Source organism: Abramis brama (genome assembly GCF_963993115.1).
Source record: "Abramis brama genome assembly, chromosome: 14".
Taxonomy (NCBI): Eukaryota; Metazoa; Chordata; class Actinopteri; order Cypriniformes; family Leuciscidae; genus Abramis; species Abramis brama.
In genome coordinates this window covers 24,303,607-24,375,695 of record NC_139976.1, presented here as the reverse complement: position 1 = coordinate 24,375,695, position 72,089 = coordinate 24,303,607, and positions in this window count along the sequence as shown.

Genomic DNA, 72,089 nt, shown 5'->3' with positions numbered 1-72,089 from the left:
ATTGTTATATAAGTGATTTTTTAGTGCCTTATTGTTATATAAGTGATTTTTAGTGTCTAATGAATGCAAAAGCATATGTGAGTAGACTTCATTAATAAGTAGAATGGCCAGAAGAGGGCAGTAGAAGACCACATATTGGCTCACTTTCACTTTAAACTTCTTGATTTTCACCATTTTTCTGCACTAAAGCAAACCAGTTTTTCCATTTTAACTCCATAATGCATGTTTACATACACACACACACACACACACACACAAATGTTTTTATTTTTTCAATGCTATTGGGATATGTCATTATGAAAATATATTTGAATGGTCTATAAACATTTCACAAAGTCTTTGTAAGCTATTAATCAGATTATTCAGAATTTATTCAGAAACCTAAGACTACACACACACATTATGTTGTAGATACCGATATTTGATATATATGATGTGATCAAACTGTCAATACTAATACTTTAACAGATGGATTTTGACTAAATGTAATTGTAAATGTTAAAATAGGGATTTTATAAAGTCTCAATATAAATTATAGAACAATATGACAAAATGACTATTTTAAACAGCAGGGGGCAGTAAAATACCACTTATTGGCTTAATATACCATTATATTCATATCATTTTCACCTTTTTAACTGTTATAGAGGCAAATTTTGTCTGATCTGTCTGAAAATTTTCATGCATGTTCAGAGTGATATTTCACATGTTCTGACTTGTTTTTAAGAAGGTCTGAGTCATTCATTAAAGAGATATAGGCTTTCGGGGACACTTGGTAAAGGCTACATTTTGAAGTGACCCTATTATAGCTATCCAAATGAAGTAGTTCAACTTTTTCTGACAATTATTGATCTAGTGAGTCCAGAGAATTGTATTGCACTAGTTTTGAACATTATGATATGAAAATTATATGATCAGAGATGGAAAAGACCATTTACAGCCAATACAGGCAACATACCATAGGAAATATATGGTTTTAAAGCTTTTTAACAGTTATAGCGCCACCTTTGGTCCGATCTCCATAAAATTTTGCATGCTTGTTAATGATGGTATGTCACATATGCTGACCAATTTTTGTGAAGTTCTGAGTTTTCATTTATGATTTATAGGCTTTTGAGTGTATTTTGCCACACCCATTTTATAAATGACCCTATTACAGCCATACAAATGCAAAAGTTCAACTTTTTTTTGATAATTATTGATCTAGAGAGTTCTTGATCCACTTCGTGCTTGAACCCCTAATAATAATAAAAATCAGTACAATTACAATAGGGTTTCAGCACTTCGTGCTTGAACCCCTAATAAGAAGAGACATTTTGGACAGTTATAGCGCCACCTATTGTCCGATCTTCACGAAACTTGGCATGCTTCTTCACCATGGTCTGACACATCTGCTCATCGATTTTCGTGAAGTTTGGGGTTTTCCCTTAGGTTGTATAGGCTTTTGAGTGTTTTTTTGTCCCTCCCCTTTCCTAAATGACCCTGTTACAGCCAGGCAAATGCAAAAGTTCAACTTTTTTTCAATAATTATTGATCTAGAGAGTCCAGAGAACTGTGCTAGACTGGTCTGGTTCCGATTGGGCCAAAAACCAGGGACTAGTTCGCAAAAGTAGGTTTTTGACAAAATTGGGCATAACAATTTTTTTTTGCTCGTAGGTGAATTTGGAGATAGCCATTTTGTCCGTCTGGATCCAGGGATCACAGTGATGCTAAAATGGACAATCTAGGACAAACTGTCTAGGAGTTGTGAGCAATTTAGTAAATGTGGTCATTGTAGCGCCACCTATGGGCCAATCTGGGTCATACTTTGATAGGTTCTCCCCAAATTGAGGACTACCATTTGGCAAAGTTTCAAGGTTCCAGCTCTTACGGTTTGGTCTGCACGATGCGTTTTAGGGCGGAATAATAATAATAATAATAATAATAATAATTAAAGCTGCAAGCAGCATTTATCGGGGTTCAAGCAGTTAAAGCCTTTTAGGCATTTAAGCACAAAAGCATCAAAAGTTATTAAGATTTATTTAGCAAGCATGTAACCACGGACATAATAGATGGAGAAGACCATTTACAGCCAATACAGGCAGTTTACCATGGGATATATATGGTTTTAAAGCTTTTTAACAGTTATAGCGCTACCTATGGTCCGATCTCCATAAAAATGTTTACTGTGACCTCAAATTGAAACCATACACATGTGTACTGAGTTTGGTGAAAATATCTCATTTACTTCTTGAGTTATAGCCATTTTAGTAAAATAGGCTCCTCCCACAACAATTTACCACATTCTAGTATTATTTACTATGATTCTAGCCTGATTTGCCATATTCTAGCATGATTTACCATGATATACTACATTCTAGTAGGATTTACCATTGTTTACTGTGATTGTATACTCTGACAAAATATGATTTATGAGTGATAAACTCTGACAAAATATGATTGTGCTACAATAGTAATTGTTATATACGTTATTTTTTAGTGTCTTATTGTTATATAAGTGATTTTTAGTGTATAATGAATGCCAAAGCATATGTGAGTAGACTTCATTAATACGTAGAATGGCCAGCAGAGGGCAGTAGAAGACCACTTATTGGCTCACTTTGACTTTAAACTTCATGATTTTCACCATTTTTCTGTACTAAATCAAACCAGTTTTTCCATTTTAACTCCATAATGCATGTTTACACACACACACACACACACACACACACACACACACACACACACACACACACACACACACACAAAGACAAATGTTGTTGTTTTTTCAATGCTATTGGGATATGTCATTATGAAAATATATTTCAATGGTCTATAAACATTTCACAAAGTCTTTGTAAGCTATTAATCAGATGATTCAGAATTTATTCAGAAACCTAAGACTACACACACACATTATGTTGTAGATACAGACATTTGAAATATATAATGTGATCAAACTGTCAATACTAATACTTTAACAGATGGATTTTGACTAAATGTAATTGTAAATGTTAAAATAGTGATTTTATAAAGTCTAAATATGAATTATAGAACAATATGACAACATGACTATTTTAAACAGCAGGGGGCAGTAAAAAACCACTTATTGGCTTAATATGCCATTATATTCATATCATTTTCACCTTTTTAACTGTTATAGAGGCAAATTTTGTCAGATCTGTCTGAAAATTTTCATGCATGTTCAGAGTGATATTTCACATGTTCTGACTTGTTTTTAAGAAGGTTTGAACATTCTTTAAAGAGATATAGGCTTTCAGGGACAATTGGTAAAGGCCACATTTTGAAGTGAACCTATTATAGCAATCCAAATGCAAAAGTTCAACTTTTTTTTGATAATTATTGATCTAGAGAGTCCAGAGAATTGTCCTAGACTGGTTTGGTTCCGATCGGGCGAAAAACCTAGGACTAGTTTGCAAAAGCAGGTTTTTAACATATTCACAAATATTTAATGAACGGTTTGATTGACAGCAATGGTTCTTGAGGCAAAGTTGTTCAGCATGAGCAGATCTATCAAATGATATGCATATTGTGATGATATGTGTAACACCACGTGATTACAGAGCCATAAAACTCGTTAGCGCCAACTAGTGGCCGATTTCTTTTAAAATTCTTACAGACCTCCAGGGCCATGAGTCGAACATGCCCATCGAGTTTCGTTCCGATCAGCCTCCGTTAACCTTGTCTAATAGGTGCTCAAATTTATTGGCCAATGGCGGCCATGTTTTTTGAGATACACCAATGTCCTCATAGACATACATGGCACCTTGGACCAAGACACTGCATACCAATTTTCAAGTCAATCGGACTAACGGTCAGGTGGTTATAGCCCTTTTCATGTTTTTTTCAAGTTATAGCGCCACCTACTGTTCAATCGTCGCGATTTTTTTACTGTGACCTCAGATTGAACTATTACACATGTGTACCGAGTTTGGTGAAGATACCTCATTTATTTCTCGAGTTATAGCCGTTTTAGTAAAATAGGCTCCTCCCACAACGTACGTTTTGGCGCCCCCTAGCGACCGTGAATCGAAATTTCAACTTTTTTTCGATAATTATTGATATTCAGACTCCAGAGAACATTTCTGCACTGGTTTGGTTCCAATCGGACGAAAAACCTAGGACTAGTTCGCAAAAGTAGGTTTTTGAGAAAATTCAAAATGGCGGAAAATTTTCCCAGGCGGAAATGAAATCGGAGATATACGTTTTGACCGTCTTGAGCCAAGGATTACAGTGATATAAGACACTTGATTCTATGACAAACCGTCTAGGAGTTATGGCTGATTTCATACTTTTGCTTGCTATAGCGCCACCTATTGACCAATCGGGGCCATACTTTGATAGGTTCTCCCCAAATTGAGGACTACCATTTGGCTGAGTTTCAAGTCTCCAGCATTTACGGTTTGGGCTGCACGATGCGTTTTAGGGGAAAATAATAATAATAAAAATCAGAGCAATTACAATAGGGTTTCAGCACTTCGTGCTTGAACCCCTAAAAATCAGTACAATTACAATAGGGTTTCAGCACTTCGTGCTTGAACCCCTAATAATTAAAGCTGCAAGCAGCATTTATCGGGGTTCAAGCAGTTAAGGCCTTTAAGGCATTTAAGCACAAAAGCATCAAAAGTTATTAAGATTTATTTAGCAAGCATGTAACCACTGACATAATAGATGGAAAAGACCATTTACAGCCAATACAGACAGTTTACCATGGTATATATATGATTTTAAAGCTTTTTAACAGTTATAGCGCCACCTATGGTCCGATCTCCATAAAATTGTTTACTGTGACTTCAAATTGAACCCATACACATGTGTACTGAGTTTGGTGAAGATATCTCATTTACTTCTTGAGTTATAGCCATTTTAGTAAAATAGGCTCCTCCCACAACAATTTACCACATTCTAGTATTATTTACTCTACTATTATTTACTCTATTTATTCTAGCATGATTTGCCATATTCTAGCATGATTTACCATTATATACTACATTCTAGTATGATTTACCATTGTTTACTATGATTCTAGCATGGTTTACCATAGTTTATTATGATTTATCATAGTTTATCATGATTTATCATAGTTTACCATGATTTACCGTGTTCTAGCATAGTTTACCATGATTTACCATGTTCTAGCATGATTTACCATGATATACCACATTCTAACATGATTTACCATAGTTTATTCTGATTTATCATGCTTTACCATAATTTACCCTGTTCTAGCATAGTTTACCATTATTTACCCAGTTCTAGCATGATGTACCATGATATACCATGTTCTAGAATGATGTACCAGGATTCTAGTATGATTTACCTTGATACACCACATTCTAGTATTATGTATTATGATTTACCATGTTTTTAGAGTGATTTACCATGATTTACCACATTGCTAGCAATTATGTGAACTATCAGTACAAATGATGTGATAAACTCTGACAAAATATGATTGTGCTACAATAGTAATTGTTATATAAGTGATTTTTTAGTGCCTTATTGTTATATAAGTGATTTTTAGTGTCTAATGAATGCAAAAGCATATGTGAGTAGACTTCATTAATAAGTAGAATGGCCAGAAGAGGGCAGTAGAAGACCACATATTGGCTCACTTTCACTTTAAACTTCTTGATTTTCACCATTTTTCTGCACTAAAGCAAACCAGTTTTTCCATTTTAACTCCATAATGCATGTTTACATACACACACACACACACACACACACAAATGTTTTTATTTTTTCAATGCTATTGGGATATGTCATTATGAAAATATATTTGAATGGTCTATAAACATTTCACAAAGTCTTTGTAAGCTATTAATCAGATTATTCAGAATTTATTCAGAAACCTAAGACTACACACACACATTATGTTGTAGATACCGATATTTGATATATATGATGTGATCAAACTGTCAATACTAATACTTTAACAGATGGATTTTGACTAAATGTAATTGTAAATGTTAAAATAGGGATTTTATAAAGTCTCAATATAAATTATAGAACAATATGACAAAATGACTATTTTAAACAGCAGGGGGCAGTAAAATACCACTTATTGGCTTAATATACCATTATATTCATATCATTTTCACCTTTTTAACTGTTATAGAGGCAAATTTTGTCTGATCTGTCTGAAAATTTTCATGCATGTTCAGAGTGATATTTCACATGTTCTGACTTGTTTTTAAGAAGGTCTGAGTCATTCATTAAAGAGATATAGGCTTTCGGGGACACTTGGTAAAGGCTACATTTTGAAGTGACCCTATTATAGCTATCCAAATGAAGTAGTTCAACTTTTTCTGACAATTATTGATCTAGTGAGTCCAGAGAATTGTATTGCACTAGTTTTGAACATTATGATATGAAAATTATATGATCAGAGATGGAAAAGACCATTTACAGCCAATACAGGCAACATACCATAGGAAATATATGGTTTTAAAGCTTTTTAACAGTTATAGCGCCACCTTTGGTCCGATCTCCATAAAATTTTGCATGCTTGTTAATGATGGTATGTCACATATGCTGACCAATTTTTGTGAAGTTCTGAGTTTTCATTTATGATTTATAGGCTTTTGAGTGTATTTTGCCACACCCATTTTATAAATGACCCTATTACAGCCATACAAATGCAAAAGTTCAACTTTTTTTTGATAATTATTGATCTAGAGAGTCCAGAGAATTGTCCTAGACTGGTCTGGTTCCGATCGGGCGAAAAACCTAGGACTAGTTCGCAAAAGTAGGTTTTTAACATGTTCGCGAATATTTAATGAACGGTTTGATTGACAGCAATGGTTCTTGAGGCAAAGTTGTTCAGCATGAGCAGATCTATCAAATGATATGCATTTTGTTACGATAAGTGTAACACCACGTGATTACAGAGCCATAAAACTCGTTAGTGCCAACTAGTGGCTGATTTCTTTCAAAATTCTTACAGACCTCTAGGGCCATGAGTCGAACATGCCCACTGAGTTTCGTTCCGATCGGCCTCCGTTAACCTTGTCTAATAGGTGCTCAAACTTCATTGGCCGATGGCGGCCATGTTTTTTGAGATACACCAATGTCCTCATAGACATACATGACACCTTGGACCAAGACACTGCATACCAATTTTCAAGTCAATCGGACTAATGGTCAGGTGGTTATAGCCAGTTTTATGTTTTTTTCATGTTATAGCGCCACCATGTGGCCAATCGCCACGATTTTTTTACTGTGACCTCAGATTGACCTCTTAAATAATTGTACCGAGTTTGGTGAAGATACCTCATTTACTTCTGGAGTTATGGCCGTTTTAGTAAAATAGGCTCCTCCCACAACATACAATTTGGCGCCCCTTAGCGACCGTGAATCGAAATTTCAACTTTTTTTTGATAATTATTGATAATCAAACTCCAGAGAACATTTCTGCACTGGTTTGGTTCCGATCGGGCAAAAAACCTAGGACTAGTTCGCAAAAGTAGGTTTTTGACAAAATTCAAAATGGCGGAAAAATTTGCATACCGGAAATGAAATCAAAGATATACGTTTTGTTTGCCATGAGGTCTTGATTACATTGATATAAGACACTTGAGTCTACGACATACAGTCTAGGAGTTATGAGCAGTTTCGCGCTTTTGGTCGCTGTAGCGCCACCTATGGGCCGATTTGGCTAAGTCCGTGTATCTGAGTAGCGAGCAATACTACTACCATTTGACCAAGTATCACGTCTCTAGGCCTTACGGTTTTGGCTGCACGATGCGTTTTAGGGAAGAATAATAATAATAATAAAAATCAGGGCAATTACAATAGGGTTTCAGCACTTCGTGCTTGAACCCCTAATTAAAGCTGCAAGCAGCATTTATCGGGGTTCAAGCATTTAAGGCCTTTAAGCACATAAGCATTTAAGACATTAAGATTTATTTAGAAAGCTTTTAACCACTGAAAAAATAGATGGAAAAGTCCATTTACAGCCAATACAGGAAATTTACCATAGGAAATATATGGTTTTCAAAGCTTTTTAACAGTTATAGCGCCACCTATGGTCCGATCTCCATAAAAATTTCCATGCTTCTTTAGCATGTTATTTCACATATGCCCATCAATTTTTGTGAAGTTCTGAGTTTTTATTTAGGCTTTATAGACGTTTGAGTGTATTTGGACACGCCTATTTTATAAATGATCCTCTTATAGCCAACCAAAAGCAAAATTTTAACTTTTTTTTGATAATTATTGATCTAGAGAGTCCAGAGAATTGTCCTAGACTGGTCTGGTTCCGATCGGGCGAAAAACCAGGGACTAGTTCGCAAAAGTAGGTTTTTAACATATTCGTGAATAATTAATAAACTGTTTGATTGACAGCAATGGTTCTAGAGGCAAAGTTGTTCAGCATGAGCAGGTCTATCAAATGATATGCATTTTGTGATGATAAGTGTAACACCACGTGATTACAGAGCCATAAAACTCGTTAGCGCCAACTAGTGGCCGATTTCTTTCAAAATTCTTACAGACCTCTAGGGCCATGAGTCGAACATGCCCACCGAGTTTTGTTCCGATCGGCCTCCATTAACCTTGTCTAATAGGTGCTCAAACTTCATTGGCCGATGGCGGCCATGTTTTTTGAGATACACCAATGTCCTCATAGATATACATGACAGCTTGGACCAAGACACTGCATACCAATTTTCAAGTCAATCGGACTAACGGTCAGGTGGTTACAGCCTGATTTATGTTTTTTTAATGTTATAGCGCCACCATGTGGCCAATCGCCGCAATCTTTTTACTATGACCTCAGATTGACCTCTTACACAGGTGTACCGAGTTTGGTGAAGATACCTCATTTACTTCTGGAGTTATAGCCATTTTAGTAAAATAGGCTCCGCCTTCTTTAAACATTTTGGCGCCCCTTAGCGACCGTCAATCGAAATTTCAACTTTTTTTCGATAATTATTGATATTCTGACTCCAGAGAACATTTCTGCACTGGTTTGGTTCCAATCGGACACAAAACCAGGGACTAGTTCGCAAAAGTAGGTTTTGGACATAATTCAAAATGGCGGAAAATTTGCATACCGGAAATGAAATCCTTGAGGCCTTTTTTGTTCGGCTTGACCCAAGGATTCCAATGATATAAGACACTTGAGTCTGTGACAAACGGTTAATGAGATTTAAGCAAAAATATGATTTTTTTTTTGTTTTTTGTACTGTAGCGCCACCTATGGGCCAATCGGGGTCATATTTTGATAACCTCTCCTCGATTTTTGTACTACCATCTGGCAAAGTTTCAAGTCTCTAGCACTTACGGTTTGGGCTGCACGATGCGTTTTACGGCAGAAGAAAAATAATAATAATAAAAATCAGTACAATTACAATAGGGTTTCAGCACTTCGTGCTTGAACCCCTAATAATAAAAATCAGTACAATTACAATAGGGTTTCAGCACTTCGTGCTTGAACCCCTAATAAGAAGAGACATTTTGGACAGTTATAGCGCCACCTATTGTCCGATCTTCACGAAACTTGGCATGCTTCTTCACCATGGTCTGACACATCTGCTCATCGATTTTCGTGAAGTTTGGGGTTTTCCCTTAGGTTGTATAGGCTTTTGAGTGTTTTTTTGTCCCTCCCCTTTCCTAAATGACCCTGCTACAGCCAGGCAAATGCAAAAGTTCCACTTTTTTTCGATAATTATTGATCTAGAGAGTCCAGAGAACTGTGCTAGACTGGTCTGGTTCCGATTGGGCCAAAAACCAGGGACTAGTTCGCAAAAGTAGGTTTTTGACAAAATTGGCCATAACAATTTTTTTGCTCGTAGGTGAATTTGGAGATAGCCATTTTGTCCGTCTGGATCCAGGGATCACAGTGATGCTAAAATGGACAATCTAGGACAAACTGTCTAGGAGTTGTGAGCAATTTAGTAAATGTGGTCATTGTAGCGCCACCTATGGGCCAATCTGGGTCATACTTTGATAGGTTCTCCCCAAATTGAGGACTACCATTTGGCAAAGTTTCAAGGTTCCAGCTCTTACGGTTTGGTCTGCACGATGCGTTTTAGGGCGGAATAATAATAATAATAATAATAATAATAATTAAAGCTGCAAGCAGCATTTATCGGGGTTCAAGCAGTTAAAGCCTTTTAGGCATTTAAGCACAAAAGCATCAAAAGTTATTAAGATTTATTTAGCAAGCATGTAACCACGGACATAATAGATGGAGAAGACCATTTACAGCCAATACAGGCAGTTTACCATGGGATATATATGGTTTTAAAGCTTTTTAACAGTTATAGCGCTACCTATGGTCCGATCTCCATAAAAATGTTTACTGTGACCTCAAATTGAAACCATACACATGTGTACTGAGTTTGGTGAAAATATCTCATTTACTTCTTGAGTTATAGCCATTTTAGTAAAATAGGCTCCTCCCACAACAATTTACCACATTCTAGTATTATTTACTATGATTCTAGCCTGATTTGCCATATTCTAGCATGATTTACCATGATATACTACATTCTAGTAGGATTTACCATTGTTTACTGTGATTGTGTACTCTGACAAAATATGATTTATGAGTGATAAACTCTGACAAAATATGATTGTGCTACAATAGTAATTGTTATATACGTTATTTTTTAGTGTCTTATTGTTATATAAGTGATTTTTAGTGTATAATGAATGCCAAAGCATATGTGAGTAGACTTCATTAATACGTAGAATGGCCAGCAGAGGGCAGTAGAAGACCACTTATTGGCTCACTTTGACTTTAAACTTCATGATTTTCACCATTTTTCTGTACTAAATCAAACCAGTTTTTCCATTTTAACTCCATAATGCATGTTTACACACACACACACACACACACACACACACACACACACACACACACACACACACACACACACAAAGACAAATGTTGTTGTTTTTTCAATGCTATTGGGATATGTCATTATGAAAATATATTTCAATGGTCTATAAACATTTCACAAAGTCTTTGTAAGCTATTAATCAGATGATTCAGAATTTATTCAGAAACCTAAGACTACACACACACATTATGTTGTAGATACAGACATTTGAAATATATAATGTGATCAAACTGTCAATACTAATACTTTAACAGATGGATTTTGACTAAATGTAATTGTAAATGTTAAAATAGTGATTTTATAAAGTCTAAATATGAATTATAGAACAATATGACAACATGACTATTTTAAACAGCAGGGGGCAGTAAAAAACCACTTATTGGCTTAATATGCCATTATATTCATATCATTTTCACCTTTTTAACTGTTATAGAGGCAAATTTTGTCAGATCTGTCTGAAAATTTTCATGCATGTTCAGAGTGATATTTCACATGTTCTGACTTGTTTTTAAGAAGGTTTGAACATTCTTTAAAGAGATATAGGCTTTCAGGGACAATTGGTAAAGGCCACATTTTGAAGTGAACCTATTATAGCAATCCAAATGCAAAAGTTCAACTTTTTTTTGATAATTATTGATCTAGAGAGTCCAGAGAATTGTCCTAGACTGGTTTGGTTCCGATCGGGCGAAAAACCTAGGACTAGTTCGCAAAAGCAGGTTTTTAACATATTCACAAATATTTAATGAACGGTTTGATTGACAGCAATGGTTCTTGAGGCAAAGTTGTTCAGCATGAGCAGATCTATCAAATGATATGCATATTGTGATGATATGTGTAACACCACGTGATTACAGAGCCATAAAACTCGTTAGCGCCAACTAGTGGCCGATTTCTTTTAAAATTCTTACAGACCTCCAGGGCCATGAGTCGAACATGCCCATCGAGTTTCGTTCCGATCGGCCTCTGTTAACCTTGTCTAATAGGTGCTCAAATTTATTGGCCAATGGCGGCCATGTTTTTTGAGATACACCAATGTCCTCATAGACATACATGGCACCTTGGACCAAGACACTGCATACCAATTTTCAAGTCAATCGGACTAACGGTCAGGTGGTTATAGCCTGTTTTATGTTTTTGTCATGTTATAGCGCCACCATGTGGCCGATCGCCGCGATTTTTTTACTGTGACCTCAGATTGACCTCTTACACATGTGTACCAGACATGTGTACCAGACATAATTATTGATCTAGAGAGTCCAGAGAACTGTGCTAGACTGGTCTGGTTCCGATTGGGCCAAAAACCAGGGACTAGTTCGCAAAAGTAGGTTTTTGACAAAATTGGCCATAACAATTTTTTTTTTTTGCTCGTAGGTGAATTTGGATTTTGCCCGTCTGGATCCAGGGATCACAGTGATGCTAAAATGGACAATCTAGGACAAACTGTCTAGGAGTTGTGAGCAATTTAGTAAATGTGGTCATTGTAGCGCCACCTATGGGCCAATCTGGGTCATACTTTGATAGGTTCTCCCCAAATTGAGGACTACCATTTGGCAAAGTTTCAAGGTTCCAGCTCTTACGGTTTGGTCTGCACGATGCGTTTTAGGGCGGAATAATAATAATAATAATAATAATTAAAGCTGCAAGCAGCATTTATCGGGGTTCAAGCATTTAAGGCCTTTAAGCACATAAGCATTTAAGACATTAAGATTTATTTAGAAAGCTTTTAACCACTGAAATAATAGATTGAAAAGTCCATTTACAGCCAATACAGGCAATTTACCATAGGAAATATGTGGTTTTAAAGCTTTTTAACAGTTATAGTGCCACCTTTGGTCCGATGTCCATAAAATTTGGCATGCTTGTTAATGATGTTATGTGACATATGCTCACCAATTTTTGTGAAGTTTTGAGTTTTCATTTAGGATTTATAGGCTTTTTAGTGTATTTTGCCACGCCCATTTTATAAATGACCCTATTACAGCCATCCAAATGCTAAAGTTCAACTTTTTTTTGATAATTATTGATCTAGAGAGTCCAGAGAATTGTCCTAGACTGGTTTGGTTCCGATTGGGCAAAAAACCTAGGACTAGTTCGCAAAAGTAGGTTTTTAACATGTTTGCGAATATTAAATGAACGGTTTGATTGACAGCAATGGTTCTTGAGGCAAAGTTGTTCAGTATGAGGAGATCTATCAACTGATATGCATATTGTGTGGATGTATGCAACACCACGTGATTACAGAGCCGAAAAAACTCGTTAGCGCCAACTAGTGGCCGATTTCTTTCAAAATTCTTACAGACCTCTTGGGCCATGAGTCGAACATGCCCATCGAGTTTCGTTCCGATCAGCCTCCGTTAACCTTGTCTAATAGGTGCTCAAACTTCATTGGCCGATGGCGGCCATGTTTTTTGAGATACGTCAATGTCCTCATAGGCATACATGGCACCTTGGACCAAGACACTGCATACCAATTTTCAAGTCAATCGGACAAACAGTCAGGTGGTTATAGCCCTTTTCATGTTTTTTTCAAGTTATAGCGCCACCTACTGTTCAATCGTCGCGATTTTTTTACTGTGACCTCAGATTGAACTATTACACATGTGTACCGAGTTTGGTGAAGATACCTCATTTATTTCTCGAGTTATAGCCGTTTTAGTAAAATAGGCTCCTCCCACAACGTACGTTTTGGCGCCCCCTAGCGACCGTGAATCGAAATTTCAACTTTTTTTCGATAATTATTGATATTCAGACTCCAGAGAACATTTCTGCACTGGTTTGGTTCCAATCGGACGAAAAACCTAGGACTAGTTCGCAAAAGTAGGTTTTTGAGAAAATTCAAAATGGCGGAAAATTTTCCCAGGCGGAAATGAAATCGGAGATATACGTTTTGACCGTCTTGAGCCAAGGATTACAGTGATATAAGACACTTGATTCTATGACAAACCGTCTAGGAGTTATGGCTGATTTCATACTTTTGCTTGCTATAGCGCCACCTATTGACCAATCGGGGCCATACTTTGATAGGTTCTCCCCAAATTGAGGACTACCATTTGGCTGAGTTTCAAGTCTCCAGCATTTACGGTTTGGGCTGCACGATGCGTTTTAGGGGAAAATAATAATAATAAAAATCAGAGCAATTACAATAGGGTTTCAGCACTTCGTGCTTGAACCCCTAAAAATCAGTACAATTACAATAGGGTTTCAGCACTTCGTGCTTGAACCCCTAATAATTAAAGCTGCAAGCAGCATTTATCGGGGTTCAAGCAGTTAAGGCCTTTAAGGCATTTAAGCACAAAAGCATCAAAAGTTATTAAGATTTATTTAGCAAGCATGTAACCACTGACATAATAGATGGAAAAGACCATTTACAGCCAATACAGACAGTTTACCATGGTATATATATGATTTTAAAGCTTTTTAACAGTTATAGCGCCACCTATGGTCCGATCTCCATAAAATTGTTTACTGTGACTTCAAATTGAACCCATACACATGTGTACTGAGTTTGGTGAAGATATCTCATTTACTTCTTGAGTTATAGCCATTTTAGTAAAATAGGCTCCTCCCACAACAATTTACCACATTCTAGTATTATTTACTCTACTATTATTTACTCTATTTATTCTAGCATGATTTGCCATATTCTAGCATGATTTACCATTATATACTACATTCTAGTATGATTTACCATTGTTTACTATGATTCTAGCATGGTTTACCATAGTTTATTATGATTTATCATAGTTTATCATGATTTATCATAGTTTACCATGATTTACCGTGTTCTAGCATAGTTTACCATGATTTACCATGTTCTAGCATGATTTACCATGATATACCACATTCTAACATGATTTACCATAGTTTATTCTGATTTATCATGCTTTACCATAATTTACCCTGTTCTAGCATAGTTTACCATTATTTACCCAGTTCTAGCATGATGTACCATGATATACCATGTTCTAGAATGATGTACCAGGATTCTAGTATGATTTACCTTGATACACCACATTCTAGTATTATGTATTATGATTTACCATGTTTTTAGAGTGATTTACCATGATTTACCACATTGCTAGCAATTATGTGAACTATCAGTACAAATGATGTGATAAACTCTGACAAAATATGATTGTGCTACAATAGTAATTGTTATATAAGTGATTTTTTAGTGCCTTATTGTTATATAAGTGATTTTTAGTGTCTAATGAATGCAAAAGCATATGTGAGTAGACTTCATTAATAAGTAGAATGGCCAGAAGAGGGCAGTAGAAGACCACATATTGGCTCACTTTCACTTTAAACTTCTTGATTTTCACCATTTTTCTGCACTAAAGCAAACCAGTTTTTCCATTTTAACTCCATAATGCATGTTTACATACACACACACACACACACACACACAAATGTTTTTATTTTTTCAATGCTATTGGGATATGTCATTATGAAAATATATTTGAATGGTCTATAAACATTTCACAAAGTCTTTGTAAGCTATTAATCAGATTATTCAGAATTTATTCAGAAACCTAAGACTACACACACACATTATGTTGTAGATACCGATATTTGATATATATGATGTGATCAAACTGTCAATACTAATACTTTAACAGATGGATTTTGACTAAATGTAATTGTAAATGTTAAAATAGGGATTTTATAAAGTCTCAATATAAATTATAGAACAATATGACAAAATGACTATTTTAAACAGCAGGGGGCAGTAAAATACCACTTATTGGCTTAATATACCATTATATTCATATCATTTTCACCTTTTTAACTGTTATAGAGGCAAATTTTGTCTGATCTGTCTGAAAATTTTCATGCATGTTCAGAGTGATATTTCACATGTTCTGACTTGTTTTTAAGAAGGTCTGAGTCATTCATTAAAGAGATATAGGCTTTCGGGGACACTTGGTAAAGGCTACATTTTGAAGTGACCCTATTATAGCTATCCAAATGAAGTAGTTCAACTTTTTCTGACAATTATTGATCTAGTGAGTCCAGAGAATTGTATTGCACTAGTTTTGAACATTATGATATGAAAATTATATGATCAGAGATGGAAAAGACCATTTACAGCCAATACAGGCAACATACCATAGGAAATATATGGTTTTAAAGCTTTTTAACAGTTATAGCGCCACCTTTGGTCCGATCTCCATAAAATTTTGCATGCTTGTTAATGATGGTATGTCACATATGCTGACCAATTTTTGTGAAGTTCTGAGTTTTCATTTATGATTTATAGGCTTTTGAGTGTATTTTGCCACACCCATTTTATAAATGACCCTATTACAGCCATACAAATGCAAAAGTTCAACTTTTTTTTGATAATTATTGATCTAGAGAGTTCTTGATCCACTTCGTGCTTGAACCCCTAATAATAATAAAAATCAGTACAATTACAATAGGGTTTCAGCACTTCGTGCTTGAACCCCTAATAAGAAGAGACATTTTGGACAGTTATAGCGCCACCTATTGTCCGATCTTCACGAAACTTGGCATGCTTCTTCACCATGGTCTGACACATCTGCTCATCGATTTTCGTGAAGTTTGGGGTTTTCCCTTAGGTTGTATAGGCTTTTGAGTGTTTTTTTGTCCCTCCCCTTTCCTAAATGACCCTGTTACAGCCAGGCAAATGCAAAAGTTCAACTTTTTTTCAATAATTATTGATCTAGAGAGTCCAGAGAACTGTGCTAGACTGGTCTGGTTCCGATTGGGCCAAAAACCAGGGACTAGTTCGCAAAAGTAGGTTTTTGACAAAATTGGGCATAACAATTTTTTTTTGCTCGTAGGTGAATTTGGAGATAGCCATTTTGTCCGTCTGGATCCAGGGATCACAGTGATGCTAAAATGGACAATCTAGGACAAACTGTCTAGGAGTTGTGAGCAATTTAGTAAATGTGGTCATTGTAGCGCCACCTATGGGCCAATCTGGGTCATACTTTGATAGGTTCTCCCCAAATTGAGGACTACCATTTGGCAAAGTTTCAAGGTTCCAGCTCTTACGGTTTGGTCTGCACGATGCGTTTTAGGGCGGAATAATAATAATAATAATAATAATAATAATTAAAGCTGCAAGCAGCATTTATCGGGGTTCAAGCAGTTAAAGCCTTTTAGGCATTTAAGCACAAAAGCATCAAAAGTTATTAAGATTTATTTAGCAAGCATGTAACCACGGACATAATAGATGGAGAAGACCATTTACAGCCAATACAGGCAGTTTACCATGGGATATATATGGTTTTAAAGCTTTTTAACAGTTATAGCGCTACCTATGGTCCGATCTCCATAAAAATGTTTACTGTGACCTCAAATTGAAACCATACACATGTGTACTGAGTTTGGTGAAAATATCTCATTTACTTCTTGAGTTATAGCCATTTTAGTAAAATAGGCTCCTCCCACAACAATTTACCACATTCTAGTATTATTTACTATGATTCTAGCCTGATTTGCCATATTCTAGCATGATTTACCATGATATACTACATTCTAGTAGGATTTACCATTGTTTACTGTGATTGTATACTCTGACAAAATATGATTTATGAGTGATAAACTCTGACAAAATATGATTGTGCTACAATAGTAATTGTTATATACGTTATTTTTTAGTGTCTTATTGTTATATAAGTGATTTTTAGTGTATAATGAATGCCAAAGCATATGTGAGTAGACTTCATTAATACGTAGAATGGCCAGCAGAGGGCAGTAGAAGACCACTTATTGGCTCACTTTGACTTTAAACTTCATGATTTTCACCATTTTTCTGTACTAAATCAAACCAGTTTTTCCATTTTAACTCCATAATGCATGTTTACACACACACACACACACACACACACACACACACACACACACACACACACAAAGACAAATGTTGTTGTTTTTTCAATGCTATTGGGATATGTCATTATGAAAATATATTTCAATGGTCTATAAACATTTCACAAAGTCTTTGTAAGCTATTAATCAGATGATTCAGAATTTATTCAGAAACCTAAGACTACACACACACATTATGTTGTAGATACAGACATTTGAAATATATAATGTGATCAAACTGTCAATACTAATACTTTAACAGATGGATTTTGACTAAATGTAATTGTAAATGTTAAAATAGTGATTTTATAAAGTCTAAATATGAATTATAGAACAATATGACAACATGACTATTTTAAACAGCAGGGGGCAGTAAAAAACCACTTATTGGCTTAATATGCCATTATATTCATATCATTTTCACCTTTTTAACTGTTATAGAGGCACATTTTGTCAGATCTGTCTGAAAATTTTCATGCATGTTCAGAGTGATATTTCACATGTTCTGACTTGTTTTTAAGAAGGTTTGAACATTCTTTAAAGAGATATAGGCTTTCAGGGACAATTGGTAAAGGCCACATTTTGAAGTGAACCTATTATAGCAATCCAAATGCAAAAGTTCAACTTTTTTTTGATAATTATTGATCTAGAGAGTCCAGAGAATTGTCCTAGACTGGTTTGGTTCCGATCGGGCGAAAAACCTAGGACTAGTTCGCAAAAGCAGGTTTTTAACATATTCACAAATATTTAATGAACGGTTTGATTGACAGCAATGGTTCTTGAGGCAAAGTTGTTCAGCATGAGCAGATCTATCAAATGATATGCATATTGTGATGATATGTGTAACACCACGTGATTACAGAGCCATAAAACTCGTTAGCGCCAACTAGTGGCCGATTTCTTTTAAAATTCTTACAGACCTCCAGGGCCATGAGTCGAACATGCCCATCGAGTTTCGTTCCGATCAGCCTCCGTTAACCTTGTCTAATAGGTGCTCAAATTTATTGGCCAATGGCGGCCATGTTTTTTGAGATACACCAATGTCCTCATAGACATACATGGCACCTTGGACCAAGACACTGCATACCAATTTTCAAGTCAATCGGACTAACGGTCAGGTGGTTATAGCCCTTTTCATGTTTTTTTCAAGTTATAGCGCCACCTACTGTTCAATCGTCGCGATTTTTTTACTGTGACCTCAGATTGAACTATTACACATGTGTACCGAGTTTGGTGAAGATACCTCATTTATTTCTCGAGTTATAGCCGTTTTAGTAAAATAGGCTCCTCCCACAACGTACGTTTTGGCGCCCCCTAGCGACCGTGAATCGAAATTTCAACTTTTTTTCGATAATTATTGATATTCAGACTCCAGAGAACATTTCTGCACTGGTTTGGTTCCAATCGGACGAAAAACCTAGGACTAGTTCGCAAAAGTAGGTTTTTGAGAAAATTCAAAATGGCGGAAAATTTTCCCAGGCGGAAATGAAATCGGAGATATACGTTTTGACCGTCTTGAGCCAAGGATTACAGTGATATAAGACACTTGATTCTATGACAAACCGTCTAGGAGTTATGGCTGATTTCATACTTTTGCTTGCTATAGCGCCACCTATTGACCAATCGGGGCCATACTTTGATAGGTTCTCCCCAAATTGAGGACTACCATTTGGCTGAGTTTCAAGTCTCCAGCATTTACGGTTTGGGCTGCACGATGCGTTTTAGGGGAAAATAATAATAATAAAAATCAGAGCAATTACAATAGGGTTTCAGCACTTCGTGCTTGAACCCCTAAAAATCAGTACAATTACAATAGGGTTTCAGCACTTCGTGCTTGAACCCCTAATAATTAAAGCTGCAAGCAGCATTTATCGGGGTTCAAGCAGTTAAGGCCTTTAAGGCATTTAAGCACAAAAGCATCAAAAGTTATTAAGATTTATTTAGCAAGCATGTAACCACTGACATAATAGATGGAAAAGACCATTTACAGCCAATACAGACAGTTTACCATGGTATATATATGATTTTAAAGCTTTTTAACAGTTATAGCGCCACCTATGGTCCGATCTCCATAAAATTGTTTACTGTGACTTCAAATTGAACCCATACACATGTGTACTGAGTTTGGTGAAGATATCTCATTTACTTCTTGAGTTATAGCCATTTTAGTAAAATAGGCTCCTCCCACAACAATTTACCACATTCTAGTATTATTTACTCTACTATTATTTACTCTATTTATTCTAGCATGATTTGCCATATTCTAGCATGATTTACCATTATATACTACATTCTAGTATGATTTACCATTGTTTACTATGATTCTAGCATGGTTTACCATAGTTTATTATGATTTATCATAGTTTATCATGATTTATCATAGTTTACCATGATTTACCGTGTTCTAGCATAGTTTACCATGATTTACCATGTTCTAGCATGATTTACCATGATATACCACATTCTAACATGATTTACCATAGTTTATTCTGATTTATCATGCTTTACCATAATTTACCCTGTTCTAGCATAGTTTACCATTATTTACCCAGTTCTAGCATGATGTACCATGATATACCATGTTCTAGAATGATGTACCAGGATTCTAGTATGATTTACCTTGATACACCACATTCTAGTATTATGTATTATGATTTACCATGTTTTTAGAGTGATTTACCATGATTTACCACATTGCTAGCAATTATGTGAACTATCAGTACAAATGATGTGATAAACTCTGACAAAATATGATTGTGCTACAATAGTAATTGTTATATAAGTGATTTTTTAGTGCCTTATTGTTATATAAGTGATTTTTAGTGTCTAATGAATGCAAAAGCATATGTGAGTAGACTTCATTAATAAGTAGAATGGCCAGAAGAGGGCAGTAGAAGACCACATATTGGCTCACTTTCACTTTAAACTTCTTGATTTTCACCATTTTTCTGCACTAAAGCAAACCAGTTTTTCCATTTTAACTCCATAATGCATGTTTACATACACACACACACACACACACACACAAATGTTTTTATTTTTTCAATGCTATTGGGATATGTCATTATGAAAATATATTTGAATGGTCTATAAACATTTCACAAAGTCTTTGTAAGCTATTAATCAGATTATTCAGAATTTATTCAGAAACCTAAGACTACACACACACATTATGTTGTAGATACCGATATTTGATATATATGATGTGATCAAACTGTCAATACTAATACTTTAACAGATGGATTTTGACTAAATGTAATTGTAAATGTTAAAATAGGGATTTTATAAAGTCTCAATATAAATTATAGAACAATATGACAAAATGACTATTTTAAACAGCAGGGGGCAGTAAAATACCACTTATTGGCTTAATATACCATTATATTCATATCATTTTCACCTTTTTAACTGTTATAGAGGCAAATTTTGTCTGATCTGTCTGAAAATTTTCATGCATGTTCAGAGTGATATTTCACATGTTCTGACTTGTTTTTAAGAAGGTCTGAGTCATTCATTAAAGAGATATAGGCTTTCGGGGACACTTGGTAAAGGCTACATTTTGAAGTGACCCTATTATAGCTATCCAAATGAAGTAGTTCAACTTTTTCTGACAATTATTGATCTAGTGAGTCCAGAGAATTGTATTGCACTAGTTTTGAACATTATGATATGAAAATTATATGATCAGAGATGGAAAAGACCATTTACAGCCAATACAGGCAACATACCATAGGAAATATATGGTTTTAAAGCTTTTTAACAGTTATAGCGCCACCTTTGGTCCGATCTCCATAAAATTTTGCATGCTTGTTAATGATGGTATGTCACATATGCTGACCAATTTTTGTGAAGTTCTGAGTTTTCATTTATGATTTATAGGCTTTTGAGTGTATTTTGCCACACCCATTTTATAAATGACCCTATTACAGCCATACAAATGCAAAAGTTCAACTTTTTTTTGATAATTATTGATCTAGAGAGTTCTTGATCCACTTCGTGCTTGAACCCCTAATAATAATAAAAATCAGTACAATTACAATAGGGTTTCAGCACTTCGTGCTTGAACCCCTAATAAGAAGAGACATTTTGGACAGTTATAGCGCCACCTATTGTCCGATCTTCACGAAACTTGGCATGCTTCTTCACCATGGTCTGACACATCTGCTCATCGATTTTCGTGAAGTTTGGGGTTTTCCCTTAGGTTGTATAGGCTTTTGAGTGTTTTTTTGTCCCTCCCCTTTCCTAAATGACCCTGTTACAGCCAGGCAAATGCAAAAGTTCAACTTTTTTTCAATAATTATTGATCTAGAGAGTCCAGAGAACTGTGCTAGACTGGTCTGGTTCCGATTGGGCCAAAAACCAGGGACTAGTTCGCAAAAGTAGGTTTTTGACAAAATTGGGCATAACAATTTTTTTTTGCTCGTAGGTGAATTTGGAGATAGCCATTTTGTCCGTCTGGATCCAGGGATCACAGTGATGCTAAAATGGACAATCTAGGACAAACTGTCTAGGAGTTGTGAGCAATTTAGTAAATGTGGTCATTGTAGCGCCACCTATGGGCCAATCTGGGTCATACTTTGATAGGTTCTCCCCAAATTGAGGACTACCATTTGGCAAAGTTTCAAGGTTCCAGCTCTTACGGTTTGGTCTGCACGATGCGTTTTAGGGCGGAATAATAATAATAATAATAATAATAATAATTAAAGCTGCAAGCAGCATTTATCGGGGTTCAAGCAGTTAAAGCCTTTTAGGCATTTAAGCACAAAAGCATCAAAAGTTATTAAGATTTATTTAGCAAGCATGTAACCACGGACATAATAGATGGAGAAGACCATTTACAGCCAATACAGGCAGTTTACCATGGGATATATATGGTTTTAAAGCTTTTTAACAGTTATAGCGCTACCTATGGTCCGATCTCCATAAAAATGTTTACTGTGACCTCAAATTGAAACCATACACATGTGTACTGAGTTTGGTGAAAATATCTCATTTACTTCTTGAGTTATAGCCATTTTAGTAAAATAGGCTCCTCCCACAACAATTTACCACATTCTAGTATTATTTACTATGATTCTAGCCTGATTTGCCATATTCTAGCATGATTTACCATGATATACTACATTCTAGTAGGATTTACCATTGTTTACTGTGATTGTATACTCTGACAAAATATGATTTATGAGTGATAAACTCTGACAAAATATGATTGTGCTACAATAGTAATTGTTATATACGTTATTTTTTAGTGTCTTATTGTTATATAAGTGATTTTTAGTGTATAATGAATGCCAAAGCATATGTGAGTAGACTTCATTAATACGTAGAATGGCCAGCAGAGGGCAGTAGAAGACCACTTATTGGCTCACTTTGACTTTAAACTTCATGATTTTCACCATTTTTCTGTACTAAATCAAACCAGTTTTTCCATTTTAACTCCATAATGCATGTTTACACACACACACACACACACACACACACACACACACACACACACACACACACACACACACAAAGACAAATGTTGTTGTTTTTTCAATGCTATTGGGATATGTCATTATGAAAATATATTTCAATGGTCTATAAACATTTCACAAAGTCTTTGTAAGCTATTAATCAGATGATTCAGAATTTATTCAGAAACCTAAGACTACACACACACATTATGTTGTAGATACAGACATTTGAAATATATAATGTGATCAAACTGTCAATACTAATACTTTAACAGATGGATTTTGACTAAATGTAATTGTAAATGTTAAAATAGTGATTTTATAAAGTCTAAATATGAATTATAGAACAATATGACAACATGACTATTTTAAACAGCAGGGGGCAGTAAAAAACCACTTATTGGCTTAATATGCCATTATATTCATATCATTTTCACCTTTTTAACTGTTATAGAGGCAAATTTTGTCAGATCTGTCTGAAAATTTTCATGCATGTTCAGAGTGATATTTCACATGTTCTGACTTGTTTTTAAGAAGGTTTGAACATTCTTTAAAGAGATATAGGCTTTCAGGGACAATTGGTAAAGGCCACATTTTGAAGTGAACCTATTATAGCAATCCAAATGCAAAAGTTCAACTTTTTTTTGATAATTATTGATCTAGAGAGTCCAGAGAATTGTCCTAGACTGGTTTGGTTCCGATCGGGCGAAAAACCTAGGACTAGTTCGCAAAAGCAGGTTTTTAACATATTCACAAATATTTAATGAACGGTTTGATTGACAGCAATGGTTCTTGAGGCAAAGTTGTTCAGCATGAGCAGATCTATCAAATGATATGCATATTGTGATGATATGTGTAACACCACGTGATTACAGAGCCATAAAACTCGTTAGCGCCAACTAGTGGCCGATTTCTTTTAAAATTCTTACAGACCTCCAGGGCCATGAGTCGAACATGCCCATCGAGTTTCGTTCCGATCAGCCTCCGTTAACCTTGTCTAATAGGTGCTCAAATTTATTGGCCAATGGCGGCCATGTTTTTTGAGATACACCAATGTCCTCATAGACATACATGGCACCTTGGACCAAGACACTGCATACCAATTTTCAAGTCAATCGGACTAACGGTCAGGTGGTTATAGCCCTTTTCATGTTTTTTTCAAGTTATAGCGCCACCTACTGTTCAATCGTCGCGATTTTTTTACTGTGACCTCAGATTGAACTATTACACATGTGTACCGAGTTTGGTGAAGATACCTCATTTATTTCTCGAGTTATAGCCGTTTTAGTAAAATAGGCTCCTCCCACAACGTACGTTTTGGCGCCCCCTAGCGACCGTGAATCGAAATTTCAACTTTTTTTCGATAATTATTGATATTCAGACTCCAGAGAACATTTCTGCACTGGTTTGGTTCCAATCGGACGAAAAACCTAGGACTAGTTCGCAAAAGTAGGTTTTTGAGAAAATTCAAAATGGCGGAAAATTTTCCCAGGCGGAAATGAAATCGGAGATATACGTTTTGACCGTCTTGAGCCAAGGATTACAGTGATATAAGACACTTGATTCTATGACAAACCGTCTAGGAGTTATGGCTGATTTCATACTTTTGCTTGCTATAGCGCCACCTATTGACCAATCGGGGCCATACTTTGATAGGTTCTCCCCAAATTGAGGACTACCATTTGGCTGAGTTTCAAGTCTCCAGCATTTACGGTTTGGGCTGCACGATGCGTTTTAGGGGAAAATAATAATAATAAAAATCAGAGCAATTACAATAGGGTTTCAGCACTTCGTGCTTGAACCCCTAAAAATCAGTACAATTACAATAGGGTTTCAGCACTTCGTGCTTGAACCCCTAATAATTAAAGCTGCAAGCAGCATTTATCGGGGTTCAAGCAGTTAAGGCCTTTAAGGCATTTAAGCACAAAAGCATCAAAAGTTATTAAGATTTATTTAGCAAGCATGTAACCACTGACATAATAGATGGAAAAGACCATTTACAGCCAATACAGACAGTTTACCATGGTATATATATGATTTTAAAGCTTTTTAACAGTTATAGCGCCACCTATGGTCCGATCTCCATAAAATTGTTTACTGTGACTTCAAATTGAACCCATACACATGTGTACTGAGTTTGGTGAAGATATCTCATTTACTTCTTGAGTTATAGCCATTTTAGTAAAATAGGCTCCTCCCACAACAATTTACCACATTCTAGTATTATTTACTCTACTATTATTTACTCTATTTATTCTAGCATGATTTGCCATATTCTAGCATGATTTACCATTATATACTACATTCTAGTATGATTTACCATTGTTTACTATGATTCTAGCATGGTTTACCATAGTTTATTATGATTTATCATAGTTTATCATGATTTATCATAGTTTACCATGATTTACCGTGTTCTAGCATAGTTTACCATGATTTACCATGTTCTAGCATGATTTACCATGATATACCACATTCTAACATGATTTACCATAGTTTATTCTGATTTATCATGCTTTACCATAATTTACCCTGTTCTAGCATAGTTTACCATTATTTACCCAGTTCTAGCATGATGTACCATGATATACCATGTTCTAGAATGATGTACCAGGATTCTAGTATGATTTACCTTGATACACCACATTCTAGTATTATGTATTATGATTTACCATGTTTTTAGAGTGATTTACCATGATTTACCACATTGCTAGCAATTATGTGAACTATCAGTACAAATGATGTGATAAACTCTGACAAAATATGATTGTGCTACAATAGTAATTGTTATATAAGTGATTTTTTAGTGCCTTATTGTTATATAAGTGATTTTTAGTGTCTAATGAATGCAAAAGCATATGTGAGTAGACTTCATTAATAAGTAGAATGGCCAGAAGAGGGCAGTAGAAGACCACATATTGGCTCACTTTCACTTTAAACTTCTTGATTTTCACCATTTTTCTGCACTAAAGCAAACCAGTTTTTCCATTTTAACTCCATAATGCATGTTTACATACACACACACACACACACACACACAAATGTTTTTATTTTTTCAATGCTATTGGGATATGTCATTATGAAAATATATTTGAATGGTCTATAAACATTTCACAAAGTCTTTGTAAGCTATTAATCAGATTATTCAGAATTTATTCAGAAACCTAAGACTACACACACACATTATGTTGTAGATACCGATATTTGATATATATGATGTGATCAAACTGTCAATACTAATACTTTAACAGATGGATTTTGACTAAATGTAATTGTAAATGTTAAAATAGGGATTTTATAAAGTCTCAATATAAATTATAGAACAATATGACAAAATGACTATTTTAAACAGCAGGGGGCAGTAAAATACCACTTATTGGCTTAATATACCATTATATTCATATCATTTTCACCTTTTTAACTGTTATAGAGGCAAATTTTGTCTGATCTGTCTGAAAATTTTCATGCATGTTCAGAGTGATATTTCACATGTTCTGACTTGTTTTTAAGAAGGTCTGAGTCATTCATTAAAGAGATATAGGCTTTCGGGGACACTTGGTAAAGGCTACATTTTGAAGTGACCCTATTATAGCTATCCAAATGAAGTAGTTCAACTTTTTCTGACAATTATTGATCTAGTGAGTCCAGAGAATTGTATTGCACTAGTTTTGAACATTATGATATGAAAATTATATGATCAGAGATGGAAAAGACCATTTACAGCCAATACAGGCAACATACCATAGGAAATATATGGTTTTAAAGCTTTTTAACAGTTATAGCGCCACCTTTGGTCCGATCTCCATAAAATTTTGCATGCTTGTTAATGATGGTATGTCACATATGCTGACCAATTTTTGTGAAGTTCTGAGTTTTCATTTATGATTTATAGGCTTTTGAGTGTATTTTGCCACACCCATTTTATAAATGACCCTATTACAGCCATACAAATGCAAAAGTTCAACTTTTTTTTGATAATTATTGATCTAGAGAGTTCTTGATCCACTTCGTGCTTGAACCCCTAATAATAATAAAAATCAGTACAATTACAATAGGGTTTCAGCACTTCGTGCTTGAACCCCTAATAAGAAGAGACATTTTGGACAGTTATAGCGCCACCTATTGTCCGATCTTCACGAAACTTGGCATGCTTCTTCACCATGGTCTGACACATCTGCTCATCGATTTTCGTGAAGTTTGGGGTTTTCCCTTAGGTTGTATAGGCTTTTGAGTGTTTTTTTGTCCCTCCCCTTTCCTAAATGACCCTGTTACAGCCAGGCAAATGCAAAAGTTCAACTTTTTTTCAATAATTATTGATCTAGAGAGTCCAGAGAACTGTGCTAGACTGGTCTGGTTCCGATTGGGCCAAAAACCAGGGACTAGTTTGCAAAAGTAGGTTTTTGACAAAATTGGGCATAACAATTTTTTTTTGCTCGTAGGTGAATTTGGAGATAGCCATTTTGTCCGTCTGGATCCAGGGATCACAGTGATGCTAAAATGGACAATCTAGGACAAACTGTCTAGGAGTTGTGAGCAATTTAGTAAATGTGGTCATTGTAGCGCCACCTATGGGCCAATCTGGGTCATACTTTGATAGGTTCTCCCCAAATTGAGGACTACCATTTGGCAAAGTTTCAAGGTTCCAGCTCTTACGGTTTGGTCTGCACGATGCGTTTTAGGGCGGAATAATAATAATAATAATAATAATAATAATTAAAGCTGCAAGCAGCATTTATCGGGGTTCAAGCAGTTAAAGCCTTTTAGGCATTTAAGCACAAAAGCATCAAAAGTTATTAAGATTTATTTAGCAAGCATGTAACCACGGACATAATAGATGGAGAAGACCATTTACAGCCAATACAGGCAGTTTACCATGGGATATATATGGTTTTAAAGCTTTTTAACAGTTATAGCGCCACCTATGGTCCGATCTCCATAAAATTGTTTACTGTGACCTCAAATTGAACCCATACACATGTGTACTGAGTTTGGTGAAGATATCTCATTTACTTCTTGAGTTATAGCCATTTGAGTAAAATAGGCTCCTCCCACAACGATTTGCCACATTCTAGAATTATTTAATATGATTCTAGCATGATTTACTATCATATACCATGTTCCAGAATGATTTATTAGGATTCTAGCATGATTTACCTTGATACACCTCATTTCAGTATTATTTACTATGATTTACAATGTTTCTAGCATGATTAACCACATTACTAGCAATTATGTGAAGTGTCAGTGCAAATGAGGTGATGAACACTGACAAAATATTATTGTGTTATAATAGTTAGTTATATACGTGATTTTTAGTGTGTGTCCAAGTATGAATGCAAAAGCACATGTAAAATATTTCATTATTAAGTAGAATGGCCAGCAGAGGGCACTAGAAGACCACTTATTGGCTCACTTTCACTTTAAACCAGTTTTCTGCACTAAAGCAAACCAGTTTTTCCATGTTAACTCAATGCATGCTTACACACACACACACACACACACACACACACACACACACACACGCACACACACACACACACACACACACACACACATACACACACAGCATAGTTAACCATGATTTACCATGATATACCACGTTCTAGTATTATTTACCAGGAGATAAACGACAATCTAGTATTATTTACTTTGATTTACCATGTTTCTAGCCTGATTTATCACATTACTAGCAATTATTTGAAGTGTCAGTGCAAATAAAGTGATTAACACTGACAAAATATGATTGTGTTATAATAGTTATTGCTATATAAGTGATTTTTTTAGTGTGTATTCAAGTATGAATGCAAGCACATGTTGAAATATTTCATTAATAAGTAGAATGGCCAGCAGAGGGCAGTAGAAGACCACTTATTGGCTCACTTTCACTTTAAACCAGTTTTCTGCACTAAAGCAAACCAGTTTATCCATGTTAACTCAATGCATGCTTACACACACACACACACACACACACACACACACACACACACACACACACACACAGCATAGTTAACCATGATTTACCATGATTTACCACATTACTAGCAATTATTTGAAGTGTCAGTGCAAATAAAGTGATTAACACTGACAAAATATGATTGTGTTATAATAGTTATTGCTATATAAGTGATTTTTAGTGTGTATTCAAGTATAAATGCAAGCACATGTGGAAAAATTTAATTAATAAGTAGAATGGCCAGCAGAGGGCAGTAGAAGACCACTTATTGGCTCACTTTCACTTTAAACCTCATGATTTTGACCAGTTTTCTGCACTAAAGCAAACCAGTGTTTCCATGTTAACTCAATAATGCATACTTGCTACATATGCTACACACAATAATGCTACACACACACACACACACACACACACACACACACACACACACAAATGTTTCAGTGATATTGGTGTCACATTCACCTTCATCACATTCACTTTCTGTCTTCATCACATTCACCATCTGTCGTCATCACCTGCACCTGCTCCTCATCACCCTCCTCATCATCACCTGCTCCTCATCATCATAACCGTCACCTGTTGTCCTTGTCTTGATCTGTGTATTTAAGTTCCCCTCTCATCTATTATCATTGTCGGTTATTGTTTGTGCACTAGCACTCTGTTATGTTTGTTTTCATGTTGGAAAATAAAACCTTTGTTATATTTGTACCACACACACACACACACACACACACACACACACACACACACACACACACACACACCATCATTTATCATGATTTACCATGGCTGATACCAATACCAATATGAGAAAATGACTATTTTAAACAGCAGGGGGCAGTAAAATACCACTTATTGGCTTAACATGCCATTAATTCATATCATTTTCACCTTTTTAACTGTTATAGAGGCAAATTTTGTCCGATCTGTCTGAAAATTTTCATGCTTGTTCAGGGTGATATTTCACACGTTCTGACTTGTTTTTAAGAAGGTCTGAGCATTGATTAAAGAGATATAGGCTTTCGGGGACACTTGGTAAAGGCCAGATTTTGAAGTGAACCTATTATAGCTATCCAAATGAAGTAGTTCAACTTTTTCTGACAATTATTGATCTAGTGAGTCCAGAGAATTGTATTGCACTAGTTTTGAACATTATGATATGAAAATTATATGATCAGAGATGGAAAAGACCATTTACAGCCAATACAGGCAGTTTACCATAGGAAATATATGATTTTAAAGCTTTTTAACAGTTATAGCGCCACCTATCGTCCGATCTCCATAGAATTTTTCATGCTTGTTAATGATGTTATGTCACATATGCTGACCAATTTTTGTGAAGTTCTGAGTTTTTATTTAGGATTTATAGACGTTTGAGTGTATTTGGACACGCCTATTTTATAAATGATCCTCTTCTAGCCAACCAAAAGCAAAATTTTAACTTTTTTTAACAGGTGTACTAGTTCGCAAAAGTAGGTTTTGGACATAATTCAAAATGGCGGAAAATTTGCATACCGGAAATGAAATCCTTGAGGCCTTTTTTGTTCGGCTTGACCCAAGGATTCCAATGATATAAGACACTTGAGTCTGTGACAAACGGTTAATGAGATTTAAGCAAAAATATGATTTTTTTTTGTTTTTTGTACTGTAGCGCCACCTATGGGCCAATCGGGGTCATATTTTGATAACCTCTCCTCGATTTTTGTACTACCATCTGGCAAAGTTTCAAGTCTCTAGCACTTACGGTTTGGGCTGCACGATGCGTTTTACGGCAGAAGAAAAATAATAATAATAAAAATCAGTACAATTACAATAGGGTTTCAGCACTTCGTGCTTGAACCCCTAATAATAAAAATCAGTACAATTACAATAGGGTTTCAGCACTTCGTGCTTGAACCCCTAATAAGAAGAGACATTTTGGACAGTTATAGCGCCACCTATTGTCCGATCTTCACGAAACTTGGCATGCTTCTTCACCATGGTCTGACACATCTGCTCATCGATTTTCGTGAAGTTTGGGGTTTTCCCTTAGGTTGTATAGGCTTTTGAGTGTTTTTTTGTCCCTCCCCTTTCCTAAATGACCCTGCTACAGCCAGGCAAATGCAAAAGTTCCACTTTTTTTCGATAATTATTGATCTAGAGAGTTCTTGATCCACTTCGTGCTTGAACCCCTAATAATAAAAATCAGTACAATTACAATAGGGTTTCAGCACTTCGTGCTTGAACCCCTAATAAGAAGAGACATTTTGGACAGTTATAGCGCCACCTATTGTCCGATCTTCACGAAACTTGGCATGCTTCTTCACCATGGTCTGACACATCTGCTCATCGATTTTCGTGAAGTTTGGGGTTTTCCCTTAGGTTGTATAGGCTTTTGAGTGTTTTTTTGTCCCTCCCCTTTCCTAAATGACCCTGCTACAGCCAGGCAAATGCAAAAGTTCCACTTTTTTTCGATAATTATTGATCTAGAGAGTCCAGAGAACTGTGCTAGACTGGTCTGGTTCCGATTGGGCCAAAAACCAGGGACTAGTTCGCAAAAGTAGGTTTTTGACAAAATTGGCCATAACAAATTTTTTTTGCTCGTAGGTGAATTTGGAGATAGCCATTTTGTCCGTCTGGATCCAGGGATCACAGTGATGCTAAAATGGACAATCTAGGACAAACTGTCTAGGAGTTGTGAGCAATTTAGTAAATGTGGTCATTGTAGCGCCACCTATGGGCCAATCTGGGTCATACTTTGATAGGTTCTCCCCAAATTGAGGACTACCATTTGGCAAAGTTTCAAGGTTCCAGCTCTTACGGTTTGGTCTGCACGATGCGTTTTAGGGCGGAATAATAATAATAATAATAATAATAATAATTAAAGCTGCAAGCAGCATTTATCGGGGTTCAAGCAGTTAAAGCCTTTTAGGCATTTAAGCACAAAAGCATCAAAAGTTATTAAGATTTATTTAGCAAGCATGTAACCACGGACATAATAGATGGAGAAGACCATTTACAGCCAATACAGGCATTTTAGGGCGGAATAATAATAATAATAATAATAATAATAAAAATCAGTACAATTACAATAGGGTTTCAGCACTTCGTGCTTGAACCCCTAAAAATCAGTACAATTACAATAGGGTTTCAGCACTTCGTGCTTGAACCCCTAATTAAAGCTGCAAGCAGCATTTATCGGGGTTCAAGCATTTAAGGCCTTTAAGCACATAAGCATTTAAGACATTAAGGTTTATTTAGAAAGCTTTTAACCACTGAAATAATAGATTGAAAAGTCCATTTACAGCCAATACAGGCAATTTACCATAGGAAATATGTGGTTTTAAAGCTTTTTAACAGTTATAGTGCCACCTTTGGTCCGATGTCCATAAAATTTGGCATGCTTGTTAATGATGTTATGTGACATATGCTCACCAATTTTTGTGAAGTTTTGAGTTTTCATTTAGGATTTATAGGCTTTTTAGTGTATTTTGCCACGCCCATTTTATAAATGACCCTATTACAGCCATCCAAATGCAAAAGTTCAACTTTTTTTTGATAATTATTGATCTAGAGAGTCCAGAGAATTGTTCTAGACTGGTTTGGTTCCGATTGGGCAAAAAACCTAGGACTAGTTTGCAAAAGTAAGTTTTTAACATGTTTGCGAATATTAAATGAACGGTTTGATTGACAGCAATGGTTCTTGAGGCAAAGTTGTTCAGTATGAGGAGATCTATCAACTGATATGCATATTGTGTGGATGTATGCAACACCACGTGATTACAGAGCCGAAAAAACTCGTTAGCGCCAACTAGTGGCCGATTTCTTTCAAAATTCTTACAGACCTCTTGGGCCATGAGTCGAACATGCCCATCGAGTTTCGTTCCGATCAGCCTCCGTTAACCTTGTCTAATAGGTGCTCAAACTTCATTAGCCGATGGCGGCCATGTTTTTTGAGATACGTCAATGTCCTCATAGGCATACATGGCACCTTGGACCAAGACACTGCATACCAATTTTCAAGTCAATCGGACAAACGGTCAGGTGGTTATAGCCCTTTTCATGTTTTTTTCAAGTTATAGCGCCACCTACTGTTCAATCGTCGCGATTTTTTTACTGTGACCTCAAATTGAACTATTACACATGTGTACCGAGTTTGGTGAAGATACCTCATTTATTTCTCGAGTTATAGCCGTTTTAGTAAAATAGGCTCCTCCCACAACGTACGTTTTGGCGGCCCCTAGCGACCGTGAATCGAAATTTCAACTTTTTTTCGATAATTATTGATAGTCAGACTCCAGAGAACATTTCTGCACTGGTTTGGTTCCAATCGGACGAAAAACCTAGGACTAGTTCGCAAAAGTAGGTTTTTGAGAAAATTCAAAATGGCGGAAAATTTTCCCAGGCGGAAATGAAATCGGAGATATACGTTTTGACCGTCTTGAGCCAAGGATTACAGTGATATAAGACACTTGATTCTATGACAAACCGTCTAGGAGTTATGGCTGATTTCATACTTTTGCTTGCTATAGCGCCACCTATTGACCAATCGGGGTCATACTTTGATAGGTTCTCCCCAAATTGAGGACTACCATTTGGCTGAGTTTCAAGTCTCCAGCATTTACGGTTTGGGCTGCACGATGCGTTTTAGGGGAAAATAATAATAATAAAAATCAGAGCAATTACAATAGGGTTTCAGCACTTCGTGCTTGAACCCCTAATAATTAAAGCTGCAAGCAGCATTTATCGGGGTTCAAGCTATTAAGGCCTTTAAGGGTTTTTAAGCACAAAAGCATCAAAAGTTATCAAGTTTTATTTAGCAAGCATTTAACCACTGACATAATAGATGGAAAACACCATTTACAGCCAATATAGGCAATGTACCATAGGAAATATATGGTTTTAAAGCTTTTTAACAGTTATAGCGCCAACTATGGTCCGATCTCCATGAAATTTTGCATGCTTGTTAATGATGTTATGTCACATAAGTTCACCAATTTTTGTGAAGTTCTGGGTTTTTATTTAGGATTTATAGGCTTTTTAATGTATTTTGCCACGCCCATTTTATAAATGACCCTATTACAGCCATCCAAATGCAAAAGTTCAACTTTTTTTTGATAATTATTGATCTAGAGAGTCCAGAGAATTGTCCTAGACTGGTTTGGTTCCGATTGGGCGAAAAACCTAGGACTAGTTCGCAAAAGTATGTTTTTAACATATTCGTAAATATTTAATGAACGGTTTGATTGACATTAGTGGTTCTAGAGGCAAAGTTGTTCAACATGAGCAGATCTATCAAATGATATGCATTTTGTGATGATATGTGTAACACCACGTGATTAAAGAGCCATAAAACTCGTTAGCGCCAACTAGTGGCCGATTTCTTTCAAAATTCTTACAGACCTCTAGGGCCATGAGCCGAACATGCCCATCGAGTTTCGTTCCGATCGGCCTCCGTTAACCTTGTCTAATAGGTGCTCAAACTTCATTGGCCGATGGCGGCCATGTTTTTTGAGATACGTCAATGTCCTCATAGACATACATGGCACCTTGGACCAAGACACTGCATACCAATTTTCAAGTCAATCGGACAAACGGTCAGGTGGTTATAGCCCTTTCCATGTTTTTTTCAAGTTATAGCGTCATCTACTGTTCAATTGTCGCGATTTTTTCACTGTGACCTCAAATTGAACTATTACACATGTGTACCGAGTTTGGTGAAGATAACTCATTTATTTCTCGAGTTATAGCCGTTTTAGTAAAATAGGCTCCTCCCACAACGTACGTTTTGACGCCCCCTAACGTCCATGAATCGAAATTTCAACTTTTTTTCGATAATTATTGATATTCAGACTCCAGAGAACATTTCTGCACTGGTTTGGTTCCAATCGGACGAAAAACCTAGGACTAGTTCGCAAAAGTAGGTTTTTGAGAAAATTCAAAATGGCGGAAAATTTTCCCAGGCGGAAATGAAATCGGAGATATACGTTTTGACCGTCTTGAGCCACGGATTACAGTGATATAAGACACTTGATTCTATGACAAACCGTCTAGGAGTTATGGCTGATTTCATACTTTTGCTTGCTATAGCGCCACCTATTGACCAATCGGGGTCATATTTTGATAGGTTCTCCCCAAATTGAGGACTACCATTTGGCTGAGTTTCAAGTCTCCAGCATTTACGGTTTGGGCTGCACGATGCGTTTTAGGGGAAAATAATAATAATTAAAGCTGCAAGCAGCATTTATCGGGGTTCAAGCTATTAAGGCCTTTAAGGGTTTTTAAGCACATAAAGCATCAAAAGTTATCAGGTTTTATTTAGCAAGCATGTAACCACTGACATAATAGATGGAAAAGACCATTTACAGCCAATACAGGCAATGTACCATAGGAAATATATGGTTTTAAAGCTTTTTGACAGTTATAGCTCCACCTATGGTCCGATCTCCATAAAATTTGGCATGCTTGTTAATGATGTTATGTCACATATGCTCACCAATTTTTGTGAAGTTCTGAGTTTTCATTTAGGATTTATAGGCTTTTTAGTGTATTTTGCCACGCCCATTTTATAAATGACCCTATTACAGCCATCCAAATGCAAAAGTTCAACTTTTTTTTGATAGTTTTTGATCTAGAGAGTCCAGAGAATTGTCCTAGACTGGTCTGGTTCAGATCGGGCGAAAAACCTAGGACTAGTTCGCAAAAGTAGGTTTTTAATATGTTTGCGAATATTTAATAAACGGTTTGATTGACAGCAATGGTTCTTGAGGCAAAGTTGTTCAGGATGAGGAGATCTATCAAATTATATGCATATTGTGTGGATATTTGTAACACCACGTGATTACAGAGCCGTAAAACTCGTTAGCGCCAACTAGTGGCCGATTTCTTTCAAAATTCTTACAGACCTCTAGGGCCTTGAGTCGAACATGCCCATCTAGTTTCGTTCCGTTCGGCCTCCGTTAACCTTGTCTAATAGGTGCTCAAACTTCATTGGCCAATGGCGGCCATGTTTTTTGAGATACGCCAATGTCCTCATACACATACATGGCACCTTGGACCAAGACACAGCATACCAATTTTCAAGTTAATCGGAGTAATGGTCAGGTGGTTATAGCCTGTTTTATGTTTTTTTCATGTTATAGCGCCACCATGTGGACAATCGCCGCGGTTTTTTTGTTGTGACCTCAGATTGACCTCTTACACATGTGTACCAAGTTTGGTGAAGATACCTCATTTAGTTCTGGAGTTATAGCCATTTTAGTAAAAAAGGCCCCTCCCACAACATACGTTTTGGCGCCCCTTAGCGTCCGTTAATCGAAATTTCAACTTTTTTTCGATAGTTTTTGATATTCAGACTCAAGAGAACATTTCTGCACTGGTTTGGTTCCGATCGGGCGAAAAACCTAGGACTAGTTCGCAAAAGTAGGTTTTTGACAAAATTCAAAATGGCGGAAAATCTATCATGGCGGAAATGAAATCGGAGATATACGTTTTGTTCGTCAGGCGTCCAGCTTTCCAATGATATAAGACACTTGAGTCTATGTCATACGGTCTAGTAGTTATGAGCAGTTTTGCGCTTTTGGTTGCTATAGCGCCACCTATGGGCCAATCGGGCTCATACTTTTATAGGTTCTCCCCAAATTGAGGACTACCATTTGGCCAAGTTTCAAGGTTCCAGCTCTTACGGTTTGGTCTGCACGATGCGTTTTAGGGGAAAATAATAATAATAATAATAATAATAATTAAAGCTGCAAGCAGCATTTATCGGGGTTCAAGCATTTAAGGCCTTTAAACACATAAGCATTTAAGACATTAAGATTTATTTAGAAAGCTTTGAACCACTGAAATAATAGATGGAAAAGTCCATTTACAGCCAATACAGGAAATTTACCATAGGAAATATATGGTTTTCAAAGCTTTTTAACAGTTATAGCGCCACCTATGGTCCGATCTCCATAAAAATTTCCATGCTTCTTTAGCATGTTATTTCACATATGCCCATCAATTTTTGTGAAGTTCTGAGTTTTTATTTAGGCTTTATAGACGTTTGAGTGTATTTGGACATGCCTATTTTATAAATGATCCTCTTATAGCCAACCAAAAGCAAAATTTTAACTTTTTTTTGATAATTATTGATCTAGAGAGTCCAGAGAATTGTCCTAGACTGGTCTGGTTCCGATCGGGCGAAAAACCAGGGACTAGTTCGCAAAAGTAGGTTTTTAACATATTCGTGAATAATTAATAAACTGTTTGATTGACAGCAATGGTTCTAGAGGCAAAGTTGTTCAGCATGAGCAGGTCTATCAAATGATATGCATTTTGTGATGATAAGTGTAACACCACGTGATTACAGAGCCATAAAACTCGTTAGCGCCAACTAGTGGCCGATTTCTTTCAAAATTCTTACAGACCTCTAGGGCCATGAGTCGAACATGCCCACCGAGTTTTGTTCCGATCGGCCTCCGTTAACCTTGTCTAATAGGTGCTCAAACTTCATTGGCCGATGGCGGCCATGTTTTTTGAGATACACCAATGTCCTCATAGATATACATGACAGCTTGGACCAAGACACTGCATACCAATTTTCAAGTCAATCGGACTAACGGTCAGGTGGTTACAGCCTGATTTATGTTTTTTTCATGTTATAGCGCCACCATGTGGCCAATCGCCGCAATCTTTATACTATGACCTCAGATTGACCTCTTAAACAGGTGTACCGAGTTTGGTGAAGATACCTCATTTACTTCTGGAGTTATAGCCATTTTAGTAAAATAGGCACCGCCTTCTTCAAACATTTTGGTGCCCCTTAGTGACCGTCAATCGAAATTTCAACTTTTTTTCGATAATTATTGATATTCTGACTCCAGAGAACATTTCTGCACTGGTTTGGTTCCGATCGGACACAAAACCAGGGACTAGTTCGCAAAAGTAGGTTTTGGACATAATTCAAAATGGCGGAAAATTTGCATACCGGAAATGAAATCCTTGAGGCCTTTTTTGTTCGGCTTGTCCCAAGGATTCCAATGATATAAGACACTTGAGTATGTGACAAACGGTTAATGAGATTTAAGCAAAAATATGATTTTTTTTTTGTTTTTTGCACTGTAGCGCCACCTATGGGCCAATCGGGGTCATATTTTGATAACCTCTCCTCGATTTTTGTACTACCATCTGGCAAAGTTTCAAGTCTCTAGCACTTACGGTTTGGGCTGCACGATGCGTTTTACGGCAGAAGAAAAATAATAATAATAAAAATTAAAGCTGCAAGCAGCATTTATCGGGGTTCAAGCATTTAAGGCCTTTAAGCACATAAGCATTTAAGACATTACGTTTTATTTAACAAGCTTTTAACCACTGAAATTATAGATGGAAAAATCCATTTACAGCCAATATAGGCAATTTACCATAGGAAATATGTAGTTTTAAAACTTTTTGCCAGTTATAGCGCCACCTATGGTCCGATCTACATGAAATTTTGCATGCTTGTTTAGAATGTTATGGCACATATGCTCACCCATTTTCGTGAAGTTCTGAGTTTTCGTTTAGGATTTATAGGCTTCTGAGTGCATTTTGCCACGCCCATTTTCTTTATGACCCAATTATACCCATGCGAAAAATGCAAAAGTTCAACTTTTTTTCGATAATTATTGATCTAGAGAGTCCAGAGAATTGTCCTAGACTGGTCTGGTTCTGATCGGGCGAAAAACCAGGGACTAGTTCGCAAAAGTAGGTTTTTAACATATTCATGAATATTTAATGAACAGTTTGATTGACAGTGATGGTTCTTGAGGCAAAGTTGTTCAGCATGAGCAGATCTATCAGATGATATGCATTTTGTGATGATAAGTGTAACACCACGTGATTACAGAGCCTTAAAACTCGTTAGCGCCAACTAGTGGCCGATTTCTTTCAAAATTCTTACAGACCTCTAGGGGCTTGAGCCGAACATGCCCATCGAGTTTCGCTCCGATCGGACGTCGTTAACGGTGCTCAAACCTCATTGGCCAATGGCGGCCATGTTTTTTGAGATACGCCAATATCCTTTTAGACATACATGGCCCCTTGGGCCAAGACACTGCATACCAAATTTCAAGTCATTCGGAAAAACGGTCAGTTGTCTATATGTTTTTATTTGTTTTATAGCGCCACCATGTGGCCAATCGACGCAATTTTTTTACTGTGACCTCAGATTGACCTCTTACACATGTGTACCAAGTTTGGTGAAGTTTACTTAATTACTTCTTGAGTTATAGCCATTTTAGTAAAATAGGCTCCTCCCACAACGTTAATTTTGCACCCCCTAGCGACCATTAATCGAAATTTCAACTTTTTTTCGATAATTATTGATCTTCAGACTCCAGAGAACAATTCCGCACTGGTTTGGTTCCGATCGGGCGAAAAACCAGGGACTAGTTCGCAAAAGTAGGTTTTTGACAAAATTCAAAATGGCGAAAAATCTATCATGGCGGAAATGAAATCGGAGATATACGTTTTTTTCTTCAGAAGCTCTGGATTTCAATGATATAAGACACTTGAAGCTACGCCTTACGGTCTGGGAGTTCTGAGCAGTTTTGCGCTTTTGATTGCTATAGCGCCACCTATGGGCCGATTGGGCTGAGTCCGTGTATCTGAGTAGCGAGCAATAGTACTACCATCTGGCAAAGTTTCAAGTCTCTAGGTCTTACGGTTTGGGCTGCACGATGCGTTTTATGGCGGAAAAATAATAATAATAATTAAAGCTGCAAGCAGCATTTATCGGGGTTCAAGCAGTTAAAGCCTTTTAGGCATTTAAGCACAAAAGCATCAAAAGTTATTAAGATTTATTTAGCAAGCATGTAACCACGGACATAATAGATGGAGAAGACCATTTACAGCCAATACAGGCAGTTTACCATGGGATATATATGGTTTTAAAGCTTTTTAACAGTTATAGCGCTACCTATGGTCCGATCTCCATAAAAATGTTTACTGTGACCTCAAATTGAAACCATACACATGTGTACTGAGTTTGGTGAAAATATCTCATTTACTTCTTGAGTTATAGCCATTTTAGTAAAATAGGCTCCTCCCACAACAATTTACCACATTCTAGTATTATTTACTATGATTCTAGCCTGATTTGCCATATTCTAGCATGATTTACCATGATATACTACATTCTAGTAGGATTTACCATTGTTTACTGTGATTGTATACTCTGACAAAATATGATTTATGAGTGATAAACTCTGACAAAATATGATTGTGCTACAATAGTAATTGTTATATACGTTATTTTTTAGTGTCTTATTGTTATATAAGTGATTTTTAGTGTATAATGAATGCCAAAGCATATGTGAGTAGACTTCATTAATACGTAGAATGGCCAGCAGAGGGCAGTAGAAGACCACTTATTGGCTCACTTTGACTTTAAACTTCATGATTTTCACCATTTTTCTGTACTAAATCAAACCAGTTTTTCCATTTTAACTCCATAATGCATGTTTACACACACACACACACACACACACACACACACACACACACACACACACACACACACACACACACACACACAAAGACAAATGTTGTTGTTTTTTCAATGCTATTGGGATATGTCATTATGAAAATATATTTCAATGGTCTATAAACATTTCACAAAGTCTTTGTAAGCTATTAATCAGATGATTCAGAATTTATTCAGAAACCTAAGACTACACACACACATTATGTTGTAGATACAGACATTTGAAATATATAATGTGATCAAACTGTCAATACTAATACTTTAACAGATGGATTTTGACTAAATGTAATTGTAAATGTTAAAATAGTGATTTTATAAAGTCTAAATATGAATTATAGAACAATATGACAACATGACTATTTTAAACAGCAGGGGGCAGTAAAAAACCACTTATTGGCTTAATATGCCATTATATTCATATCATTTTCACCTTTTTAACTGTTATAGAGGCAAATTTTGTCAGATCTGTCTGAAAATTTTCATGCATGTTCAGAGTGATATTTCACATGTTCTGACTTGTTTTTAAGAAGGTTTGAACATTCTTTAAAGAGATATAGGCTTTCAGGGACAATTGGTAAAGGCCACATTTTGAAGTGAACCTATTATAGCAATCCAAATGCAAAAGTTCAACTTTTTTTTGATAATTATTGATCTAGAGAGTCCAGAGAATTGTCCTAGACTGGTTTGGTTCCGATCGGGCGAAAAACCTAGGACTAGTTCGCAAAAGCAGGTTTTTAACATATTCACAAATATTTAATGAACGGTTTGATTGACAGCAATGGTTCTTGAGGCAAAGTTGTTCAGCATGAGCAGATCTATCAAATGATATGCATATTGTGATGATATGTGTAACACCACGTGATTACAGAGCCATAAAACTCGTTAGCGCCAACTAGTGGCCGATTTCTTTTAAAATTCTTACAGACCTCCAGGGCCATGAGTCGAACATGCCCATCGAGTTTCGTTCCGATCGGCCTCTGTTAACCTTGTCTAATAGGTGCTCAAATTTATTGGCCAATGGCGGCCATGTTTTTTGAGATACACCAATGTCCTCATAGACATACATGGCACCTTGGACCAAGACACTGCATACCAATTTTCAAGTCAATCGGACTAACGGTCAGGTGGTTATAGCCTGTTTTATGTTTTTGTCATGTTATAGCGCCACCATGTGGCCGATCGCCGCGATTTTTTTACTGTGACCTCAGACTGACCTCCTACACATGTATACCAAGTTTGGTGAAGTTTACTGAATTACTTCTGGAGTTATAGCCATTTTAGTAAAATAGGCTCCTCCCACAACGTTAATTTTGCACCCCCTAGCGACTGTGAATCGAAATTTCAACTTTTTTTCGATAATTATTGATCTTCAGACTCCAGAGAACAATTCTGCACTGGTTTGGTTCCGATCGGGCGAAAAACCAGGGACTAGTTCGCAAAAGTAGATTTTCGACAAAATTCAAAATGGCGGAAAATCTATCATAACGGAAATAAAATCGGAGATATACGTTTTGTTCGTCAGGCGTCCAGCTTTCCAATGATATAAGACACTTGAGGCTGCGACATACGGTCTAGGAGTTATGAGCAGTTTCGCGCTTTTGGTCGCTATAGCGCCACCTATGGGCCAATCGGGGTCATAATCTCTGAACCTCTCCTCGATTTTTGTACTACCATCTGGCAAAGTTTCAAAGCTCTAGCCCTTACGGTTTGGGCTGCACGATGCGTTTTACGGCAGAATAATAATAATAATAATAATAATTAAAGCTGCAAGCAGCATTTATCGGGGTTCAAGCAGTTAAGGCCTTTAAGGCCTTTAAGCACAAAAGCATCAAAAGTTATTAGTTTTATTTAGCAAGCATCTAACCACTGACATAATAGATGAAAAAGACTATTTACAGCCAATACAGGCAATGTACCATAGGAAATATATAGTTTTAAAGCTTTTTAACAGTTATAGCGCCACCTATGGTCCAGTCTCCATAAAATTGTTTACTGTGACCTCAAATTGAACCCATACACATGTGTACTGAGTTTGGTGAAGATATCTCATTTACTTCTTGACTTATAGCCATTTTAGTAAAATAGGCTCCTCCCACAACAATTTACCACATTCTAGTATTATTTACTATGATTCTAGCACGATTGTGCTCCAATAGTAATTGTTATATAAGTGATTTTTTAGTGTCTTATTGTTATATAAGTGATTTTTAGTGTCTAATAAATGTAAAAGCATATGTGAGTAGACTTCATTAATAAGTAGAATGGCCAGCAGAGGGCAGTAGAAGACCACATATTGGCACACTTTCACTTTAAACTTCTTGTTTTTCACCATTTTTCTGCACTAAAGCAAACCAGTTTTTCCATTTTAACTCCATAATGCATGTTTACACACACACACACACACACACACACACACACACACACACACACACACACACACACACAAAGTCAAATGTTGTTGTTGTTTTTTCAATGCTATTGGGGTATGTCATTCTGAAAATATATTTGAATGGTCTATAAACATTTTACAAAGTCTTTGTAAACTATTAATCAGATGATTCAACCTAAGACTACACACACACACACACATTCTGTTGTAGATACAAACATTTAAACTATATGATGTGATCAAACTGTTTTTTGCAAGTCTCCTTCAAGATTCAGATTCCTCAATGTGACACAAATGTCAGTAGTAATACTTCAATAGATTAATTTTCACTAAAGGTGATTGTAAATGTTAAAAGAGTGATTTTATTAAGTCTAAATATGAATTATAGAACAATATTAAATAGTATGACAAAATGACTATTTTAAACAACAGGGGGCAGTAAAATACCACTTATTGAGTTAACCACTTATTGAGTTAATATTCATATCATTTTCACATTTTTAACTGTTATAGAGGCAAATTTTATCCGATCTGTCTGAAAATTTTCATGCTTGTTTAGAGTCTTACGTCACATGTTCTGACTTGTTTTTAAGAAGATCTGAGCATTCATTGAAGACATATAGGCTTTCAGATACACTTGGTCAAGGCCACATATTGAAGTGACCCTATTATAGCCATCCAAATGAAGTAGTTCAACTTTTTCTGATAATTATTGATCTAGAGAGTCCAGAGAATTGTACTGCACTAGTTTTGAACATTATGATATGAAAATGATTTGATCATAGATGAAACAGACCATTTGCAGCCAATACAGGCAATTTACCATAGGAAATATATGGTTTTAAAGCTTTTTAACAGTTATAGCGCCAACTATGGTCCGATCTCCATAAAATTTGGCATGCTTGTTAATGATGTTATGGCACATATTCCCACCAATTTTTGTGAAGTTCTGAGTTTTCATTTATGATTTATAGGCTTTTTAGTGCATTTTGCCACACCCATTTTCTTTATGACCCTATTATAGCCATGCGCAAAATGCAAAAGTTCAACTTTTTTTTGATAATTATTGATCTAGAGAGTCCATAGAATTGTCCTAGACTGGTCTGGTTCCGATCGGGCGAAAAACCTAGGACTAGTTCGCAAAAGTAGGTTTTTAACATATTCGCGAATAATTAATGAACGGTTTGATTGACAGCAATGGTTCTTAAGGCAAAGTTGTTCAGCATGAGCAGATCTATCAAATGATATGCATTTTGTGACAATAAGTGTAACACCACGTGATTACAGAGCCATAAAACTCGTTAGCGCCAACTAGTGGCCGATTTCTTTCAAAATTCTTACAGACCTCTAGGGCCATGAGTCGAACATGCCCACCGAGTTTCGTTCCGATCGGCCTCCGTTAACCTTGTCTAATAGGTGCTCAAACTTCATTGGCCGATGGCGGCCATGTTTTTTGAGATACACCAATGTCCTCATAGACATACATGGGGCCTTGGACCAAGACACTGCATACCAATTTTCAAGTCAATCGGACTAATGGTCAGGTGGTTATAGCCTGTTTTATGTTTTTTTCATGTTATAGCGCCACCATGTGGCCAATCGCCGCGATTTTTTTACTGTGACCTCAGATTGACCTCTTACATATACGTACCGAGTTTGGTGAAGATACCTCATTTACTTCTGGAGTTATAGCTGTTTTAGTACAATAGGCTCCTCCCACAACATACATTTTGGCGCCCCTTAGCGACCGTGAATCGAAATTTCTACTTTTTTTCGATAATTATTGATATTCAGTCTCCAGAGAACATTTCTGCACTGGTTTGGTTCCGATCGGACGAAAAACCTAGGACTAGTTCGCAAAAGTAGGTTTTTAACAAAATTCAAAATGGCGGAAAAATTTGCATACCGGAAATGAAATCGGAGATATACGTTTTGTTCTTCAAGTATCCAGCTTTCCAATGATATAAGACACTTGAGTCTACGATATACGGTCTAGGAGTTATGAACAGTTTCGCGCTTTTGGTCGCTATAGCGCCACCTATGGGCCAATCGGGGTCATACTCTCTGAACCTCTCCTCGATTTTTGTACTACCATCTGGCAAAGTTTCAAGGTTCCAGCTCTTACGGTTTGGGCTGCACGATGCGTTTTAGCGGAGAAGAAAAATAATAATAAAAATCAGTACAATTACAATAGGGTTTCAGCACTTCGTGCTTGAACCCCTAATAATAATAATAATAATAATAATAATAATAAAAATCAGTACAATTACAATAGGGTTTCAGCACTTCGTGCTTGAACCCCTAAAAATCAGGACGATTACAATAGGGTTTCAGCACTTCGTGCTTGAACCCCTAATCAGTACAATTACAATAGGGTTTCAGCACTTCGTGCTTGAACCCCTAATAATAAAAATCAGCACAATTACAATAGGGTTTCAGCACTTCGTGCTTGAACCCCTAATTAAAGCTGCAAGCAGCATTTAGCGGGGTTCAAGCATTTAGGGTCTTTAAGCACATAAGGCAGTTTAGTGAGTTGTCTGAGTTTTTGTTTAGGATTTACAGGCTTTTGAGTGTTTTTTGCCATAACCATTTTCTAAATGATCCTGTTATGGCTACCCAATGGGTAAAGTTTAAGTTTTTTATATAATTATTGATCTAGAGCTTCCAGAAAATTGTACTGCACTGGTATATTTCCGATCGGGCTAAAAACCGATGGCGGCATAGACATACATGGCACCTTGGACCAAGACACTGCATGCCAATTTTAAAGTCAATCGAACTAATGGTCAGGTGGTTATAGCCCTTTTCCTGTTTTTGTGATTATATGGCCTGATCTCCATTTTAAATAATTATTTTAAAGGTGCTGTAGAATGCATTGATATATTTTAAATTGTTCTCTGATATCTCTGAAACAGAAATGTCTTCAACAGTCAAGTAGTGGATAAAATCACTAATGTTACTTTCTGCTTGCGGTAGGGGTTGTAATGGAAATATAACATTAGTTGGAACTGCCCCCTTCTTCAGTATCAAACGATGAGCGAAACCTGCTTGATATTGTCCCACTCCCAGGTTAGAAAAACTGTCTGTGGTAAAATGGGCAGAGCAAACTAACAGCTTTGAATTAAAATGGTGAGGTATCCTGTTGTAAACATCAACCATGCCTGTTGACAGTTTTGTGGGAAGGGAATGAAAAGTTCTCAAATCTGCAGCACAGCCTCGAACATAACATTTATATCCATGATCTGCCATTTTCACTATTGTCCTTGCTTGCTTCTTCACAATACCTGCAGATCTTCTGATGATTCAGCTGTGCAGGTCCACGTTAACACTGCCTGGCCTAGAACATGGGCTGGTATATGCAAATTTGGGGGGTATAAATATTAATGATCCTGACTCCAACGTCACAGTCAGTGTTATGCTGGGATTCACTCATTTTTCAGCGGTCTTTTGCAAACAGGAGATTTACACATGAAGGAGGAAACAATGGTGTTTGAGGCTCACGGTATGTCAGTTCCATGTCCAGAACTCTTATCATTCAACTATGCCAAGATAAATACAGTTTTCAATTGTATGGCACCTTTAAAATAGATGATTAGTAATATAATGCTTACTTGTAGTCTGAAATGGCTTTAACAAAAGAAGAAAAATAGTCTTAGATTTCTGTTCACTCTAATCATGTACAAATAAAGTAGCACATTAAGATTACATTTATTTGAATGCATTAGTGAGTGTGTGATTGTGCTGTGTGTGCAGCGTATCAATACTAAAAGTGAAGGTGTAGTTGATATCTTTGGTGATAATATCTGTAGTAATCATAAAAAAATCAATTAAGAAATAAAGAATTAAAATGACAAATAATATTCTATTAAGATATGAGTTACAATAACATGATTTGCAATAGTAATAATATCAATAATATATGCACAATACACACAGATTAGACTATCAGGTCTGTGTCTTACAAAAACATTAGTATTGCAGCCAATGTGAGTCTGTGGGATTTATAAACAGACAAAATATGATTTGAAATGTTATTTTAATGATTTTATTAAGTTTAAACAATATTTCAAATGGAAAAAAAATGAAAAATAATATTTTAGTGAGCAGAATGAACCAATGAGTGGTCTTCATCTGGTGGTTAAAATGTAAATGAAAACAATAATACTTAAACAATAATACTTAATACACTAACCATGCTTGAACACACACATGCACACACATTTTGTTGTAGATGTAGATATTTAAAATAAAAGATAGGTAACAAAATGATAATTGCAAATCTCCTCTGTATAACACCATTTTCAGATTGAGGGGCAGAATTGTTCAAACTGAGAGCTCAGTACAAATGAAGTGATAAACTTTGACAAAACATGATTGTATTATAATAGGTGATTTTCATGCAAGTAATTATATACTTTATACAAAAATTAATGCAAAAGCACAGGTGAAAATATTTTATTAAGTAGAATGTCCTGCAGAGGGCAGTAGAAGACCACTAATTGACTCACTTTCATTTGAAAGACTTTTTTATCCACCAGTAAAACAAAGCAGTTTCTCCATGTTCTTTCCATTAAGCATGCTTACACACACAGACACACACAAACACAAACACATCCACACACACATCCACACACACACACACACACACACACACACACACACAAAGATAAATATGTTTTCCATGTTTTTAGGATGTGATATTGTGAAAATATCTTTTAATGGTCTAACCATTTCACATATTTCTTTGTGATCTGTATTACCAGTCCGTAATAATAATAATAATAATAATATTTAATTGTCTATAGGCATTTCTTTATCTAATAATATAAAACTTCATAATAATCATAATAAAAAATTTAAAAATAAAATATATACAAATATCATAATAAAATAAAAAACATCATAATAAAAAAGATTGCTTTTTAAAGCATTTGTTTGTTTCCCAATACTGAAAGCGAATAAAAAGATCATGTGTAATCCTGCTGCTCCCTCCAGTGGACAACAGTGGTGTGTTTCTAGTGGTGCAACAGTTGAAGTGATTGATTGAATTAATGAATGAATGAATGGGAATTTGGTTTATCACTTATATCTCCGGAACCAAAAGGCGAAAAATTCTGAAACTCAGAGCATAGATAGTGCTTGAGGAGTCTTGTTGAATGAGACCATCGCGGTGTTTTTGGGCGATTGGGACCGGGAGTTCTGATCGTTCAAAGGCATATATTTCAGGGCTTTTATCTCTGGAAGGCCCGAGGCCCGCGACGATACGTTTCGATCAAGAGAGGTCCTTACCATCAAAATTTGAGCGTGCAGCGTCTTTCCGTTTTCGAGTTATGAGTGAATTTGTACTGGGGGGGCGTGGCCTAAATGGCGGCCTCCGTTTTTACTTTCGTTTCAGGATTCCATTCCTTAATTTGACAGAATTGTCAATAGTAATACTTCAATAGATGAGTTTTGACAAAATGTGATTGTAAATGTTAAAATAATGATTTTATAAAGTCTAAATATGAATTATATAACAATATTAGGGAGTAGTATGATGAAATGACAGCAGGGGGCAGTACAATACCACTTATTGACTTAATATGCCATGTTATATCATTTTTACCTTTTTAACTGTTATAGAGGCAAATTTTGTCCGATCTGTCTGAAATTCTTCATGCTTCTTAAGAGCAGAACTTCTTAAGTTCTGACTTGTTTTTATTAAAGAGATATAGGCTTTCGGGGACACTTGGTAAAGGCCACATTTTGAAGTGAACCTATTATAGCTAACCAAATGAAGTAGTTCAACTTTTTCTGACAATTATTGATCTAGTGAGTACAGAGAATTGTATTGCACTAGTTTTGAACATTATGATATGAAAATTATATGATCAGAGATTTACAGACCATTTTACAGATCAGACCATTTACAGCCAATACAGGCAGTTTACCATAGGAAACATATGGTTTTAAAGCCTTTTAACTGTTATAGCGCCACATTTGGTCCGATCTCCAAAATTTTTTGCATGCTTGTTAATGATGATATGTCACATATGCTCACCAATTTTTGTGAAGTTCTGAGTTTTCATTTAGGATTTGTAGGCTTTTGAGTGTATTTTGCAACGCCCATTTTATAAATGACCCTATTACAGCCACTCAAATGCAAAAGTTCAACTTTTTTTTGATAATTATTGATCTAGAGAGTCCAGAGAATTGTCCTAGACTGGTTTGGTTCCGATTGGGCAAAAAACCTAGGACTAGTTCGCAAAAGTAGGTTTTTAACATGTTTGCGAATATTAAATGAACGGTTTGATTGACAGCAATGGTTCTTGAGGCAAAGTTGTTCAGTATGAGGAGATCTATCAACTGATATGCATATTGTGTGGATGTATGCAACACCACGTGATTACAGAGCCAAAAAATCTCGTTAGCGCCAACTAGTGGCTGATTTCTTTCAAAATTCTTACAGACCTCTTGGGCCATGAGTCGAACATGCCCATCGAGTTTCGTCCCGATCAGCCTCCGTTAACCTTGTCTAATAGGTGCTCAAACTTCATTGGCCGATGGCAGCCATGTTTTTTGAGATACGTCAATGTCCTCATAGGCATACATGGCACCTTGGACCAAGACACTGCATACCAATTTTCAAGTCAATCGGACAAACAGTCAGGTGGTTATAGCCCTTTTCATGTTTTTTTCAAGTTATAGCGCCACCTACTGTTCAATCGTTGCGATTTTTTTACTGTGACCTCAAATTGAACTGTTACACATGTGTACCGAGTTTGGTGAAGATACCTCATTTATTTCTCGAGTTATAGCCGTTTTAGTAAAATAGGCTCCTCCCACAACGTACGTTTTGGCGCCCCCTAGCGACCGTGAATCGAAATTTCAACTTTTTTTCGATAATTATTGATAATCAGACTCCAGAGAACATTTCTGCACTGGTTTGGTTCCAATCGGACGAAAAACCTAGGACTAGTTCGCAAAAGTAGGTTTTTGAGAAAATTCAAAATGGCGGAAAATTTTCCCAGGCGGAAATGAAATCGGAGATATACATTTTGACCGTCTTGAGCCAAGGATTACAGTGATATAAGACACTTGATTCTATGACAAACCGTCTAGGAGTTATGGCTGATTTCATACTTTTGCTTGCTATAGCGCCACCTATTGACCAATCGGGGTCATACTTTGATAGGTTCTCCCCAAATTGAGGACTACCATTTGGCTGAGTTTCAAGTCTCCAGCATTTACGGTTTGGGCTGCACGATGCGTTTTAGGGGAAAATAATAATAATAATTAAAGCTGCAAGCAGCATTTATCGGGGTTCAAGCATTTAAGGCCTTTAAGCACATAAGCATTTAAGACATTAAGATTTATTTAGAAAGCTTTTAACCACTGAAATAATAGATGGAAAAGTCCATTTACAGCCAATACAGGAAATTTACCATAGGAAATATATGGTTTTCAAAGCTTTTTAACAGTTATAGCGCCACCTATGGTCCGATCTCCATAAAAATTTCCATGCTTCTTTAGCATGTTATTTCACATATGCCCATCAATTTTTGTGAAGTTCTGAGTTTTTATTTAGGCTTTATAGACGTTTGAGTGTATTTGGACACGCCTATTTTATAAATGATCCTCTTCTAGCCAACCAAAAGCAAAATTTTAACTTTTTTTTGATAATTATTGATCTAGAGAGTCCAGAGAATTGTCCTAGACTGGTCTGGTTCCGATCGGGCGAAAAACCAGGGACTAGTTCGCAAAAGTAGGTTTTTAACATATTCGTGAATAATTAATAAACTGTTTGATTTACAGCAATGGTTCTAGAGGCAAAGTTGTTCAGCATGAGCAGATCTATCAAATGATATACATTTTGTGATGATAAGTGTAACACCACGTGATTACAGAGCCATAAAACTCGTTAGCGCCAACTAGTGGCCGATTTCTTTCAAAATTCTTACAGACCTCTAGGGCCATGAGTCGAACATGCCCACCGAGTTTTGTTCCGATCGGCCTCCGTTAACCTTGTCTAATAGGTGCTCAAACTTCATTGGCCGATGGCGGCCATGTTTTTTGAGATACACCAATGTCCTCATAGACATACATGACACCTTGGACCAAGACACTGCATACCAATTTTCAAGTCAATCGGACTAATGGTCAGGTGGTTATAGCCAGTTTTATGTTTTTTACATGTTATAGCGCCACCATGTGGCCAATCGCCACGATTTTTTTACTGTGACCTCAGATTGACCTCTTAAATAATTGTACCGAGTTTGGTGAAGATACCTCATTTACTTCTGGAGTTATGGCCGTTTTAGTAAAATAGGCTCCTCCCACAACATACAATTTGGCGCCCCTTAGCGACCGTGAATCGAAATTTCAACTTTTTTTCGATAATTATTGATATTCAAACTCCAGAGAACATTTCTGCACTGGTTTGGTTCCGATCGGGCAAAAAACCTAGGACTAGTTCGCAAAAGTAGGTTTTTGACAAAATTCAAAATGGCGGAAAAATTTGCATACCGGAAATGAAATCGGAGATATACGTTTTGTTTGCCATGAGGTCTTGATTACATTGATATAAGACACTTGAGTCTACGACATACAGTCTAGGAGTTATGAGCAGTTTCGCGCTTTTGGTCGCTGTAGCGCCACCTATGGGCCGATTTGGCTAAGTCCGTGTATCTGAGTAGCGAGCAATACTACTACCATTTGACCAAGTATCACGTCTCTAGGCCTTACGGTTTTGGCTGCACGATGCGTTTTAGGGAAGAATAATAATAATAATAAAAATCAGGGCAATTACAATAGGGTTTCAGCACTTCGTGCTTGAACCCCTAAAAATCAGAGCAATTACAATAGGGTTTCAGCACTTCGTGCTTGAACCCCTAATAATAAAAATCAGTACAATTACAATAGGGTTTCAGCACTTCGTGCTTGAACCCCTAATTAAAGCTGCAAGCAGCATTTATCGGGGTTCAAGCATTTAAGGCCTTTAAGCACATAAGCATTTAAGACATTAAGATTTATTTAGAAAGCTTTTAACCACTGAAATAATAGATTGAAAAGTCCATTTACAGCCAATACAGGCAATTTAGAAAGCATAAGCAGATCTATCAAATGATATGCATTTTGTGATGATAAGTGTAACACCACGTGATTACAGAGCCATAAAACTCGTTAGCGCCAACTAGTGGCCGATTTCTTTCAAAATTCTTACAGACCTCTTGGGCCATGAGTCGAACATGCCCATCGAGTTTCGTTCCGATCAGCCTCCGTTAATCTTGTCTAATAGGTGCTCAAACTTCATTGGCCGATGGCGGCCATGTTTTTTGAGATATGTCAATGTCCTCATAGGCATACATGGCACCTTGGACCAAGACACTGGATACCAATTTTCAAGTCAATCGGACAAACGGTCAGGTGGTTATAGCCCTTTTCATGTTTTTTTCAAGTTATAGCGCCACCTACTGTTCAATCGTCGCGATTTTTTTACTGTGACCTCAAATTGAACTATTATACATGTGTACCGAGTTTGGTGAAGATACCTCATTTACTTCTCGAGTTATAGCCGTTTTAGTAAAATAAGCTCCTCCCACAACGTACGTTTTGGCGCCCCCTAGCGACCGTGAATCGAAATTTCAACTTTTTTTCGATAATTATTGATATTCAGACTCCAGAGAACATTTCTGCACTGGTTTGGTTCCAATCGGACGAAAAACCTAGGACTAGTTCGCAAAAGTAGGTTTTTGAGAAAATTCAAAATGGCGGAAAATTTTCCCAGGCGGAAATGAAATCGGAGATATACGTTTTGACCGTCTTGAGCCAAGGATTACAGTGATATAAGACACTTGATTCTATGACAAACCGTCTAGGAGTTATGGCTGATTTCATACTTTTGCTTGCTATAGCGCCACCTATTGACCAATCGGGGTCATACTTTGATAGGTTCTCCCCAAATTGAGGACTACCATTTGGCTGAGTTTCAAGTCTCCAGCATTTACGGTTTGGGCTGCACGATGCGTTTTAGGGGAAAATAATAATAATAATTAAAGCTGCAAGCAGCATTTATCGGGGTTCAAGCAGTTAAGGCCTTTAAGGCATTTAATCACAAAAGCATCAAAAGTTATTAAGATTTATTTAGCAAGCATGTAACCACTGACATAATAGATGGAAAAGACCATTCACAGCCAATACAGGCAATTTGCCATGGGATATATATGGTTTTAAAGCTTTTTAACAGTTATAGCGCCACCTATGGTCCGATCTCCATAAAATTGTTTACTGTGACCTCAAATTGAACCCATACACATGTGTACTGAGTTTGGTGAAGATATCTCATTTACTTCTTGAGTTATAGCCATTTGAGTAAAATAGGCTCCTCCCACAACGATTTGCCACATTCTAGAATTATTTAATATGATTCTAGCATGATTTACTATCATATACCATGTTCCAGAATGATTTATTAGGATTCTAGCATGATTTACCTTGATACACCTCATTTCAGTATTATTTACTATGATTTACAATGTTTCTAGCATGATTAACCACATTACTAGCAATTATGTGAAGTGTCAGTGCAAATGAGGTGATGAACACTGACAAAATATTATTGTGTTATAATAGTTAGTTATATACGTGATTTTTAGTGTGTGTCCAAGTATGAATGCAAAAGCACATGTAAAATATTTCATTATTAAGTAGAATGGCCAGCAGAGGGCACTAGAAGACCACTTATTGGCTCACTTTCACTTTAAACCAGTTTTCTGCACTAAAGCAAACCAGTTTTTCCATGTTAACTCAATGCATGCTTACACACACACACACACACACACACACACACACACACACGCACACACACACACACACACACACACACACACATACACACACAGCATAGTTAACCATGATTTACCATGATATACCACGTTCTAGTATTATTTACCAGGAGATAAACGACAATCTAGTATTATTTACTTTGATTTACCATGTTTCTAGCCTGATTTATCACATTACTAGCAATTATTTGAAGTGTCAGTGCAAATAAAGTGATTAACACTGACAAAATATGATTGTGTTATAATAGTTATTGCTATATAAGTGATTTTTTTAGTGTGTATTCAAGTATGAATGCAAGCACATGTTGAAATATTTCATTAATAAGTAGAATGGCCAGCAGAGGGCAGTAGAAGACCACTTATTGGCTCACTTTCACTTTAAACCAGTTTTCTGCACTAAAGCAAACCAGTTTATCCATGTTAACTCAATGCATGCTTACACACACACACACACACACACACACACACACACACACACACACACACACACAGCATAGTTAACCATGATTTACCATGATTTACCACATTACTAGCAATTATTTGAAGTGTCAGTGCAAATAAAGTGATTAACACTGACAAAATATGATTGTGTTATAATAGTTATTGCTATATAAGTGATTTTTAGTGTGTATTCAAGTATAAATGCAAGCACATGTGGAAAAATTTAATTAATAAGTAGAATGGCCAGCAGAGGGCAGTAGAAGACCACTTATTGGCTCACTTTCACTTTAAACCTCATGATTTTGACCAGTTTTCTGCACTAAAGCAAACCAGTGTTTCCATGTTAACTCAATAATGCATACTTGCTACATATGCTACACACAATAATGCTACACACACACACACACACACACACACACACACACACACACAAATGTTTCAGTGATATTGGTGTCACATTCACCTTCATCACATTCACTTTCTGTCTTCATCACATTCACCATCTGTCGTCATCACCTGCACCTGCTCCTCATCACCCTCCTCATCATCACCTGCTCCTCATCATCATAACCGTCACCTGTTGTCCTTGTCTTGATCTGTGTATTTAAGTTCCCCTCTCATCTATTATCATTGTCGGTTATTGTTTGTGCACTAGCACTCTGTTATGTTTGTTTTCATGTTGGAAAATAAAACCTTTGTTATATTTGTACCACACACACACACACACACACACACACACACACACACACACACACACACACACACACCATCATTTATCATGATTTACCATGGCTGATACCAATACCAATATGAGAAAATGACTATTTTAAACAGCAGGGGGCAGTAAAATACCACTTATTGGCTTAACATGCCATTAATTCATATCATTTTCACCTTTTTAACTGTTATAGAGGCAAATTTTGTCCGATCTGTCTGAAAATTTTCATGCTTGTTCAGGGTGATATTTCACACGTTCTGACTTGTTTTTAAGAAGGTCTGAGCATTGATTAAAGAGATATAGGCTTTCGGGGACACTTGGTAAAGGCCAGATTTTGAAGTGAACCTATTATAGCTATCCAAATGAAGTAGTTCAACTTTTTCTGACAATTATTGATCTAGTGAGTCCAGAGAATTGTATTGCACTAGTTTTGAACATTATGATATGAAAATTATATGATCAGAGATGGAAAAGACCATTTACAGCCAATACAGGCAGTTTACCATAGGAAATATATGATTTTAAAGCTTTTTAACAGTTATAGCGCCACCTATCGTCCGATCTCCATAGAATTTTTCATGCTTGTTAATGATGTTATGTCACATATGCTGACCAATTTTTGTGAAGTTCTGAGTTTTTATTTAGGATTTATAGACGTTTGAGTGTATTTGGACACGCCTATTTTATAAATGATCCTCTTCTAGCCAACCAAAAGCAAAATTTTAACTTTTTTTTGATAATTATTGATCTAGAGAGTCCAGAGAATTGTCCTAGACTGGTCTGGTTCCGATCGGGCGAAAAACCAGGGACTAGTTCGCAAAAGTAGGTTTTTAACATATTCGTGAATAATTAATAAACTGTTTGATTGACAGCAATGGTTCTAGAGGCAAAGTTGTTCAGCATGAGCAGATCTATCAAATGATATGCATTTTGTGATGATAAGTGTAACACCACGTGATTACAGAGCCATAAAACTCGTTAGCGCCAACTAGTGGCCGATTTCTTTCAAAATTCTTACAGACCTCTAGGGCCATGAGTCGAACATGCCCACCGAGTTTTGTTCCGATCGGCCTCCATTAACCTTGTCTAATAGGTGCTCAAACTTCATTGGCCGATGGCGGCCATGTTTTTTGAGATACACCAATGTCCTCATAGATATACATGACAGCTTGGACCAAGACACTGCATACCAATTTTCAAGTCAATCGGACTAACGGTCAGGTGGTTACAGCCTGATTTATGTTTTTTTAATGTTATAGCGCCACCATGTGGCCAATCGCCGCAATCTTTTTACTATGACCTCAGATTGACCTCTTACACAGGTGTACCGAGTTTGGTGAAGATACCTCATTTACTTCTAGAGTTATAGCCATTTTAGTAAAATAGGCTCCGCCTTCTTTAAACATTTTGGCGCCCCTTAGCGACCGTCAATCGAAATTTCAACTTTTTTTCGATAATTATTGATATTCTGACTCCAGAGAACATTTCTGCACTGGTTTGGTTCCAATCGGACACAAAACCAGGGACTAGTTCGCAAAAGTAGGTTTTGGACATAATTCAAAATGGCGGAAAATTTGCATACCGGAAATGAAATCCTTGAGGCCTTTTTTGTTCGGCTTGACCCAAGGATTCCAATGATATAAGACACTTGAGTCTGTGACAAACGGTTAATGAGATTTAAGCAAAAATATGATTTTTTTTTGTTTTTTGTACTGTAGCGCCACCTATGGGCCAATCGGGGTCATATTTTGATAACCTCTCCTCGATTTTTGTACTACCATCTGGCAAAGTTTCAAGTCTCTAGCACTTACGGTTTGGGCTGCACGATGCGTTTTACGGCAGAAGAAAAATAATAATAATAAAAATCAGTACAATTACAATAGGGTTTCAGCACTTCGTGCTTGAACCCCTAATAATAAAAATCAGTACAATTACAATAGGGTTTCAGCACTTCGTGCTTGAACCCCTAATAAGAAGAGACATTTTGGACAGTTATAGCGCCACCTATTGTCCGATCTTCACGAAACTTGGCATGCTTCTTCACCATGGTCTGACACATCTGCTCATCGATTTTCGTGAAGTTTGGGGTTTTCCCTTAGGTTGTATAGGCTTTTGAGTGTTTTTTTGTCCCTCCCCTTTCCTAAATGACCCTGCTACAGCCAGGCAAATGCAAAAGTTCCACTTTTTTTCGATAATTATTGATCTAGAGAGTCCAGAGAACTGTGCTAGACTGGTCTGGTTCCGATTGGGCCAAAAACCAGGGACTAGTTCGCAAAAGTAGGTTTTTGACAAAATTGGCCATAACAATTTTTTTTTTGCTCGTAGGTGAATTTGGAGATAGCCATTTTGTCCGTCTGGATCCAGGGATCACAGTGATGCTAAAATGGACAATCTAGGACAAACTGTCTAGGAGTTGTGAGCAATTTAGTAAATGTGGTCATTGTAGCGCCACCTATGGGCCAATCTGGGTCATACTTTGATAGGTTCTCCCCAAATTGAGGACTACCATTTGGCCAAGTTTCAAGGTTCCAGCTCTTACGGTTTGGGCTGCACGATGCGTTTTAGGGCGGAATAATAATAATAATAATAATAATTAAAGCTGCAAGCAGCATTTATCGGGGTTCAAGCAGTTAAGGCCTTTAAGCACACAAGCATCAAAAGACATTACGTTTTATTTAGCAAGCATTTAACAACTGCCATCATAGATGAAAAAGTCAATTTACAGCCAATACAGGCAGTTTACCATAGGAAATATATGGTTTTAAAGCGTTTTTACAGTTATAGCACCTTTTTGCCTGAGTCTTCTTACAGTCTTGCCTGATCTCCACCACTTTTATTAGTAGTACTCAAAGTGTGCCCATATATATGTCAAATTTGTTGTAAATATGTAATTTTGATAAGGAGTTTAGACAATTATATTCAGTGGTGTAACGAGCCAACACCGGGCCCTTAAGTAGGATTATCAAGGCGGGCCCCTTGATGACGCAATTGATGACATTGATGACGCAATGTCCGCGAGTAGGCTACCATGAATAGGGCAGGATATGATCATACACAGCATATAAGAGATGAGATGACTAACAAAATCAGGAGGAGCCTACGCTCACCAAAAAAAAACAAAAACAAAAACACTGGTGACAGCGCACCATAACACATTGTTAGGCCTAGGTCCAAATACATAAAAAAAGATGCTCTCTTACATTATAGCGGGATTTTCCGGGCTTTCCTATGTGCAACTGCAAAGTTGTCGATTAGATCAGGATTGTGCGCACGAGCATTCTCAATTGACCCTTCGCAGGGAGTTTGATTTACAGGTGATCTGACTAATCATAATCCGCCATTTTGTCCCACAAAGCAGTCAGGAGAGTTAGTAGATTAACTTTGGAGGATTTAAATTTGAAAAACAAAGTGTACTGACGTCTTAGCACTTTAAAACAACATTCCTTTTATGTTCATTCATGTTTATTTTAATGCTATAAATTAACTAGAAGGAAGAGATGATCGGTTCACGAGCAGCTTTAACTGAGCCTTGAGTCTACAGCGATCTGTCAGACACATTAAAGAGTCACAAAACGGTATTTATTGTTTAAATGTCTCTAAAAATGACTACATTTGAAAGGTGAGACTTTTGGCGCTTTTCCATTACCAGTACCAGCTCAACTCAACTTGTCTCGACTCGACTCGACTCGACTCGACTCGACTCGACTCGCTTTTCGCTCCGTTTTCCATTGCAGATAGTACCTCCACAATAGTACCTGGTCGTCATAGCGACGCCGCAGGAAACTGCCGTGACTTAATCTTCTACGCGAGATACATCCGCTGCCACACACAATGGACAATGGAGGAAATCGAGTGTATGCTGTTTTTGGATGTTTTTGTTTTTGCTGTTTTTTATTCAGGATACTCCGTCTGGCGCGTGCAATGATGACGCAGTGAATAGTGACAATTCTCTCTGACCAATCAGCAGTCTGCCGTGTTTTCACGTCACATTTTAGTATCGCCTCAGCTTGCCCCAGCTCACTTAGAACCTCGCCGGAGGTGGTACGAAAAAAAGTACCTGGAAGCAGGTACAGGTACAACTTTTACACAGTGGAAAACCAAACAAAGCCGAGTCAAGTCGAGCCGAGCCGAGCCGAGCCGAGCTGGCTGTAGTGGAAAAGCGCCATTTGTTTCATATCAAAAGTACTTGTCTGTCAGCGCGCAGTCTCCTCTCTGATCCGCAATGTATTTTTCACTGCGTGAGAACTTGGTGTGGTGTGAGAGTGGCGTCGCTTGACAGACATAGCAACAGTAACTAAAGTGGGCGGGTCTTTGCGAATGGTCATTGACAGTATGGACGGGGATTCGCCAGTCCCAATTCAAAACAAATTTCATGACAATCCATCATTGTTTGTTTCAAACATGTGAGAGCATCAAAATGATCCATGGGTGAAATTGATTGGATTTAATTCATTTTTTTGTCAGTTCCTATCATAATTTTAACATTTTGGCGTTATTATTTAGCTATTTACCTATGTTTTCAAATTTCCTGTGTTTTTTTGTTGTTGTCTCGATCGGACTAACGGCTTTGAAGATAAACACAATTTTGTAAAGCTCTAAATGACACTTGCAAAAACCATAAGGCGAAACCTGGCATGTTTGGTATTGTTGGACTCTGCAAGGATTCAGGAGTCTTAGGAGGTCACTCCTGTGAAAAAACACTGGCTTGAAACTTCTAAGGCTCCTTCAAGGCATTGTGCCAATGACGTATACTGAGTTTTTTGAGATACACCAATGTTCTCATAGACTATCATGGCACCCTGGACAAAGACACTGCGTGCCAATTTTCAGTAGACTAACAGTTGGGTGCGCTTATAGCTATTTTCATGATTTTTTTCACTGTTATAGCGCCACCAAGTGGCCAATTGTCACGATTTTTTTCATGTCAACTCAGATTGAGCTTATGAACATGTGTGCCAAGTTTAGCGAAAATATCTCTTTCCGCTCACAAGTTATAACCATTTTATAGTGCCACCAAGTGGCCAATTGTCATGTCTTTTTTTCACGTGACCTCAGAATGAGCTCATGAACATGTGTCCCAAGTTTTGCGAAAATATCTCATTCCGTTCACAAGTTATAACAATTTTATAGTGCCACCAAGTGGCCAATTGTTGCGATTTCTCTCAAGTGATCTCAGGTTGAGCTCTGGAAGATGTATCCCAAGTTTAGCAAAAAAATCTCTTTCTGTTCACAATTTATAACCGTTTTAGTAAAAGTGGCCATGGTGCCATCAAATATTTTGGTTCCCCTTATCGACCGTTAATTGAAATTTTGAATTTTTTGGATGATTATTGATTGACAGACTCCAGAGAATACTCAGGCAGTGGTTTGGTTCCGATCGGGCGAAAAACCAGGGACTAGTTCGCAAAAGTAGGTTTTGGACAAAATTCGACATAGCAGAAATGTTTCCCTGCCTACATCCAAATCGGAGATAGCCATTTTGTCCGCCTCGAGCCAAGGATTCCAACGATATAAGACACTTGATCCTGGGACAAACGGTCTAAGAGTTATGAGCGATTTTGAACTTTTGGTTGCTGTAGCGCCACCTATGGGCCAATCGGGGTCATACTCTGATAGGTTGTCCCCACATTGAGGCCTACCATCTGGCCAGGTTTCAAGTCTCTAGGCCTTACGGTTTGTCCTGCACGATGCGTTTTACGAATCCTTACAATTACAATAGGGTTTCAGCATTTCATGCTTGAACCCCTAATAAGAATGAAGGCTTTTTGCCAGTTATAGCGCCACCTATGGTCCGATCTCCATGAAACTCTGCATGCTTCCTCACCGTGTTCTGACACATATGCTCATCAATTTTGGTGAAGTTCTGAGTTTTCCTTTGGGATTTATAGGCTTTTGAGTGTATTTTGCCACGCCCCTTTTCTAAATGACCCTGTTACAGCCACCCAAATGCCAAAGTTCAACTTTTTTTTGATAATTATTGATCTAGAGAGTCCAGAGAATTGTCCTAGACTGGTTTGGTTCCGATCGGGCGAAAAACCAGGGACTAGTTCGCAAAAGTAGGTTTTGGACAAAATTCGACATAGCAGAAATGTTTCCCTGCCTACATCCAAATCGGAGATAGCCATTTTGTCCGCCTCGAGCCAAGGATTCCAACGATATAAGACACTTGATCCTGGGACAAACGGTCTAAGAGTTATGAGCGATTTTGAACTTTTGGTTGCTGTAGCGCCACCTATGGGCCAATCGGGGTCATACTCTGATAGGTTGTCCCCACATTGAGGCCTACCATCTGGCCAGGTTTCAAGTCTCTAGGCCTTACGGTTTGTCCTGCACGATGCGTTTTACGAATCCTTACAATTACAATAGGGTTTCAGCATTTCATGCTTGAACCCCTAATAAGAATGAAGGCTTTTTGCCAGTTATAGCGCCACCTATGGTCCGATCTCCATGAAACTCTGCATGCTTCCTCACCGTGTTCTGACACATATGCTCATCAATTTTGGTGAAGTTCTGAGTTTTCCTTTGGGATTTATAGGCTTTTGAGTGTATTTTGCCACGCCCCTTTTCTAAATGACCCTGTTACAGCCACCCAAATGCCAAAGTTCAACTTTTTTTTGATAATTATTGATCTAGAGAGTCCAGAGAATTGTCCTAGACTGGTTTGGTTCCGATCGGGCGAAAAACCAGGGACTAGTTCGCAAAAGTAGGTTTTGGACAAAATTCGACATAGCAGAAATGTTTCCCTGCCTACATCCAAATCGGAGATAGCCATTTTGTCCGCCTCGAGCCAAGGATTCCAACGATATAAGACACTTGATCCTGGGACAAACGGTCTAAGAGTTATGAGCGATTTTGAACTTTTGGTTGCTGTAGCGCCACCTATGGGCCAATCGGGGTCATACTCTGATAGGTTGTCCCCACATTGAGGCCTACCATCTGGCCAGGTTTCAAGTCTCTAGGCCTTACGGTTTGTCCTGCACGATGCGTTTTACGAATCCTTACAATTACAATAGGGTTTCAGCATTTCATGCTTGAACCCCTAATAATAAAAATCAGTACAATTACAATAGGGTTTCAGCACTTCGTGCTTGAACCCCTAAAAATCAGTACAATTACAATAGGGTTTCAGCACTTCGTGCTTGAACCCCTAATTAAAGCTGCAAGCAGCATTTATCGGGGTTCAAGCATTTAAGGCCTTTAAGCACATAAGCATTTAAGACATTAAGGTTTATTTAGAAAGCTTTTAACCACTGAAATAATAGATTGAAAAGTCCATTTACAGCCAATACAGGCAATTTACCATAGGAAATATGTGGTTTTAAAGCTTTTTAACAGTTATAGTGCCACCTTTGGTCCGATGTCCATAAAATTTGGCATGCTTGTTAATGATGTTATGTGACATATGCTCACCAATTTTTGTGAAGTTTTGAGTTTTCATTTAGGATTTATAGGCTTTTTAGTGTATTTTGCCACGCCCATTTTATAAATGACCCTATTACAGCCATCCAAATGCAAAAGTTCAACTTTTTTTTGATAATTATTGATCTAGAGAGTCCAGAGAATTGTTCTAGACTGGTTTGGTTCCGATTGGGCAAAAAACCTAGGACTAGTTTGCAAAAGTAAGTTTTTAACATGTTTGCGAATATTAAATGAACGGTTTGATTGACAGCAATGGTTCTTGAGGCAAAGTTGTTCAGTATGAGGAGATCTATCAACTGATATGCATATTGTGTGGATGTATGCAACACCACGTGATTACAGAGCCGAAAAAACTCGTTAGCGCCAACTAGTGGCCGATTTCTTTCAAAATTCTTACAGACCTCTTGGGCCATGAGTCGAACATGCCCATCGAGTTTCGTTCCGATCAGCCTCCGTTAACCTTGTCTAATAGGTGCTCAAACTTCATTAGCCGATGGCGGCCATGTTTTTTGAGATACGTCAATGTCCTCATAGGCATACATGGCACCTTGGACCAAGACACTGCATACCAATTTTCAAGTCAATCGGACAAACGGTCAGGTGGTTATAGCCCTTTTCATGTTTTTTTCAAGTTATAGCGCCACCTACTGTTCAATCGTCGCGATTTTTTTACTGTGACCTCAAATTGAACTATTACACATGTGTACCGAGTTTGGTGAAGATACCTCATTTATTTCTCGAGTTATAGCCGTTTTAGTAAAATAGGCTCCTCCCACAACGTACGTTTTGGCGGCCCCTAGCGACCGTGAATCGAAATTTCAACTTTTTTTCGATAATTATTGATAGTCAGACTCCAGAGAACATTTCTGCACTGGTTTGGTTCCAATCGGACGAAAAACCTAGGACTAGTTCGCAAAAGTAGGTTTTTGAGAAAATTCAAAATGGCGGAAAATTTTCCCAGGCGGAAATGAAATCGGAGATATACGTTTTGACCGTCTTGAGCCAAGGATTACAGTGATATAAGACACTTGATTCTATGACAAACCGTCTAGGAGTTATGGCTGATTTCATACTTTTGCTTGCTATAGCGCCACCTATTGACCAATCGGGGTCATACTTTGATAGGTTCTCCCCAAATTGAGGACTACCATTTGGCTGAGTTTCAAGTCTCCAGCATTTACGGTTTGGGCTGCACGATGCGTTTTAGGGGAAAATAATAATAATAAAAATCAGAGCAATTACAATAGGGTTTCAGCACTTCGTGCTTGAACCCCTAATAATTAAAGCTGCAAGCAGCATTTATCGGGGTTCAAGCTATTAAGGCCTTTAAGGGTTTTTAAGCACAAAAGCATCAAAAGTTATCAAGTTTTATTTAGCAAGCATTTAACCACTGACATAATAGATGGAAAACACCATTTACAGCCAATATAGGCAATGTACCATAGGAAATATATGGTTTTAAAGCTTTTTAACAGTTATAGCGCCAACTATGGTCCGATCTCCATGAAATTTTGCATGCTTGTTAATGATGTTATGTCACATAAGTTCACCAATTTTTGTGAAGTTCTGGGTTTTTATTTAGGATTTATAGGCTTTTTAATGTATTTTGCCACGCCCATTTTATAAATGACCCTATTACAGCCATCCAAATGCAAAAGTTCAACTTTTTTTTGATAATTATTGATCTAGAGAGTCCCGAGAATTGTCCTAGACTGGTTTGGTTCCGATTGGGCGAAAAACCTAGGACTAGTTCGCAAAAGTATGTTTTTAACATATTCGTAAATATTTAATGAACGGTTTGATTGACATTAGTGGTTCTAGAGGCAAAGTTGTTCAACATGAGCAGATCTATCAAATGATATGCATTTTGTGATGATATGTGTAACACCACGTGATTAAAGAGCCATAAAACTCGTTAGCGCCAACTAGTGGCCGATTTCTTTCAAAATTCTTACAGACCTCTAGGGCCATGAGCCGAACATGCCCATCGAGTTTCGTTCCGATCGGCCTCCGTTAACCTTGTCTAATAGGTGCTCAAACTTCATTGGCCGATGGCGGCCATGTTTTTTGAGATACGTCAATGTCCTCATAGACATACATGGCACCTTGGACCAAGACACTGCATACCAATTTTCAAGTCAATCGGACAAACGGTCAGGTGGTTATAGCCCTTTCCATGTTTTTTTCAAGTTATAGCGTCATCTACTGTTCAATTGTCGCGATTTTTTCACTGTGACCTCAAATTGAACTATTACACATGTGTACCGAGTTTGGTGAAGATAACTCATTTATTTCTCGAGTTATAGCCGTTTTAGTAAAATAGGCTCCTCCCACAACGTACGTTTTGACGCCCCCTAACGTCCATGAATCGAAATTTCAACTTTTTTTCGATAATTATTGATATTCAGACTCCAGAGAACATTTCTGCACTGGTTTGGTTCCAATCGGACGAAAAACCTAGGACTAGTTCGCAAAAGTAGGTTTTTGAGAAAATTCAAAATGGCGGAAAATTTTCCCAGGCGGAAATGAAATCGGAGATATACGTTTTGACCGTCTTGAGCCACGGATTACAGTGATATAAGACACTTGATTCTATGACAAACCGTCTAGGAGTTATGGCTGATTTCATACTTTTGCTTGCTATAGCGCCACCTATTGACCAATCGGGGTCATATTTTGATAGGTTCTCCCCAAATTGAGGACTACCATTTGGCTGAGTTTCAAGTCTCCAGCATTTACGGTTTGGGCTGCACGATGCGTTTTAGGGGAAAATAATAATAATTAAAGCTGCAAGCAGCATTTATCGGGGTTCAAGCTATTAAGGCCTTTAAGGGTTTTTAAGCACATAAAGCATCAAAAGTTATCAGGTTTTATTTAGCAAGCATGTAACCACTGACATAATAGATGGAAAAGACCATTTACAGCCAATACAGGCAATGTACCATAGGAAATATATGGTTTTAAAGCTTTTTGACAGTTATAGCTCCACCTATGGTCCGATCTCCATAAAATTTGGCATGCTTGTTAATGATGTTATGTCACATATGCTCACCAATTTTTGTGAAGTTCTGAGTTTTCATTTAGGATTTATAGGCTTTTTAGTGTATTTTGCCACGCCCATTTTATAAATGACCCTATTACAGCCATCCAAATGCAAAAGTTCAACTTTTTTTTGATAGTTTTTGATCTAGAGAGTCCAGAGAATTGTCCTAGACTGGTCTGGTTCAGATCGGGCGAAAAACCTAGGACTAGTTCGCAAAAGTAGGTTTTTAATATGTTTGCGAATATTTAATAAACGGTTTGATTGACAGCAATGGTTCTTGAGGCAAAGTTGTTCAGGATGAGGAGATCTATCAAATTATATGCATATTGTGTGGATATTTGTAACACCACGTGATTACAGAGCCGTAAAACTCGTTAGCGCCAACTAGTGGCCGATTTCTTTCAAAATTCTTACAGACCTCTAGGGCCTTGAGTCGAACATGCCCATCTAGTTTCGTTCCGTTCGGCCTCCGTTAACCTTGTCTAATAGGTGCTCAAACTTCATTGGCCAATGGCGGCCATGTTTTTTGAGATACGCCAATGTCCTCATACACATACATGGCACCTTGGACCAAGACACTGCATACCAATTTTCAAGTTAATCGGAGTAATGGTCAGGTGGTTATAGCCTGTTTTATGTTTTTTTCATGTTATAGCGCCACCATGTGGACAATCGCCGCGGTTTTTTTGTTGTGACCTCAGATTGACCTCTTACACATGTGTACCAAGTTTGGTGAAGATACCTCATTTAGTTCTGGAGTTATAGCCATTTTAGTAAAAAAGGCCCCTCCCACAACATACGTTTTGGCGCCCCTTAGCGTCCGTTAATCGAAATTTCAACTTTTTTTCGATAGTTTTTGATATTCAGACTCAAGAGAACATTTCTGCACTGGTTTGGTTCCGATCGGGCGAAAAACCTAGGACTAGTTCGCAAAAGTAGGTTTTTGACAAAATTCAAAATGGCGGAAAATCTGTCATGGCGGAAATGAAATCGGAGATATACGTTTTGTTCGTCAGGCGTCCAGCTTTCCAATGATATAAGACACTTGAGTCTATGTCATACGGTCTAGTAGTTATGAGCAGTTTTGCGCTTTTGGTTGCTATAGCGCCACCTATGGGCCAATCGGGCTCATACTTTTATAGGTTCTCCCCAAATTGAGGACTACCATTTGGCCAAGTTTCAAGGTTCCAGCTCTTACGGTTTGGTCTGCACGATGCGTTTTAGGGGAAAATAATAATAATAATAATAATTAAAGCTGCAAGCAGCATTTATCGGGGTTCAAGCATTTAAGGCCTTTAAGCACATAAGCATTTAAGACATTAAGATTTATTTAGAAAGCTTTTAACCACTGAAATAATAGATTGAAAAGTCCATTTACAGCCAATACAGGCAATTTACCATAGGAAATATGTGGTTTTAAAGCTTTTTAACAGTTATAGTGCCACCTTTGGTCCGATGTCCATAAAATTTGGCATGCTTGTTAATGATGTTATGTGACATATGCTCACCAATTTTTGTGAAGTTTTGAGTTTTCATTTAGGATTTATAGGCTTTTTAGTGTATTTTGCCACGCCCATTTTATAAATGACCCTATTACAGCCATCCAAATGCAAAAGTTCCACTTTTTTTTGATAATTATTGATCTAGAGAGTCCAGAGAATTGTCCTAGACTGGTTTGGTTCCGATTGGGCAAAAAACCTAGGACTAGTTCGCAAAAGTAGGTTTTTAACATATTCATGAATAATTAATGAACAGTTTGATTGACAGCAATGGTTCTTGAGGCAAAGTTGTTCAGTATGAGGAGATCTATCAACTGATATGCATATTGTGTGGATGTATGCAACACCACGTGATTACAGAGCCGAAAAAACTCGTTAGCGCCAACTAGTGGCCGATTTCTTTCAAAATTCTTACAGACCTCTTGGGCCATGAGTCGAACATGCCCATCGAGTTTCGTTCCGATCAGCCTCCGTTAACCTTGTCTAATAGGTGCTCAAACTTCATTGGCTGATGGCGGCCATGTTTTTTGAGATACGTCAATGTCCTCATAGGCATACATGGCACCTTGGACCAAGACACTGCATACCAATTTTCAAGTCAATCGGACAAACGGTCAGGTGGTTATAGCCCTTTTCATGTTTTTTTCAAGTTATAGCGCCACCTACTGTTCAATCGTCGCGATTTTTTTACTGTGACCTCAAATTGAACTATTACACATGTGTACCGAGTTTGGTGAAGATACCTCATTTATTTCTCGAGTTATAGCCGTTTTAGTAAAATAGGCTCCTCCCACAACGTACGTTTTGGCGCCCCCTAGCGACCGTGAATCGAAATTTCAACTTTTTTTCGATAATTATTGATATTCAGACTCCAGAGAACATTTCTGCACTGGTTTGGTTCCAATCGGACGAAAAACCTAGGACTAGTTCGCAAAAGTAGGTTTTTGAGAAAATTCAAAATGGCGGAAAATTTTCCCAGGCGGAAATGAAATCGGAGATATACGTTTTGACCGTCTTGAGCCAAGGATTACAGTGATATAAGACACTTGATTCTATGACAAACCGTCTAGGAGTTATGGCTGATTTCATACTTTTGCTTGCTATAGCGCCACCTATTGACCAATCGGGGTCATACTTTGATAGGTTCTCCCCAAATTGAGGACTACCATTTGGCTGAGTTTCAAGTCTCCAGCATTTACGGTTTGGGCTGCACGATGCGTTTTAGGGGAAAATAATAATAATAAAAATCAGAGCAATTACAATAGGGTTTCAGCACTTCGTGCTTGAACCCCTAATAATAATAATAAAAATCAGTACAATTACAATAGGGTTTCAGCACTTCGTGCTTGAACCCCTAATTAAAGCTGCAAGCAGCATTTATCGGGGTTCAAGCATTTAAGGCCTTTAAGCACATAAGCATTTAAGACATTAAGATTTATTTAGAAAGCTTTTAACCACTGAAATAATAGATTGAAAAGTCCATTTACAGCCAATACAGGCAATTTAGAAAGCATAAGCAGATCTATCAAATGATATGCATTTTGTGATGATAAGTGTAACACCACGTGATTACAGAGCCATAAAACTCGTTAGCGCCAACTAGTGGCCGATTTCTTTCAAAATTCTTACAGACCTCTTGGGCCATGAGTCGAACATGCCCATCGAGTTTCGTTCCGATCAGCCTCCGTTAATCTTGTCTAATAGGTGCTCAAACTTCATTGGCCGATGGCGGCCATGTTTTTTGAGATATGTCAATGTCCTCATAGGCATACATGGCACCTTGGACCAAGACACTGGATACCAATTTTCAAGTCAATCGGACAAACGGTCAGGTGGTTATAGCCCTTTTCATGTTTTTTTCAAGTTATAGCGCCACCTACTGTTCAATCGTCGCGATTTTTTTACTGTGACCTCAAATTGAACTATTATACATGTGTACCGAGTTTGGTGAAGATACCTCATTTACTTCTCGAGTTATAGCCGTTTTAGTAAAATAAGCTCCTCCCACAACGTACGTTTTGGCGCCCCCTAGCGACCGTGAATCGAAATTTCAACTTTTTTTCGATAATTATTGATATTCAGACTCCAGAGAACATTTCTGCACTGGTTTGGTTCCAATCGGACGAAAAACCTAGGACTAGTTCGCAAAAGTAGGTTTTTGAGAAAATTCAAAATGGCGGAAAATTTTCCCAGGCGGAAATGAAATCGGAGATATACGTTTTGACCGTCTTGAGCCAAGGATTACAGTGATATAAGACACTTGATTCTATGACAAACCGTCTAGGAGTTATGGCTGATTTCATACTTTTGCTTGCTATAGCGCCACCTATTGACCAATCGGGGTCATACTTTGATAGGTTCTCCCCAAATTGAGGACTACCATTTGGCTGAGTTTCAAGTCTCCAGCATTTACGGTTTGGGCTGCACGATGCGTTTTAGGGGAAAATAATAATAATAATTAAAGCTGCAAGCAGCATTTATCGGGGTTCAAGCAGTTAAAGCCTTTTAGGCATTTAAGCACAAAAGCATCAAAAGTTATTAAGATTTATTTAGCAAGCATGTAACCACGGACATAATAGATGGAGAAGACCATTTACAGCCAATACAGGCAGTTTACCATGGGATATATATGGTTTTAAAGCTTTTTAACAGTTATAGCGCTACCTATGGTCCGATCTCCATAAAAATGTTTACTGTGACCTCAAATTGAAACCATACACATGTGTACTGAGTTTGGTGAAAATATCTCATTTACTTCTTGAGTTATAGCCATTTTAGTAAAATAGGCTCCTCCCACAACAATTTACCACATTCTAGTATTATTTACTATGATTCTAGCCTGATTTGCCATATTCTAGCATGATTTACCATGATATACTACATTCTAGTAGGATTTACCATTGTTTACTGTGATTGTATACTCTGACAAAATATGATTTATGAGTGATAAACTCTGACAAAATATGATTGTGCTACAATAGTAATTGTTATATACGTTATTTTTTAGTGTCTTATTGTTATATAAGTGATTTTTAGTGTATAATGAATGCCAAAGCATATGTGAGTAGACTTCATTAATACGTAGAATGGCCAGCAGAGGGCAGTAGAAGACCACTTATTGGCTCACTTTGACTTTAAACTTCATGATTTTCACCATTTTTCTGTACTAAATCAAACCAGTTTTTCCATTTTAACTCCATAATGCATGTTTACACACACACACACACACACACACACACACACACACACACACACACACACACACACACACAAAGACAAATGTTGTTGTTTTTTCAATGCTATTGGGATATGTCATTATGAAAATATATTTCAATGGTCTATAAACATTTCACAAAGTCTTTGTAAGCTATTAATCAGATGATTCAGAATTTATTCAGAAACCTAAGACTACACACACACATTATGTTGTAGATACAGACATTTGAAATATATAATGTGATCAAACTGTCAATACTAATACTTTAACAGATGGATTTTGACTAAATGTAATTGTAAATGTTAAAATAGTGATTTTATAAAGTCTAAATATGAATTATAGAACAATATGACAACATGACTATTTTAAACAGCAGGGGGCAGTAAAAAACCACTTATTGGCTTAATATGCCATTATATTCATATCATTTTCACCTTTTTAACTGTTATAGAGGCAAATTTTGTCAGATCTGTCTGAAAATTTTCATGCATGTTCAGAGTGATATTTCACATGTTCTGACTTGTTTTTAAGAAGGTTTGAACATTCTTTAAAGAGATATAGGCTTTCAGGGACAATTGGTAAAGGCCACATTTTGAAGTGAACCTATTATAGCAATCCAAATGCAAAAGTTCAACTTTTTTTTGATAATTATTGATCTAGAGAGTCCAGAGAATTGTCCTAGACTGGTTTGGTTCCGATCGGGCGAAAAACCTAGGACTAGTTCGCAAAAGCAGGTTTTTAACATATTCACAAATATTTAATGAACGGTTTGATTGACAGCAATGGTTCTTGAGGCAAAGTTGTTCAGCATGAGCAGATCTATCAAATGATATGCATATTGTGATGATATGTGTAACACCACGTGATTACAGAGCCATAAAACTCGTTAGCGCCAACTAGTGGCCGATTTCTTTTAAAATTCTTACAGACCTCCAGGGCCATGAGTCGAACATGCCCATCGAGTTTCGTTCCGATCGGCCTCTGTTAACCTTGTCTAATAGGTGCTCAAATTTATTGGCCAATGGCGGCCATGTTTTTTGAGATACACCAATGTCCTCATAGACATACATGGCACCTTGGACCAAGACACTGCATACCAATTTTCAAGTCAATCGGACTAACGGTCAGGTGGTTATAGCCTGTTTTATGTTTTTGTCATGTTATAGCGCCACCATGTGGCCGATCGCCGCGATTTTTTTACTGTGACCTCAGACTGACCTCCTACACATGTATACCAAGTTTGGTGAAGTTTACTGAATTACTTCTGGAGTTATAGCCATTTTAGTAAAATAGGCTCCTCCCACAACGTTAATTTTGCACCCCCTAGCGACTGTGAATCGAAATTTCAACTTTTTTTCGATAATTATTGATCTTCAGACTCCAGAGAACAATTCTGCACTGGTTTGGTTCCGATCGGGCGAAAAACCAGGGACTAGTTCGCAAAAGTAGATTTTCGACAAAATTCAAAATGGCGGAAAATCTATCATGACGGAAATAAAATCGGAGATATACGTTTTGTTCGTCAGGCGTCCAGCTTTCCAATGATATAAGACACTTGAGGCTGCGACATACGGTCTAGGAGTTATGAGCAGTTTCGCGCTTTTGGTCGCTATAGCGCCACCTATGGGCCAATCGGGGTCATAATCTCTGAACCTCTCCTCGATTTTTGTACTACCATCTGGCAAAGTTTCAAAGCTCTAGCCCTTACGGTTTGGGCTGCACGATGCGTTTTACGGCAGAATAATAATAATAATAATAATAATAATAATAATAATTAAAGCTGCAAGCAGCATTTATCGGGGTTCAAGCAGTTAAGGCCTTTAAGGCATTTAAGCACAAAAGCATCAAAAGTTATTAAGATTTATTTAGCAAGCATGTAACCACTGACATAATAGATGGAAAAGACCATTTACAGCCAATACAGACAGTTTACCATGGTATATATATGATTTTAAA